Below are 72,089 nucleotides of genomic sequence, written 5' to 3'. Positions count from 1 at the left end.
TCTTGTGAGGAAAGTTTGTTCATCTTTATTCTGTTTGGGGTGTGTTGTCCTTATTGGATATTGATATTTATGTTTATCTTAAGGGTAGGGAATTTTTCATAATTTCCTCAATATTCTTTCTGCTCCTTTTCTATTCTCTTCTGATGCCAATAATATGCTTGCTTTTGTGTTTCCTGTTTTCAGTCAATTCCTTGAGATCTTGTTCCATTTTTTCCATTCTCCTCTCTTTCTGTTATCCTGTCTTTTCCAGTTCAGATGTTCTTTCTTCAAAATCACTAATTCTGTCTTCATGGATTTCAAATCTGCTCTTATGTGCCTCTAATGTATTTTTAATCTCATCCATCATGTGCTTCATTCCCATAAGTTATTACTTTTTTTGCAGACTTTCAAATTGTTCTTTATGTTCACCCAGTGTCTTCTTACTATACTTTATCTCTTTAGTCATATTTTCTTTGCACTCTTTAAAGTAATTTAGAAGAGTTGTGTGATTATCATTGATTGTCTCAACTCCTGAATCTCTTCAGGATATTTGTTTTTTTCCTTTGGCAGTGTCATCTCTTCTTTTTTCCTACATGGCTTGAATTTTTTTTGTTTGTTTATTTTTGCTGAAGTTTAGGCATCTGATATGTTGGTGAATTTAATCTGATAGCCAATTTCTGTCCCGCTTATTGTTATTAATTTTTTCACAGCTCTTTGATACTTGGTTCAATTTATTCTAAATCTTTAAAATTTCACAGGTTAAGTTACCAAAATCGTGGCAGGGTCTCCTGACTGGGTAACAGGTTTATTCCTAAAGGTGGGGTAAGGATGTCTAAAAGCGATTTCTGTCCATATATTTTCCAGAACAGTCAGCAGATGGCACCAGTTGACATATCTTTCAGCAGAAGGGTATCTCTCTCTGTCACTCTCAGGGTTTTTTAATGCAATTTTGAAATTTATTGAGGGCACAAACTTATAGCGAGGAATAAATCAGTGACGAAAAACCAGGTCACACTCAATTTGGGTGTTCTTTTTAAAGATAATTAGTATTATACATTATCCTAAAGTGGATAGTTTAAAAGTAGGACATGACAGACATGAGGTCTGAAAAAGGCTATCCAATAAGGAAAGCAAAGAATTGGGTGCTGGGTGGGAGAAGTTCTCCAGCAACCTTCTGGATTCTTTTTTTTTTTTTCCCTCTCTTTATCTTTTTTAAATGTTACATTCAAAAAAATATAAGAGGTCTCATATACCCCCTACACCCCTCAACCCACTCCTCTCACATCAACAACCTCTTTCATCATCGTAGCACATTCATTGCTTTTGGTGAATACATTTTGGAGCACTGCTGCACCACATGGATAATGATTTACATTGTAGTTTACACTGTCTCCCAGTCCACCCACTGGGTCATGGCAGGATATACAATGTTCAGAATCTATCCCTGCAGTGCCACCCAGGACAACTCCAAGTCTGAAAATGCCCCAACATCATATCTCTTCTTCCCTCTCCCTACCTTCAGCAGCTACCATGGCCACTTTCTCCACATTGGTGCTATGATTTCTTCAATTTCTAATCACAATAGTTCCATAGTAGAATATCAGTAAGTCCACTCTAATCCATGCTCTGTTCTTCCAATCTGTGGACCCTGGGATGGTTATGTCCACTCCACCTCTCTATCGAGAGGGGGCTTAGATTCCACATGGATGATGGAGGCAATTCTCCTGCTTGCAGTTGTAGGCGCTCTTGGCTCCCTTGTGTAGTGGTTGACCTTCTTCACCTCCCTGTTCACTGACTGGGTTAAGTCCAATAAACCAGAGTGTAGGAGTTGCGAGTCTGCTGAGGCTCAGGGCCTGGCTGTCACATGGATGGTCCAGAGATTCAGCTCTCCTGAGTATATACCAACCCCACCACCAACCACAGGTTCAGTATAAGTGACAGAAGAAGCGTGTGTAGAAAGGTCACTTCTGTGTCCAACTCCATCACACTCAGGAACACAAACTCCAAAATACAGCCAACTGACATGCCAGTGAACTCCAGAGCCACCTACATGACCATAGAACCTGTGGGTCTCTGTAGTCCTCAGGAGAACCAGTACCTGGGGTTGTATCTACTGTCTCTGGGACCCTGCTGAGGTGTGTGTAAGCATGACCCCTCTGATGACCTACTCTTTTTTGGAGACTCATAGCCATATAAACTCATTTGTCCTTTCCATTTCCCCCTTTTATTCAAGGTCCAAAAGCAGTTTTTAACTCTTGGTATTACATATAGGCTGAGATATTCTGCTTGTCTGAGTTAACACTTTTATTCAAATCTTTTCTAGTTACATCATCAGCTGGTGCTTGGTAGTAATTCCTCAACACCAGGGAGGCTCATTCCCAGGAGTCATGCCCCATGCTGGGGGGAAGATAATGCATTTACATGCTGCATTTAGCTTTGACACTGGCCACATTTGAGCATCATGGAGGCTCTCAGGAGGTAGCTCTTAGGCACACTGCAGGTCTAGGCCTACTTCATATTTCACGTGCACAGGCTCAGAAGCATAGTCTTCAGTACAAAGGGCTCATTGTTGGGCCATCTTTCCTTATTGGTCTTTGCCATTGCACTTGGGGGATTATTGCTGTTCCATTTGGGAATGTGATAGAGCTCCCCTGTCCTACTGATTGCTTAAGAGTGTTCTGTTTAACTTCCATATATTTGTGAATTATCCACTTCTCCACCTCTTGACTTCCAGTTTCATTACATTATAACCAGAGAAAGTCTTTCATGTAATTTCAAGTTTTAAAAATTTATTGAATATGTTTTGTAACCCAACATGTGATTTATTCTTGAGGATGATTCATGAACACTTAAGAAAAAATTTTAGTCTGTTTTTTTTGGGGGGTTGGAGGGGGATACAATACTCTGTATGTCTATTAGGTCTAGTTCATTTATGCTATTACTTGGGTTTTCTGTTTCCTCATTGATCCTCTGACCAGAAGTTCTATCTATTAATGAGACTGGTATATTGAAGTCTCTATTATGGTAGAGTTATCTATTTCACCCTTCGATTTTGTCTTTTTCTCATATATTTTTGGGCACCTTATTCAGTATATAGATTTTTATAATTGATATTTATTTTGGTTTATTGTCACTTTTATTAATATTTAATGACTTTTGCCTATTTTAATATATTTGCTTTTAAAGTCAGTTTATTAATATTATTAGTATACCTATTCCTGTACTTTTTTGGTTGCTTTTTGTATGGAATATCTTCTTCCAACTTTTCACTCTCAACCTATTTTTATCCTTGAGTCTAACATGAGTCTCTTGTAGATAGCATGCAGATAGATGATACCTTTTGATCCATTCTGCCAATCTTTGTCTTTTTAGTTGTTTTTTGGCCCCTTCATGTTTCTTCTTAAAATGTTTTAAAAAGACATTTTAGATTGCATAAATGTTACATAAAATTATAGGGGATTCCCATACCTCACTCCCTCTCTGTCCCACAATTTTCTACATTAAAATCATTCATTAGTGTGCTACATTTATTATAATTAATGAACACCTATTGAAGCACTGCTTTCCATGGATTACAGTTTACACTTTGCCCTGCACAATTTTATATGTTTTGACAAATTGTATAATAATCTGTATCTATCAGTGCAATGTCATGCAGAACAATTCCAATGTCCCCAAAATACCCATTTTAAACATATTCTTCTCTGTCCCTCCCCTCAGATCCTCTTGTGGCCACTGATTTCACAGCAATGATACAAGTTATTTCATTTCTAGGATTGTTCATGCCCTTATCATGAGGATTTTGGGATGGTGATGCCCACACAGTTTCTAATTATAAGGGAGTTTAAGTCCCATAGGATATATGGATGGAACTGTCTTGCTTGCAGTTGGAGGCACTCTCTGTTCCTTTGGATGGGTGTTGCCCATCAGCTTTCCTGTTGCTATTTACGCTGGGTGAGTCCAGTGAACTAGAGGGTAGGTGTTGCAACTTTGCTGAGATTCAGGACTCAACCAGCACATGAAGGGACTGAAGATTTTAGTCTCTGGGTCATATATTAATCAAATACAGTGATAATTATAGCTTCAAATAAAAAGGACAAAAAAGCCATGTGTAGTGAAACTATAAATGAGTCTAACTCTGTAATATTGAGGAACATAAATTCCCAAGTAATGCTCACCAACAAGGTGCAAAATTCCTGTGGTTGTCCAACTGCCTATAGTGTCCAGATGTCTCTAGAGTTCTCAGGATCCCCTCTGTTTGAGGGACTGTTTATGGGGGTAATTGGTGAGATCAGGAGACATGAATGACCTCCTATCTTACTTTGAAAATTCTTGGCAATAAAAACACATTTGTATTTAATATGTCTCCCTTTTTGTCAAAGTCTTTTTCCAGATGCATCACAAGTTGGTCCTTGATAATAATTCCCTGGTGTTAGATTGAGGAGTTTATTTATTTATTTATTTTTTTAAATTTTATTTTATTTTATTTTTTTATTATTTATTATTTTTTTTAAATTACATTATGAAAAATATGAGGTCCCATTCAACCCCACCGCCCCCGCCCCTCACTCCCCCCACAGCACCACTCTCTCCCATCATCATGACACATCCATTGCACCTGGTAAGTTCATCTCTGAGCATCACTGCACCCCATAGTCAATGGTCCACATCATAGCCCAGACTCTCTCACGTTCCATCCAGTGGGCCCTGGGGGGATCTACAATGTCCCGTAATTGTCCGTGAAGCACTATCCAGGACAACTCCAAGTCCCGAAAACGCCTCCACATCTCATCTCTTCCTCCCGTTCCCCACACAGCAGCCACCATGGCTACCGTTCCCACACCCATTCCACATTTTCTCTGTGGACATTGGATTGGTTGTGTCCATTGCACATCTATGTCAAGTGAGGGCTTAGATTCCACATGGGTACTGGATGCACTCCTCCCGCTTCCAGTTGTAGACACTCTAGGCTCCATGTTGTGGTGGTTGACCTTCTTCAACTCCATGTTAGCTGAATGGAGTAAGTCCAATAAATCAAAGTGTAGGAGCTGAAGTCTGTTGAGGCTCTGGGCCTGGGTGTCATATTATCAGTCCAGAGATTCAAATCCCCTACATATATCTTAAACCCAGCACCAACTACAATTCCAATGAAGTAGCATGCAAGTCTTGTGAAAAGAGATCCCCTCTGAGTCCAATTCCATCACGCAGAAACACCAGCTCCAAAGAAGGGCTATCTGTCATGGCAGTGAACCCCTTCTGCCATGACCATAGAACCCGTGGGTCTCTTTATCCCTCAAAAGAACCAATACCTGGGGTTGTATCTACCTTATCTGTCTCTTAGACTCTGTTCAGTTGTACATAGGGGTATTCCTTCTGACAACCTCCAGACTCTTTTTTAGAGACTCACAGCCTTATAATCTCATTTCTCCTTTCCATTTCCCCCTTACATTAGGTCAAACAGCTTCCCGAAGTCATGTTATTATATGTAGACAGGTATATTCTGCTGTTTCACATTGAATCTTTAATTCAAGGTCATTTTCTAGTTGCTTCTTCAGCTGGTATGTGGTAGTGATCCCTCGGTGCCAGGGAGGCTCATCCCCGGGTGTCGTGTCCCACGCTGGGGAGAATGCATCGCATCTACATCCTGAGTTTGGCTGTGAGAGTGGCCACATTTGAGTAACATGAAGGCTGTCAGGAGGAAACCCCCAGGCACAATGCTACTCTAGGCCTTGTTCTTATTGCAGGTGTATAGGCTCAAAAGTGTAACCATTAGTATCACGAGCCCACTGTTGGGCCGTCCTTCCTTCCTGGTTCTTGCCGTTGCACCTGGAGGATTGCCGCTGCTCTCCCAGGGCCCACAACAGTGACCCCCCGGCCAGGAGCCCAGTACCCCCCCAACTGTTGTTTTTGTTTCCACTATGAGTATATATAGACATTACCATACACCCTGGGCATCTGCCCTGTATAACTCCCTGTCAACCATATATATCCTGTCAATAACATCCCATATCAGTATTCCTCCGCTGCCATTGTTGAACCACTCTGTGATCCAAAACTTCCCGTAAAGTGAATCCCAACATAATGTCAGCTTCAGAAGAGTCTTAGATCACTGAAATTCATATATACAATATACAGTATTTCCCCAGATCCACCATAAAACCTTTGCCTTGCACAGCAATAATCTTTTAACTTATTCATATCATATTTCCTGAAACTGATGTACAGATTCCGAAACTATAGTTTTCAAACAAGGTGATATTTGTGCTTACTATGTGGTCCATACTTTAGGTTGTACAGTTTTCTAAATTTTTTAGTTATCCTATGTTTTGTCTTATGGTTTTCATTATTAGTCTGTCGTCCCCTATATGTTTTTGGTGGAATATTAGCTGTTTTATATTCATCCTCATGTACTCTCACATAACTCCTCTTTTGCCCCCTTATTTACCTTTGTTCCATCCATTCCACATCCATTTTCCCCTCCCCTTAGGGCCCACAACGCCTGCCAATCTAATGCCCTGGGAGCCGTCCTTTCTCACGAGAGATACAGTTCTCTCTATTCGACGGCATTAGTCTTCCCCAGGATATGGGTCCACCCCACCCAATGGTAGTACCCACCTTGGCAAAATGAGCCTTCAGCTATTCCCTCTGGAGTCCGTCACGCATAAGACCATACCCCCTGAGCGTCCGAACCAGGTAATCCTCCTACTTATATTTTGATAGGTTTTACTCAACATTTAGTTCTCAACGAACTTCTGACACTCTCCCATATTCGTATGTTGCCCCTCCCTCCCACCTATTTCTTAGACAATATTACCCCTCTTCCCATCCCCAGCCCCCCTCAAACCCAGAAAACCCCACCCGAAGTTAACCCCTTTCCCCCATTTTGTCCCTTCTTTGTGCTCATACTTACCACCAGCTCATCACAGATTCCACCCCTGCAGACATTAACTCACATCCTTCCTCCACCCCCTGATTTCCTGTAAGCCACTTTTCCAGACTCTAGCTCTCTGAGGCAGTTAACTTATTTCATATCATTGAGGTCATATAGTATTTGTCCTTCAATGCCTGGGTTGCTTCACTCAACATAAGATTCTCAAGGTTCATCCATGTTATCACGTGCGATTGTAGTGTATTGGTTCTTACAGATGAGTAGTATTCCATTGAGTGTATATACCACATTTTATTGATCCACTCATCTGTTGATGGGCATTTGGGTTGATTCCAACTTTTGGCGATAGTGAACAATGCTACTATGAACATTGGTGTACATATATCATTTGTGTCCTTGTTTTCAGATCTGATGGGTATATACCCAGCAGTGGTATTGCTGGGTCATATGGCAAATCTATGGATAATTTTTTGAGAAACCACCAAACTGTCCTCCAGAATGGTTGGATCCTTCTGCATTCCCACCAGCAATGGATGAGTGTTCCCCTTTCTTCACATCCTCTCCAGCATTTGTATTCTACTGTTTTTTTCATGGCTGCCAATCTTATGGGAGTAAGATGGTATCTCATTGTAGTTTTGATTTGCATTTCCCTGATAGCTAGAGATTTGGAGCATTTTTTCATGTGCTTTTTAGCCATTTGTATTTCTTCTTTGGAGAAGTGTCTGTTTAAATCTTTTTCCCATTTTTTAAATGGGTTGTTTATCTTTTTGTTTTCAAGATATATGAGTTCTTTATATATGCAAGTTATAAGTCTCTTATCAGATATATGGTTGCCAAATATTTTCTCCCATTGTGTGGGTTCCCTTTTTACTTTCTTGACAAACTCCTTTGAGGTGCAGAAGGCTTTAATTTTGAGGTAGTCCCATTTATCTATTTGTTCTTTTGCTGCTCTTGCTTTTGGTGTGATATTCATGAAGCCATTTCCTATTACAATGTCCTGTAGATGTTTCCCTACACTGCTTTCTAAGGTCTTTATAGTCTTGGCTCTTATATTTAGGTCTTTGATCCATCTTGAGTTGATCTTTGTATAAGGTGTGAGATGGTAATCCTCTTTCTTTCTTCTACATATGGCTATCCAGTTCTCCAGGCACCATTTGTTGAATAGGCCATTCTCTCCCAGTTGAGAGGGTTTGGTGGCTTTATCGAATATTATATGGCTATATACATGAGGTTCTATATCTGAACTTTCAATTTGATTCCATTGGTCTGTGTGTCTCTCCTTATGCCAGTACCATGCTGTTTTCACTACTGTAGCTTTGTAGTCTGTTTTGAAGTCAGGAAGTGTGATTCCTCCTATTTCGTTTTTCTTTTTCAATATGTCTTTGTCTATTCAGGGCCTCTTTCTATTCCAAATAAATTTCCTAGTTAGTTTTTCTAGTTCCTTAAAGAAGGCTGTGTTGATTTTTATTGGGATTGCATTGAATGTGTAGATCAGTTTTGGTAGGATAGACATCTTAATAATATTCAGTCTTCCTATCCATGAACAGGGAATATTCTTCCATTTATTTAGGTCTTCTTTGATTTCCTTGAACAATCTTGTATAGTTCTCGATGTATAAGTTTTTTACCTCTTTAGTTAAATTTATTCCTAAGTATTTGATTTTTTTATTTACTATTGTGAATGGTATTTGTTTCTTGATTTCCCCCTGATCTTGCTCATTATTGGTGTACAGAAATGCTACTGATTTTTGCGCATTGATCTTATAACCTGCGACTTTGCTAAACTCATTTATGAGTTCTAGGAGCTTTGTTGTAGATCTCTCAGGGTTTTCTATATATAGGATCATGTCATCTGCAAATAATGAAATTTTGACTTCTTCCCTTCCAATTTGAATGCCTTTTATATCTGGTTCTTGTCTCAGTGCTCGAGCAAGTACTTCCAAGACAATGTTAAATAGGAGCGGAGACAATGGGCATCCTTGTCTTGTTCCTGAGTTTAGAGGGAAGGATTTCAGGATTTCGCCATTGTAAACAATGTTGGCTTTCAGTTTTTCATATATACTCTTTATCATGTTCAAAAAGTTTCCTTGTATTCCGATCTTTTGGAGTGTTTTTATCAGGAAGGGGTGCTGTATTTTGTCAAATGCCTTTTCTGCATCTATAGATATAATCATGTGGTTTTTTTCTCTCAATCTGTTTATATGGTGTATTACATTGATTGATTTTCTTATGTTGAACCATCCTTGCATACCTGGAATAAATCCCACTTGGTCATGGTGTATAATTTGTTTAATGTGTTGTTGAATACGATTAGCAAGTATTTTGTTAAGTATTTTTGCGTCTAGGTTCATTAGAGAAATTGGTCTGTAATTTTCCTTTCTTGTGGTGTCTTTGTTTGGCTTTGGTACTAGGGTAATGTTGGCATCATAGAAGGAATTAGGCAGTGTTCCTTCTGTTTTGATGGAATAGTTTTGACAGGATTGGTGTTAGTTCATTCTGGAATGTTTTGTAGAATTCACCTGTGAAGCCGTCTGGCCCTGGGCTCTTCTTAGTTGGGAGATTTTTAATGACTGATTCTATCTCTTTGCTTGTGATTGGTTTGTTAAGATCATCAATTTCTTCTTTCATCAGTATGGGCTGCTTATGAGTTTCTAGGAATTTGTCCATTTCCTCTAAATTGTCCATTTTCAAAGTATCCTCTTATGATAGTCTTTATTTCTGTGGGGTCAGTGGTGATATCACCTTTCTCATTTCTTATTTTGTGTATTTGCATCTTTTCTCTTTTTTTCTTTGTTAGTCTCGTTAAAGGTTTGTCAATTTTGTTGATCTCAAAAAACCAACTCTTGGTCTTGTTTATTTTTTCAAGTGCTTTCTTATTTTCTATTTCATTTAGTTCTGCTCTTATCTTTGTTATTTCCTTCCTTCTTCTTCCTGTTGGGTTACTTTGTTGTTGTTTTTCTAATTCCGTCAAAAGTGCAGTTAGTTCTCCAATTTTTGCTCTTTCTTCTTTTTTGATATATGAATTTATGGCTATAAATTTCCCTCTCAGTACCGCTTTTGCTGCATCCCATAAATTTTGGTATGTTGTGTTATCATTATCATTTGTTTCAAGGTAGTCATTGATTTCTTTTGAGATTTCCTCTTTGACCCACTGTTTTTCTAAGAGTGTGCTGTTTAATTTCCAAATTGTCGGTGGAGTCTGGGTCTCTGTCCCTTGCAAATTTCCAGCTTCACTCCACTGTGGACAGAGATATTGTTTTGTATGATTTCGATCTTTCTGAATTCATTAAGCCTTTCTTTGTGGCCTAGCATATGGTCAATCTTGGAGAATGTTCCATGTGCGCTTGAGAAAAATGTATATCCTGCTGTGTTTGGGTGTAATGATCTATATATGTCTATTAGATCCAGCTCTTCTAATATACTGTTCAAATGTTTTGTTTCTTTAGTGATTCTCTTTTGAGATGTTCTGTCCAGAGTTGATAGTGGTGTATTAAAATCCCCCACTATAATTGTAGATGCATCTATTCTTTCACTTAGTTTTTCCAGCGTTTGCCTCACATATTTAGAGGCACCCTTGTTAGGAGCATAAATATTTATGATTGTTTGGGAAACGGACTTTGGCCCAGTGGTTAGGGCGTCCGTCTACCATATGGGAGGTCCGCGGTTCAAACCCCGGGCCTCCTTGACCCGTGTGGAGCTGGCCATGCGCAGTGCTGATGCGCGCAAGGAGTGCCGTGCCACGCAAGGGTGTCCCCCGCGTGAGGCCCCCACGCACAAGGAGTGCGCCCGTGAGGAAAGCCGCCCAGCGTGAAAAGAAAGAGCAGCCTGCCCAGGAATGGCACCGCCCACACTTCCCGAGCCGCTGACGACAACAGAAGCGGACAAAGAAACAAGACGCAGCAAATAGACACCAAGAACAGACAACCAGGGGAGGGGGGGGAATTAAATAAATAAATAAATCTTTAAAAAAAAAAAAAAAATATTTATGATTGTTCAATCTTCTTGACAGATTGTCCCTTTCACTAAAATATAGTATCCTTCTTTGTCTCTCACAATTGTTTCGCATTTAAAGTCTATTTTGTCTGATATTAATATAGCTACTCCTGCCTTTTTTTGGTTGTTGTTTGCTTGTATGATTGTTTTCCAGCCATTCACTTTCAACCTCCATGAGTCTCTGGGTCTAAGATGTGTCTCTTGTAGGCAGCATATAGCTGGGTCGTATTTCCTTATCCAGTATCCCAGTCTGAATCTTTTGATAGGTGATTTTAATCCTTTGACATTCAGTGTTATTACGTTTAGAGAGTTATTTATAGTAGCCATATTTTGGTTGGATTTGTGTTTGTTATATTTTGTTTGTATTATTTTATTTTCCCCTTCTATTTTTGTCTTTCTTGTTGCTTTTACACTCTCCTCCATCTCTGACTGTCCTGTTTTTTCCTTTCTTCCTGCAGAACTCCCTTAAGAATTTCTTGAAGGGGAGGTTTCTTGTTGATATACTCTTTCAGTTTCTGTTTACCTGTGAATATTTTGAACTCTCCATCATTTTTGAATGCTAGTTTAGCTGGATAGAGTATTCTTGGTTGGAAATTTTTTTCCCTTACTACCTTGACTATATCATACCACTGCCTTCTTGCCTCCATCGTTTCAGATGAGAAATCAGCACTTAATCTTATGGAGTTTCCCTTGTATGTGATGATTTTCTTTTCTCTTGCTGCTTTTAGAATTTTTTCTTTGTCTTGAGCATTGGATAATTTGACAAGTATATGTCTTGGGGTGGGCCTGTTGGGGTTTATGACCAGTGGAGTGCGCTGTGCTTCTTGGATATGTACATCTGTCTCTTTCAGTAGATTTGCTAAGTTTTCATTCATTATTTCCTGCAACACTCCTTCTGACCCCTTTCCCTTCTCTTCTCCTTCTGGAATGCCTATAATATGTATGTTTGAGCGTTTTGCGTTATCATTCAGGTCCCTAAGTCCTATCTGGATTTTTTCTACCTTTTTATTGACCACTTCTACTATCTGTTTCATTTCCAATGCACTATCTTCCACATCACTAATTCTCTGCTCTGCCTCTTCTAGTCTGATGTTTGCTGCAAGTGTATTTTTGATTTCTTGAATTGTGGTGTTCATTTCCATCATATCTGTTATTTTTTTGCGCATGTCTGCAATTTCCCCTCCAAGTGTTGTCTTCATGCTGTTAACCTCTTTCATTACTTCATCAAATTTGTCGGTGATAAATGTTCTGAGATCTTTCATTGCTTGTGCGAAGTCCTGCCCCCCTTCCTGATTGGATTCAGCCATGTTTTCCTGATTACTGGTTTGGTTTGTAGATTTTTGTTGCTGTCTTGTCAACATTTTTTCTTGACGGGTTTAATCAGTTCCTTAGCTTCTTTGTCTAGTCTTGGAGATTAATTAGCTGTTGTTTTTGCGTAAGTGTTATATCTTCTCTTTGTCACTTTGTTCTTCTTATTCCAATTTCTTATTGCTAGTTAAGCTCACTTTAAAGGAAAGTATTAGTGCTGGGGAAAGGCAATTGTGTAAGGGAGGAAAAAGTGTGAAGTAGTATTGGTGATATATGTTAACAAAGCAACAATATGAGTTCTGGGAGGATGGAGGTTAGATCATGTAAATTGTGTAGAGTTATAGTAGTAGGAAAGTACCTATAATGAGGTAGATGACTGAATATGGGAGGAATGTGGTATGTACTAAGAGGCTATTGTTTTCGTGAGAGAGGGAAAGAGAAAAGAAAGGTAATAGTTTCAGGGACGAATACCAGATGGAAAACTAAACAAAGGTATTAGAAATTAAGAGTTAGACACTTTGTGGATCAAAGAAAGGGAGATGGAATATAGGAGAGATAGCAGATGGTGGAGGATATCAAGTTGTAGGGGAAAGGGGATAGTGTAGATAGGCTAAATCTATTCACAGAGAAATGAGGCAGTGGAGGGTGAGGAAACCCAGCAAATGTGAGGTATTTCCTGTAGGACCTATTGTATTGTTAAGATAAAATAGTATAAGAAGAGTATTGGGGACAGGAAAGAGAGGATTAAGAAAAACAACAACAAAAAATAAAAATAAAAAACAAAAAACAAAGAACAGAAACCCCGCCACCAGGCTCGGCTGGGCTGGGCTGGGCTCTGGTCCCCCGCCCTCTGCGGCTCGGCTGGGCTTGGCTAGGCTCGGCTGGGCTCGGGTCCCCCACCTGTCATGGCTCGGCTGGGCTCGGCTGGGCTCGCCTTCCCCTCCCGCCGCCCGCCGCGGCGTGGCTAGGTTCGACTGGGCTCGGCTCCCTTACCCGCCACCCGCCGTGTCACAGTGCGGCTCGGCTCTCCCGCCCGCCGCCCGCCGCAGCTCGGCTGGGCTCGGCTCCCTCGCCCGCCGCCCGCCGCGGCACAGCGTGGCTCGGCTCTCCCACTTGCCGCCCGCCGTGGCTCGGCTGGGCTCGGCTGGGCTCGCCTCTCCCGCCCGCCGCCCGCCGCGGTGCAGCGCGGCTCGGCTCTCCCGCCCGCCGCCCACCATGGCGTGGCTCGGATTCCCCCGCCCGCTGCCCTCCGCGGCACAGTGCGGCTCGGATCTCCCGCCCACCGCCCGCCGCCACGCGGCTGGGCTCGGCTTCCCTGCCCGCCGCCCACCGCGGCTAGGCTGGGTTCGGCTGAGCTCGGCTGGGCTCGGTTCCCCCGCCCGCCACCTGCCTAGGCGCAGCGCTGCTCGGCTCTCCCTCCCGCCGCCCGCCGCGGCATGGCTCGGATCCCCTGCCCACTGCCCGCCGCGGCCCAGCTAGGCTACCCTGGCCACCGCCCGCCGGGGCTCGGCGCGGTGCTAGCTGCCTCGGCTCCGCCTACCCAAGGAGGGAATCCTCCACACGTAGCTGGGATCTCCGTGTATATTTCACAGACGGATCCTCTCTGTTACCTTCCCTCCAAATCGATGTCCAAACACCTTGGGACCAGGAAAAATCCCGAAACAGCCTGGTCCCAAAGAGTCTCCGACGCCTCCCAGCCAATTCTCCCCAGGAGCTAGTAACCAGGAAGTTCACTCAGCCGCCATCTTGCCTCCCTCCTCTCGATTGAGGAGTTTAATCCACTAATATTCAATGTTGTTACTGTAGAGGTATGATTTACTTTGATCATTTTAGCCTTTATCTTTCATATGTCATATCTTAATTATGTCTCTCTTCTTATCTTTTTGACAACACTTTCTGATATTCTTCATTTCTACACTGTCCTGAAAGTCTCTTCTTACCTTTTCTTTTCAGGCTGCAGAACTCTGTTTCATGCAGAACTGCATTTTTAAAGAACTCTCTGTTTCTGTTTATAGGAATATTTTAAACTCATCTTTATATTTTAAGGATGATTTTGACAGGCAAAGTATTGTAGGATGGCAGTTTTTCTCTTTCAGTGTCTTAATTATATTATACCAGTATGTTTTTGCATCCATATGTTCTGGGAGAAATCCACACTGTCTTACTGGACATCCCTTGTGTGTGATGTTTCATTTATTCACTGTTGCTTCCAGAATTTTCTCTTTATTCTAGGTATTTGATGTTTTGAATAGGATGTGTCTTTGAAGAGGTCTATTTGGATTCATTATTATTGGTGTACACTGCTTCTTGAACATTTATATTCATATCTTTCATGACAATTGGGAAATGTACAGCCATTATTTCTTGTAATGTTCTTTCTGTCCATTTTCCCTTCTCTTTCAGAACTACATGGCAAATATGTTGGTGTGCCTCATGTTATCATTCTTCCCTAATAGTCTCTGTTTTTCTTTATCCATTCTTTTATCTCTGTCTTCTCTTTTCAACTTTTGCTGGTCTATCTTCTACATCACTGATTTTTTTTTTTCTGTGAATTCAAATATGCTCTTGTGTGCATCTAGTGTATTTGTAATCTTACCTTTTAGGTCTCTCTTTCCCATAAGCTTTATTACTTATCTATTCAAATGTTCAAATTCTACTTTATGGTCACCCAGTGTCTTCTTAATGTCCTTCATGTGTGTAATCCTGTTGTCCTTCAACTCTTGGTCTGATTTAGGTTTGTTTGAATTAGGTGCTAATATATAGGTATCATTGATAAGTTGTTTCAAATACTGTGTCTCAACTGGAGCTTTGATTTTTTCCTTTGCCTGAGTCATAATCAACAAAATCTACACAGTCATCAGCTGGTTGTTGTTTTTATTTTGAGATCAACAAAATGAACAAACTCTAGGAAGACTAACAAAGAAAAAAAGAGAGAAGATGTAAGTAAATATAACCAGGAATAAAAGAAGATATATTATGACTCAAACTACAGAAATAAAAAGGATCATAAGAGGATATTTTGAGAAGCTATATGCCAACAAATTGGGCAACCAAGATGAAATAAACAATTTCCTAGAAATGCACAAAAAGCCTGTATTGACACTACAAGAAATAGAAGACCTCAACAGATTAATGAGAAGTAAAAACATTGAATTAGTCATCATAAATCTTCCAACAAAGAAATGTCCAGAACCAGATGACTTCAAAGGTTAAATCTATAAAACACTTCAAGAAGAAATAATATCAATACTGTTTAACCTCTTCCAAAATTGAAGAGATGGGAAAATTACCCAAAACATTTTATGATGCCAACATCACCCTAATACCAAAGACAGTTAAAGATTCTACAATTGAAGGAAATTATAGACCAAGTTCTCTAATGAATGCAGATTTTAAAAATTCAAAACAAAATACATGCAAATGAAATAATCAGCATATTAAAAGAATTATATACAACTATCGAGTGGTTTTTATTCCTTATATGTAACAGTGGTTCAGCAAAGGATAATTAATTAATATATCACATAAACCATCTGAAGAGAACAAAACAACACATGATTATCTCAGTTGATGCAGAAAAGCAACTCAAATAAGAAAAGAGGATGTAAAATTCTCACTATTCACAAGTGACATAATCTTATATTTAGAAAATTCTGAAACAGCTATGACCAAGCTAGTAGAATGAATACATGAGTTCATCAAATTGGCAGGGTAAAAGCTCCACATGCAAACTGCAGTACTGTTTTTTATACAAAAAATGAACAAAAAGGTGAAAATAAAAAATTTCCAATTACAGTATCAACAAGACCCAAATATTTAGGAATTAATTTTCCCAAAGATGTAAAGGATCTGCTTTTAGGGAAAAACAAAATAAAACAAAATACTGCTAAAGTAATCAAAGGAAACTAAACAAATGGAAGAATAAATATCATGAAGATGTCTATTCTCCCTAAAGTTATTTATAGATTCAATGCAATCTTGAACAAAATTCCAAAAGCCTGCTTTACAGAAATAGTAAAGTCAATTACAAAATTTATTTGAAAGGCAAAGGAGTCACATATACCCAAAATCTTACTAAAAGAAGGGTGAAGCTGGAAGAATAATGCTTCCTTACTTTAAAGTTTATTACAATGTTACCTTTTCAAAACACCAGTGGAATTGGGCATAGAGATAGAAACATTGTTTGATGTGGGTGAATTAGATATCTATAACCAGAAGAATGAAAGAAAATCCCAATTATACTCCTTATGCAAGAATCAAGTAAAATTGAATCAAAGATTTAAACTTAAAAGCCAGAACCCATAAAACACCTAGAAGATAATGAAGGGAAGCATCTTACCGATCTTGTGGTAGACAAGTATCTCTTAAACATTATACCAAAGCATGAACAATGAAATATATATGGGACATCCTCATTAAACACTTTTGCACCTCAAAGGATTTTTTGAAGATGGCAAAAAGGCAGCTTAATAGAAAAGGAAAAAAATAAAACAACGACCAAAAAAAAAATCCTTAATTTCTTTCGGTGTTTATTTCTAATTTCATCCCATTGAGGTTTGAGAACATGTTATGATTTTTTAACTTTTTAAATGCATTGCCATTTATTTTGTGGCTTAGTATGTGTCTTATTCTGGAGGGTGTTCTTTGTGAACCTGAGAAGAATGTATATTCTACTCTTATTGGGTGGGTTTACCTGTGGATATCTGTTATGATAAATTGATTTATAGTGTTGTTCTGGTCTTGTATTTTCCTGCTCATCTTCTTCCTAGTCATTTTATCCATTATTGACAGAGTGAATTAAAGTGTCAGTCTATATTTTTATAAAGCAGCCTATGCATTGGGAGAAAACATTTGGAAATCACACATCTGACAAGGGATTAATATCCATGATACAGCAAGAGACCTTATAGCTCAACTATAAAAGGAAATATTAACCAATTAAAACATGGGCAAAATAATTGAATACACATCTTCTGAAGAGGAAAGGCAAGTGGTGAAAACACACTTGAGAAGGTATTCAACATCATTGGCCATTAGCGAAATACAAATCAAAACTACAATGAAATATCATTTCACACTTACTAGGATTGCCAATATACATATAAAAAAAACATAAACCTACAAGTGTTGCAGAGCAATGTCTTACAATTGCCTTTTGTTAGCCCTGAGGGGACCAATGGGAGTCTTGCTATTTGGGAGAGCAGATGTAGTACAGTAGTGGAGCTCCTGCTTCCCAAAAATGAGGTTCCATGCTCAATCTATCAGGCACTTTGATTTTAGAGTAGTGGATGTAGCTCAGTGGTTGGATGTCTGCTTCCCATATATTAGGTCCTGAGTTCAATTTCCAGTGCCTCCTAAAAAATATTAAAAACCTCTGGAAAACAATTTTGTAAAAGATGAATGAACTCTTAATGCTTGGAATTATGCATAGACACACACATAATTCCTTCGAGGAGTCTATCTCACTCTACCACATAATACATTTTTCTCATAGCATAATACAGATGCAGAATAATTCTTTACCTCTTTGAATATACTAATTAAATGTATTACAGTATCCAATTTTCTCCTTTTATTTATCATTTAAAACAGATTATTTCTCTGTCAAAAACTCACTTTCTGACAAATTTTGTAGCCATTTATTTCTATTGAATAAACCTTTAAAAATTTTGTATTACATTAGTCAGATCCTCTATATTCCAGCTACCTTTGCTGTGATATTTCAAGAAAATGAGTTAAAACTCCCCCTACACTTGTGTTTCCATAACTTTCTCCATAGCATTCAAACATATTCTTCATATGTATTGACATGATGTTATTTGACCCCTAAATGTCCCAGAATACTATATCTTAATCATGACTTCTCCTTGTTAATAAAAAATAAGCATCTTTGCTTAAATTAATGTTTGTCTTAAATGTTGCTATTTCAGTATTATTATTATAATCCTTATTTTATCCAAAGTTTGATTTTTATCCTGTCTGCTATTTTTATGACAGACAAGGTAGGGTTAGAAAATATCATGCATAAAATATAGAGTTCCCACATACCACCCTATTATTAGCTCTTTGCCTTAGTGTAGTACATTTGTTACAACTAATGGAACCATATTTTTATGATTGCTCAATTAACAATATTCAATAGTTTAATTTATGGTTCATTGTATAGTGCAATTTCATAGATATTTTTCCAATTTTTTAAATCCTATTACCCTATAAACAACCTAAAATTTTTCTTTTAACGCATTCACATATATAATTCAGTGTTGTTAACTATGTTAACAATGTGCTATTATCACCACCACTTTTTACCTAACTACAATAAACCAAATAGTAACATTGTACACCTTAAGAATTACACATTTTTCCTTTTCTCCACCCTGTCCCCTGGAAACCTATATTCTAGTTTCTGATTCCATGAGTTTACTAGTTCTAATAATTTCATATCAATGATGTCATATAGTATTTTTCCTTTTGTACCTGGATTATTTCACTCAACATGAAATCTTCAAAGTTCATCCATGTTGTGACATATATCAGAACTTCGTTCTTTTTTATTGCTGAATAATTATCCATTCTCTGCATACATCACAATTTATTTGTCCACTCATTGATTGATAGACACTAGAGTTGCTTCATCTTTTGGTAATTGCAAATAATGCTGCTATGAACATTAGTGGGCGAGTATCTGTTTAAATTCCTGCTTTCAAATATTTGAATATGTACTAATTCTATACTTAGCTTTTTGAGCATCTGTCAAACTGCCTTTCAGAGTGGTTGCATTCCTTTACATTCCCAGCAAAAAGGAATGAATGTTCCTACTTCTCCACATCCTCTCCAATGTTTCTTAAGTTCTCCAAACTGCATGGGACAAAGGTGGGAGAGAAATCTTTAAGTCAGTAACCTTTCACAAACTATGAAAAATAGTTAAAGTGCTCCATTAAATGGGCAAATTCTGAATTGATAAACCAAAGCTTAAAAATCCCTTATATTTTTTATGTAAATTCATGAAATCAAAAGCTCCTTTAAAAATGAAAAAAATAATTATAAAACAAAACAAAAGCCTATGAATTCTCCCTGGAACCCCTTGCTGCCTCATCCCACACCCCCTTAAAACACAGGATTTAATGCACTGGCTTTCTCACGTGGATACCTTTGTTCCAGAGGGAGCAATGTAGCTTCTATAAGCATACTGGGGTGAACATATATCAGTGCCAAACTATCTCATAGGGATATCCCATAAGGCATATTAATATCCCATAGGAAATTTCCATATGCCCCACTCCCTCCAATTCCCGTGCTTTCCCACATTAACAACATCCTTCATTACAGTATACATTTGTTACAATTGATGAATACATACGGAAGCATCTCTAGTAACCATGTGCCCAGATGGAAAGCTCAAAACGCTGAAAGAAATTAAGGATGTAACCATAGTAGATAATATAAAAGAAAGCAATGAAAAACTCCAGGAAACAAAAGGTTGAAGAGAAAAAAATAAACACATATATAAAACCTTAGAATAATAGGGAATTTCGGTGACAAGATGAATTGATAGTGCCAGTATCTTCCTGACAAGGGGGGAAGCTACCAGAATTTTCTATATTTTAAGGACATCAACACTACAATGATAAATAGGAAATAAACTATAGCAACTGTATTTCTCCTACGGGATGAGGGTGCAGGAGAGCTGGCGAGTCTAAGAAGTTCACTCTCTCTGCCCAACAGGTGGTAACAAGTGAGGTCAGGGGCACTGGGGCAGAGACCAGAAGGGCAGCAGCTGTTTCCTTCATTTTAATAACTTCTACACTCCCTTACTCTTTAGCCATATGCATATTTCATTGTGCAAAATAAATTAAATTTAATCAGAAATAACTTTGGGAAGAGCCTCTGTTCCAGTGACACAGGTTCTGGGTCTAATCAGACAACAATGGATGAAAGTGAACATCCTGACTATTCTACCCTTCTGCACCCTGAAACAAGAGGCAAGAAGATCACGGCATCTGTTGCAAAAATAATTGTCCCATCTAGAGCAGACCCACCTGTGGGGCTGGGATCCTCCAGGGTGGTGAGGCATGGCTGCATTTGTATCAGGACAGGGCATCTTGAAGTCCATCTCCTGACCATGGACCATCTGCCCACTCTGGAAATAAACTTCCATGGAGGACACCAGTGTGAGGGACATCAGTCACAATCCTGAGGCGGCCAGTGTGGGATCCCTAAAGTTGCCACTGGCAATCAGAGGGCAGGGGTCAGGTCCAGAGCAGATCAGAGGCTAGGAGGCAATGCAGAAGCCCAAATCCTTAGCCCAAATCTCAGTGCCTACAGAAGCCTGTGGGACAAGCATACACCATTACTTGGTGGACAGAGACTCCTGCAGGCTGGCACCTGGGAAGGGACTCCCGTCATGTTTGGAATGGGGATTCCCATCTGGGCTCATCCCTGACCAGCTGTGGTGCCCACACATATTCAGGGTCACACTGTGCTCCCCTCTTCTCCTGTGGCATGCAAGATGAGAGGACTGGAGACTGAGCCTGAGGGGCTGGTCCCAAGGACACTTAATTAATATTGTTGGAAACCTGAAACTCATTAGCAATTGTATTTACAATGGCTGCAAATGGAGCACTGGTACAAGATTGAAATCTGAGAAGGATTACCAACAGCCTCAAAGAAGAGTCAACAAGGATGATTCATTCAAGCAACACCAGGCAGCAAATAACTAATAATTAACATAATTATATTCATCCTATGTTCACTGTCTGTCAGACTGAGCTCCAAGCCTTTAGTTAATTCCAGATAATCTCTGCAGCAAATCCTCTTAGCAGTTCACATCACTAGCCCTATTTCACATGTTGGAAAACAGAGGCACAGAGAGGTCAGCTGAAATTACCATAGGTCACACAGCAAGGTGGGCCCTGGACTGGAAGTGAACCAGCCTGGAAGCCATGAGAGATTCCGATATGAGAACATTTAAAGAAAATGGAGGAACAGATGCACAATAGTGGCATGGGGAAACCAAGACAGTGTCCTCTGCCCAGGCTGGTGTTCCAACCCTGCCTTGGCCAGCCATGAGCAGTGCCAGCACCCTCCTTATTGTTCCATCATCTTCATGTTCCTCAAAAGGGAAGCAGAGAGTGCATGTATGGTTCTCAGAAAGAGCACCTAGGGCAGAGGAGGAAGTGGGAAACCATTGCTTGTAACTAACTCAATGGCACTTGAAAAAAAAAGGGGGCACAGCTGTCTCTGATGTGGTTTGCCATTGATCATCCTTTGCCAGCTCAGCTCACCTAACCTCAGAGGAAGGCAGGGGCTGGGCAGGTGAAGTGGTCCTGCTGGCCACAGAGATGACAGTACCTGGGAGCCAGTGGCTTTGAGGGGGTTTCATTTCCAGTGAATTCTGGGGTCAAGACCAGTGGCTCCTGCAGACATTAGGTGGTCTCTGTGACTGCAGGGCATCAATTCCTTGACTTCCTACTGAAAGCATGGCAGAGTCAGAAGGAGGCGAGGCTAGGAGATCTAGTGCCCAGCACCCTTACTCCAGAAAAGCAAGAGCTTCCCAGAATGTAACAGCACCTGCTTGTTGGGAGAGGGCATCATCGCTGCTTCAATCCACTATTCTACTATTCTTTATTGGTTGGTCTCTCCAAAATTATGAATGCAGGACACCCACAAACCATGATACTTGGTTCACCAGCTCCCTCCCTCTGGCCACATGATGGCCCTTTCTCCTGCCTAACTCCCGGCCCTGGCTGCATATTTACTTCTAAACACAGAGTGGCTGCCACAGCCCCACCTGGCCAATACTTGTCCACTGAGGAGCCTCTGAGCCCAATCTCACAACAGCCTCAGCTACAGCACTCATTCCCTGATGTCATATTGACCCCACAATACTTGATGGTGAATTCTAACCACTGGGAAAACTCTTGGAACTTGAAAATGGCACAGTTCCCCTACATAATCAGACCCAGGGAGAAAGTGAAGTGTGTCAGAAGCCAGCAGCCCAATCCCAAACCATGAGAAGCCTGAGTTCTCAAGCCACTCACCCAACCATGCAGGCCATTCCTAAGCTGAATGTCAACATGGGGATGAGCTGATGGCCCTGGCAGGCCTTGCACCAGGCTCAGGATGAGGGTTCTTTGGCATCACTAGAAGTTGTCAGTCCAGTTGCAGACCTACTTGAACATCAAGCTCATCTCCAATGCCAGGCATTCCTGTCTAGGATACCAAGATACCCAGTCAGCCTAAGCCCACCTTTGTCTCTAAAAGGACAGCTGAGACAGGGCCCAGGTGTACCTGAGAGCTGCCACCTGCTTGATCATCTGTTTGCTACCAAGCATTCTTCTAGACAAGGCACAGGTGGGGTTAGTAGTGAACAAGAGGCACAGCTCCTGCTGTGTAGAACAGACAACCAGCAGTCTATGGAGCAGTCCCTACTGCCCAGGTGCCCACCTCCCACATGGCACCCAGAAGGTCTCTGGGGATGGGAATCATCCTTGTAGCCCTCTGAACCTCATGTGGACGGAAGGTCAGGGAGACAGTTGGTTTCCACCAGGGAGACCCCAGCCCTTACTCTTTCCACCCTGTTGTATGTATGAAAGTCCTACCAGGTCTGCTAAGAGCAACTCCAGGTTCACAAGTCCAGCAAAAGACCCTGAGTATGGCCAGGATTCAGGTGGGTGGTTTCCTTATAGTGCTGCAGATGCCATTAAAAAATCCCAGTGGCTGGAAGAGCCACTCTCCTCTGGACACCACAAACTTTCCTCAGTGGGGTGCATTTCTGTCTGTATGTGGATCTCCCCCAGTGAGGCTAGTTCCCAGGGGCTCCACAGCTGCTCTAGTGAGTTTTCTCTGCTTTAGAAGGACCAGAGCTCAGAGAACTGGGATGGGACAGAACAAACAGGCACTGAAGCCTGGGTGTCCCAGCAAGGGTCCTCTTTCTCCTCCGGTGTTGGCTACCCACCCCATGCTGACTCCTGCCCCTGTACAGTGGCCACTTCCTGGCCCTTGGTGGGTGCCACCCCTACCTGCTGGGCTCACAGGTCCCTGTGTGGGCTTCTCTCCTGGTGATGCCTTGTTTGGTATCCATCCCTCCCTTTTTAAGTGCTCAGGGCCTGCACACAGGAGATGCTTAAGGTGCCTGGGTTGAAGCCACATGACTGACAATGCTTTGACTCCATGTGACAAAACAAAGCCTCTGTGTATACAGATTGTCCCTTCATGCCAATGATGCATATCAGCTAATGAGTCCCTGTCCTGGGACCCCCAGCACACAGTAGTTGGGGAATTCTCAGGATACCTGGGGCAGCCCCCACAGGGGAGAATTCTGGAAGCACAGCCTGGGTGAGTGAGCAGCCTGTTGAGGAGAATGCTAAATGGAGTATCCTGGGGTAGAGGCAGTTTGGGGGAACATCCTGGACTTCAGACTTTTGGAAGGGAAATCCCCAGGAAAGGGACAGCCTGGGGCGGGGGGGGGGGGGGGAAGTAACCTGAAGGATGAACATCCTGGGGGAGAGGAAGGCTTGTGGGGACATCCTGGGGGTGATGAATTTCAGGGGCAGAAGTGAAATGGGGGAAGCTTCTTGGGTGGGAGTGGTTTGGGGTGTATCTAATGGGGAGCTTCCTCTGGGTAGAATTCTATTCTGGGGAGCAGCATCATGGGGTGCATCCTGGGGAGCATGCTAAGGGGAGCACCCTTCAGGAGATGAAGCATCATGGAGGGGAACAGTCTAGGTGGGAGTTTTCTACGGGGCTTCCTGGGAAGGAGCAGCCCAGGGAGGGGACAGCTTGGGGGAAACAGCCCCACCCACCCTCAGCTCTCACCTTTGGGCCTTGTTGGGGCTGGTGCCCATAACCAAGGCAAAATCCTGCCACTTCTGGTGAACTTCTTAGAAATTCTGGCTCATTAGACCCTCTAGGCAGAGGGAGAATGGCAGTGGATGCCTGGAAAATGATAGCAAAGAGGAAGGTAATGAGAACAGGGACCCCCAAATCTGCTCCTTCCTCAAGGACCCCCAGGGAGGAACTCTCAAGCTATTCTCTCTACCCCTTACCTCTCTGTCCTCAGTCTGTGGAGAAGGTATGACCAATTGCCCCCCATAGACTCAGAGGTGCAGAGGCAGAGGTGCTGGCCCACCTGCAGACCCCAGGTGAAGGCCACAGGTCTAGAGCCATAACAGGACTCCTGATGCTCACAGGGTGCACTTCTGAACGCAGCCCTTTCATGGGGTCCCAAGACCCTACCCACTCCCCATACACAAGCTTGGCATTCAGCTCTGTCCTGTGGAAGAGGAACAGCCTGATGGGCTATGTGGCCTATTCATTCACTGCTCCCCCAGGAGTTTCCTTCTTGACCCCAGCATGGGAGTCTCTGAGGCAGAATCACCCCTCTTAGTGACCACAGTGGCTCTGGGTCCTGGGCAACTGAACAAGTCCAGCCCACATGACAGAGACACCTGGATGCTGCTTCCAGGCAGGACCTGAGTGGGGCAGGACCCTGGGGGTGGGGGGCCTGGAGTGGCCTGGAACTGCGTTGGTGCCCTGTTCTGAGAACCTTGCCCTTGCAGCCACAACCTTGGCTGGCAGAGCAGGTGACAGCCCTGGCTCAGTGATGGCACATGATGGGTGCTGGAAAAACACTGGCTAAGGGAACACTTGTGATATGTTCTGACTGTTCCTGCCCATCAGTTTCTCTTGCCCCCTATCCCCAGCTCTGCAATCTCAACCCCTGGGTCATGGGGAAGATCCATGTGGTAAGCATAAAGCCACAACCCATGCACACTTTTTCCTGCAGCAGAACCTCTGCATGGGGGTCAGCATGAGCACGCCCAGCCTCTTCCTGCTCAGAGTCCAGGCAACTTCCACAGTTTCCAGGCAGTTGACACCAGCAGGCTGGCCTCCATGCCCAGGGAACAACCCCATCTACATCCAGAGGACACACCACCACTTGGGAGCCATGGGTTCTCCCCACCCAGACCCTCTACTCCTCTCCCCAGAGCTAAGCACAAGCTGGTGGGACTGCCGGGTTTTCTGCATTTCCTCAGTTTAAACAAATCTCACAATGTGCAATACACCTATCTTCACATCAGAATCAGAGAGAAACTGACTCCCTCCGTTCCCTGAGCCTGCCTGATAACACACCCATGGCCTTGCCCATATACTCAGAACTGCCACATATTCCATCAGAGTTTACTGAAGAGTTTACTAGAGTTTACTGAAGCGTGTCCCCCCATGGGCACTTAAGCACATCTTAGTGCCTGCCTTTCCAAACAGAATGCATATGTTGGCATCTGAACACTATTTTTTCTATAAGATGGACTTCTAGGAGTGAAGTTAAAGTGGAGGGGGATATGGACATCAAAATTATTCACTGATATGGCCAAACTTCATTCCAAACGGCAGCAACAACCTACAAGTCCATAAAGGGCACATGGCTGGGCCAGTCTCTCCCCCTGGCCCAGTGGCCTGCTCTGTTTTTCTTATTCTCTCCATTCTGGCTGACCTTTGGCAGGTGCCCTTGGAATTTTCAGACTGGTTACTGCCAGCTCCAACTGGCACATTTCCCCACACGGAGACTCCTCCTAGTTGCAGGGCCTTTACCTCCCAGTCTTAGTGTCACACTTGTCCCCAGAACCTGACTCTGGACTTTCACTGGCAGCCCAGGGGTGCCCATGCTGTTTTGCACACCTCATCCACTGTAGGAGGTCCTGAGCTTCAGGTATCAGGTGGAAGACCCATACCCTCCTCAAAAGAACTGTTTCTGGGACTTCCACTGGGGAGATGTCCTCTCAGCATCCCCATTTGCTTAAGCACAGATCATTGACCACTGGATTCTTGAACAAGGTGGGAGAACAGGGAGGGGAAGCTGGAGGCAAGACTTCCACTGCAGGTGAGAAGTCTGACCCAGAGACAGGAATTTAAGACCTGAAATGGATTGATTTATGGTGGCCTTTCCAGGCCTGCATATTTAAGGAAGGAAATGGGTAGAGGAAACTTGCGGGGCATCTGTGCTGTAGGGGACTGCCTCCTGCCCAGTACCTCAAATTCTACTGAGGCAGGCACACTGCGCTGCATGGAAAGGTCCAGACCCCTATACATCCTGCTATGGGGGTCCCACTTCTCAGCACTACGGGGCTTTCTTCTTGTCCTCTGCCTCTAGCAATTTCCCCAGCCCCCCCACCCCACCCAGACCCAATCAGGGGTCCCATGCTCAGCTGCTCCCGGCATAGCCATTTCTATACCCTCAGGCCTGAGTAGGTGCTCCAGATTTCTCTGCCTGCCCAGTCAAGGAGAGCCAGGCACTTTAGCTCTAGAAATGTAGGCTAAGCCCCTGCTCCAATTCTGCCCAGGATGGCAAACCCACTCCCCAATGGAGATTTGCACTGCTCCTGTGCTTGTGATATGGGGCCCCCCTTGGCAGTTTGCAAAGCTCTGTGACATTGCTTTAAACCCAGGAAGGGGCTGGAAATTTCCTACAAGAGCTTCTGGACCCTGTGATGAAGGGCACTGGGTCTGGCCCACATATACTTGTGCTCGTGCACCCTCCAACACCCTCTCTATATCCCTACCCTAGGCACTCCTGCAATCTGCCAGGCCAGGGTCCTGCTGGTGGGAGGCATATCCTCAGGGCCCTGAAGAGGAGCACACCATTTGGACTCCAGTCCTGGGGAGTGGATGCTGTTGGGAGGTGGAAGCAGAAGTGCACACAACTCAGTAGGCTGCTAGTAGGACAGTGCCCCTGAACTCCCGCCCCTGCATGGGGTGATGGGAGCAAGAAGTATGAACTTTGAACAACCTCCACTCCCTTGATCCCAAGGTACTCTCCAGAGGCAAGGTTGGTTCTGGAGATGCTAGTTTCTACAAGGGGCTGGAATAGGAAATTCCTTGGTCCACAGTGACATGGTGGGGGCACCCCCTGCTCTCTGTAGCCCACATTATCCCCTCTGACTCCCAGGAGCTGGACAGGGGGAGGAGAGCACTTCTGTAAGCCCAGGACCCTAAGGAAGCAGTGGGACATCTGAGTAGAGGATCCTGTGGAGGATGCTGGTCCTTCCACCCCAGGGATAGTGTGGGGGTGGACTGATGGACAAATTGGGGGTGCCGGGAAGGGCTGGCCTTTTCCCAAACCCCAGCTACCTTGGAACCTTTGAGCTTTGCCCTGACTCCCTGAAGACCTGACCTCTCCTTGACCCTGGGCATGGAGGCTCCGCTGCACAATGGAGAGAAGGGAGTGGGGCTTGAGGATGTCCTGGGGACATTAATGGTTCTATGAAGTCTCATCAAGTAATCGTTGGATAATTACTAAACTGCTAAAATCCTGGCTTGAAACATCTACTAGATAATATGTGAATGGTAAACCTTGTGCATACCAGGCTCACCCTTGTGGGGTTTGCAGTTTTAGGGAGAAAATCAAAGGCAGGAAAGACCTCAAGGTGAGAAAATGGAGGCTTTGTACTAGTTTTTAAAGCATGGCCACGGCTACCTGGAAAGAAACATTTCTGACTTCATGGCTTAGTGTGTGCAAAAGAATTTGGTAGGAGGATAAACTTTTCAGGATTAGTTCAAGTGAAAATCTGGGAACACTCCATAGGTCTGGTGGCAAATTTCCTAAACTATGGGTGTGCAGGGAGTGCATTTAGAGTCAGAGGAAGACCATTTCCTGAGTTGAAAAGTGATCATGATACACTGTACAATAAAAAATGATGTGCTACAGACAACTTTCAAGACAGAAGACTTCCTAATCAGCTAGAGGTAAAATATGTGCCATGTTACTAAACCCTGTTTGCTCCTGTTGGGATGAAATAATAAGGCATATTCATTTTCTACTTTTGTTTATGAAACTTTTCTAATTTTTATAAAGTGGTAATGCCATGGATTGCTATTTTAAGGATTATTTTTAAGCAGAGGAAAGGCAAAACAGGAGTATTAACAGGGTTGGTTCAGAGCCATCGTGACCAACTGTACTGAGGCTCAAGCATTGGGGCAAGGCTAAAATTGAGAGGATTTCATTCTGGATTTAAGCATCTCTTTTGTTGCAACAAATTAACCACTTACAGTGAAACTTTCTGGGAATGTGGTCACAGGGTCTTTCTCTAGGACATGCTAAATGTTCAGTGAATATACTCCTCCTCACCCATAAAGCACTAATAAATTTTAACCAGCAATGTAACCTGCCAAAATGTCAAAGTACCATGAACTGTTAAATTAGATTTTAAATAGTTTCCAAAAATTCTATGATTTTAATTTTTCATTGTTTGAAAAGCAGTTACTTTATTTGGTTGCTGTGAACTCAATAAGTCCCAGGTAATATGATTCTGTTTACAAACAGTGTCTTAGTTGACATTTTGAGCTAGGCTGACTGTTCCCTATGTACTATCAAAAAACAGGCCCAATAAATTTTAAAACACTTTCTAAAAGGCCTCTGCCAGTAAGTGGCAGCTTACTGAGTAATTAGTTCTTACTCAAGAAAAGAAGATTAAGGGATGCTGATGTACTTCAAGTGGTTGAGCACCTGCTTCCCATGTATGAGGTCCTGGATTCAATCCCCTGTACCTCCTTGTGGCAGTCACCATGGGCATTGGTCTGCCATCTTGGGGTCACCCTGGCCCAGGTTCCAAAGCTTTGAGATCCTGCTTCAACCATAGACAGCTTGGCGCCTGGAAGAAAGGCTGCCCTGAATCACCACAACCCCATAGGGAGCCCCCCAGTCCCTACCACCAATGTGGGCAAACAAGCCATTGGTTTAGGGAAAGCCCTGAATCCTGAATGGCTGAGGGCCTGTATGGCAATAGCCCCCAGGGAGGACTGATGGGGTCTCAGGCAAAATATGTCTCCTTGGACAACTCTGCATAACACAGAACTGAGGAGTTCCGGGTGATCTTTGATGTGGCATACAGGAGCCACGCATTTGGTTCTCCAATCTAATTCTTTTGTATGGTTTAGATGGGATGGAAGTCCTTTTCAGGGCACCTCACAAGGACTAATTTTCAAAAACTGGAAAGAAAAGTGTGAATTGAAGGAAGGATCAGAAAGTCTGAGCAAACATATAATGCAAATGAGAAATGCAACATTTGGGGAATTCCTGCATTAAAATCCCAGACTGATCACCTGTAATGTGTAATTCAGACTTGTGTTAAATTGTCCCCATCTGTCAATTACTTAAATCCATCGTTTAAGTGTTCAATAAATCATTCAATCACCCTGTGGCTCAAAGGTGATATAAAGAATGGAATGTCCATTGGATGTCCTGTGTTTGGGCCCACCAATGAGCAGCTTGTGTCAAATCTGGGCCATTATCAGATGCCATATGGCCAGGAAAATCAAAAAGGAAACAAAAGTGTTATTGATGGGCATGAACAGTGCGGCCTGAATCAGTGGAACAAATGGAAATGGCTACATCCAACCTGGAGAAAGCATCCTCTAGGGCCAGGATCCCACACTACACTTTAAATAGGATGACAGACCCAAAGATCTACCTGCTCAGAACTTCCTGGCTATTTGGCTCAGGAAGTTTCCAGGAAGTTTTTATATCCTTAGCTAATGTTTGGCAGGTGGGACAGCATTTTCATTTTGTTCAGTTGTTTTCTGATGACCATTACAATCCAGTCTAGGATGGTGTCTGAATTTTCACAGACTGTCTTATTTTATATCCATGAGGTATTTGGCCAAAACTCTGCTTGATCTGAACTACTTAGTTTCCACAACTGAGATTCAAGATTTGCTTGGATTATGGTAACCCTAATCAGTAAGGAACCTTCCTGGGGAACACTCACATGAGTAACAAAAATGTTACTGCAGGGTGCCTAAGAGTTACCTCCTGAGAGCCTCCACGTTGCTCAAATGTGGCCACTCTCTAAGCCAAACTCAGCATGTAAATGCATTACCTTCCCTGCAGCATGGGGTATAACTCCTGGGGACGAGCCTCCCTGGTGCCGATGGATTACCACCAAACACCATTTGACGATGTAACTAGAAAAAGACATTGAATAAAAGGGTCAACTCAGACCAGCAGAATGTCTCAACCTACATGTAGTATCAGGTGTTAAAAACTGCCATTTGACCTTGAATAAAAGGGGGAAATTGAAAGGACAAATGAGTTTATATGACTATGAGTCTCCATAAAAGTGTCAGGAGGTCATCAGAAGGGTCATGCTTACACACACCTCAGCAGGTTCCCAGAGACAGCCAAACTAGATGCAACCCCTGGTACTGGTTCTCCTGAGGACTACAGAGACCCACAGTTTCTATGGTCATGGCAGATGGCTCTGGAGTTCAGTGCCATGTCAGGTGTCCCTACTTTGGAGTTTGTGTTCCTGAGTGTGATGGAGTTGGACTCAGATGTGACCTTTATACACATGCCTCTTCTGTCACTTTTACTGGACCTGTAGTTGACATTGGGGTTTGTGTATACTCAGGAGACCTGAATCTCTGGACTGTCCACATGACAGCCAGGACCTGACCCTCAGCAGACTTGTGAATCCTACCCTCTGTTTTATTGGACTTACTCTGGTCAACTAACAGGGAGGTGAAGAAGGTCAACCACCACACCAGGGAGTCAAGAGTGCCTACAACAGCAAGAAAGAGAATTGCATCCATCATCCATGTGGAATCTAAGCCTCCTCTTGATATAGAGGTGGAACGGACATAACAATCCCATAATATCCCATACTGATATTCTATTATGGAACTATTGTGATTAATAATGTAAGAAAATGTAGCATTGATGTGGAGAAAGTGGCCATGGTAGCTTCTGAGGGAAGAAGAGACATGAAGCGGGGGCATTTTCAGGATTTGGTGTTGTCCTGGGTGGTACTGCAGGGACAGATGCTGGACATTGTATGTCCTGCCATGGCCCACTGGGTGGACTGAAGGAGAGTGTAAACTACAATGTAAGCCACTATCCATGTGGTGCAGCAGTGCTCCAAAATGTATTCACCAAATGCAATGAATGTGCCATGATAATGAAAGAGATTGTTGATATGGGAGGAGTGGGGTGAGGGGTGGGGAGGGTATATGGGGAACTCTTATATTTTTTGAATATAACATTTTTTAAAAAGGAAGAAAAAAATTAGAAAGAAAAAAATTCTAGTAGAAAAAAAAAGTATTAGAAGAAGAGCTGACTCATCCAAATGCAGCATTCCCATAAGGAACCCTATACTATATGCTTGTCCAAGGCTTTCCAGTGACCAGATATAATGGCCAAGCCAATGAGTCAGTGAGTTTAATAGTCACTCTATGCCCCCACCAGAATGTCCTTAACTACTTCAATTCCCATCTGAGTTTGGGTGTGAAGTTTAGCTAGGGTGCACATGGAATAGATCAATACCAAGAACGCATGAACTATTGGGTTAATAATCGAGAAAATGTGGCATTGGTGTGCGAAAAGTGGCCATGGTGGCTGCTGGGTGCAGGGAATGGGAGGAAGAGATGAGATGTTGAGGAGGCATTTTCGGGACTTAGAGTTGTCCTGGGTGGTGCTCCAGGGACAATTGCCGGACATTGTATGTCCTCCCATGGCCCACTGGATGGAACGTGGGAGAGTGTGGGCTATGGTGTGGACCACAGGCCATGGGGTGCAGCGATGCCCAGAGATGTACTCACCGGATGCAATGGATGTGTCATGATGATGGGGGAGAGTGTTACTGTGGGGGGAGTGGTGGGATGGGGGCAGTGGGGATGAATGGGGACCTCATATTTTTTGAATGTAATATTTTTTAAAAAATGAATAAATTGAGTAGAATTTGGAAAAAAAAATACCAAGAATGAATTTAGTAAACCAGCAATTGGCATTATACAGTGAAGGTTTGCACTGTCCATCATGGACCCTCCATAATTGGGCTTGGCAAGTGTCTCAATGGTGGTGCCTTCATACTAAAATCAAAGAGCATTATCTGCTTTACCCTCATCTTGCTCTCAAGAGTTAGATCCACAGTACACAGGTATCTAAAAGGTCTAAGAATGAAAAATTCCCCCCCACTCTCCCATTGACCTGTAACCTTAACATAGTGCCTTTGCACCTCTGGAGACAGAGAGACCTTTGGAGTGGAAGTCCAGGTAAAAGTACTGTTGTGCCTTCTGACCCATCCCAATGTTTATGTGAAGGGACACAGGGAAACACCACCCTCATGTCAGTCACAGGAGCGAACATGGTGGGGATCACACCAGTTTGTGTGAAGGCAGAACAGCTGTTTTCCAGCCCAGGCTTCCAAGGTGGGTTCTACTGGTTTTGTGTAGCTTTCAGTCTTCTCTAGATGGAGACATAGGCTTCTACACAGTTGCAACCAGGTGGCATGGACACCTCTCCTTCCTGGAGAGTTTCTTGATTGGATGGAGTCAGTTTTAGGCAGCTCATCTCTCTCTGTGCTCTTTAATCTTGGAGGCAGGGGTTTCTGGTAATTTTGGGTGTCTAAACCCAAGGAAATTCAACATCCCCATATCATATAGTACAGTGCTTAGAGTGCACACCTGTATGAACTGCAGCCCCTTGCTAAACTCTGATGGGGTCACCTCTGCTGTAGCCATTGCCTTTCATTCTCTGCCATTACTGTCTTGTTGGTAACTCCTGTAAGGGAACTCTGATGTGATAGAGGATAAAACTTTATCTCCTTAAGACTACATTCTCCCTTACTAACTTTAAACAAAATTACATTCATTTATGAGCAAGTGAGCTACGAAATCAAATAACTTTTCAAAGCAACTATATGACTTAAGCACACACAGTAGTAGTATAAAAACATATTCCTTTCATCACATTCCCACCAACAATTGGTACTTCCTGATTTGTTTTCTCTAATCTACTGAATTTGTGCCAATATCTCATTTTGGATATACAGTTTATTTTCTTTTAGTTCTAATGGTGCAGTATAAGTTGTCATATATGAGTGGAATGTTTAAGCTTCTCCTTTTTAGAAATTCTTTTTTAAGTATTATGAGTTACATATATTTTGCTCACTTCATGGTCTGCATATTTATGCTCTTGTGCTGGGGCTAGAAATAAGAATTCTTCATTTAATTGTAATCAATTTCAAAAACAATATTTTCATTTTGTTTATTTTTATATCTTTTTATCTTCCCTCTTCTCATAAAAATCATTTCCCTATTCATGGTTGTGAAGATATCTTCATAAATTTATGATATTTTTCTTCATATATTTTTTCTTATTCCACTTCTATTTGTTTTGTATATGTTCAAAAAATATAAATGCAATTTCATTTCTCAAATACTTTTGCCCAATTCTTGGCACAATTTACTGAAATGTACATAAAATTCCCCCACAGTAAAATGTTGCATCTGTAATTTGTTGAGTCTCCTATATGTATCTTTTATACTGTTGCAGTGATTTGTTGTTTGCTCTGTTCGTAAGCTACAATGTTTAATCACGATGGTACAGCAAGACTTTATATTTGTTAAGTTAATCTTCATATCTTTTTTTCCTTTATGAATAAATATATTATTGGAGTTTTTCATAATAGGGATTTTTGGGCCAATTTGTTAACTTATTAAGACAATTTAATGTGTCTTTTGAAAACTTCTGGTATATCTTATTAATTGCTATTGTTAACAAAGTTATAATATCATGCCCTCCAATCAATAAACGTGGTCAGTCTCTCCATTAGTTTTTTTTAAATTTCTCTAAATTAAAATTTTCTCTGTAAGATCTTGTATATCCATGTTACATACTTCCTGTATTTCATTTAGAATCCATTTTACATTTTTTTTACTATTTTATAGGTGATTGATACATCTTTATTGAGTTTTTTCATCCAATTTTTCTTCTGACATCATATTCAAATGTCATCCTTGGTTCTCTTTCACTTTCACATTTACAGGTAATCCAGTGCTAATGTAAATGATACATCTTTCCTGATTCTTATATACTTAATTTCCCTTCTGAAATTGTGTTTATTTCTTTTGTTCTATGATGTCTGAATGAGGAGTTTTCAATAATTACCTTTTTCAAAGTAAGAATTTTCGTTCTAAATCTTTGATAATAGACTTCATAATGAATAAGTATTTTATTGAAACAAATCAATTTGCAAAAAAGGAATTGTCATGCAGTAATTAAATTTTAATTTCTCTAGTGTTGAATTAGTATGTTAAATTTTCTTTCTTTTTTTAACTAACCAAAGCCTATAATTTTTTAATTATGTTTTAGACTTTAACTGTACAGTTTTATAGGCTTTGACAAATGTATAATGTCATGGATCCTTCATTACAGTGTTATACAGAATATTTCCACTGCCCTAAATACTCTGTGTTCCACATCTTCATTCTTCCTTCTCCCCTCTGAACCTCTGGAAACCACTGTCTTTCTGTTAATAATATATGTTACTCTGTTATCACAAGATAATAACTACAATAACAATAAACTACTTTAGTCTGTGGTTACACTCCCCATCTATGTTTGTTCATACCTGAATCTTGAGAAATTATGTTTAATTTTCTAACGTTAAAGTACTTATATTAATGAGATAAATATACCTTAATCATGATATATTGTATTTTTCATCACTCAGGTATTTTTATAGAATGCTTAAAAACATGCCTGTATATTGTTGAAATATCTAATTTCTTTCACATATCCTCTTCTTTTGTATTAAGTTCTGTTTATCTACCAAACTGCCTCCCAAATCTTTCTATCCTCCTCTTCTAGGTTTAAATTATTACATTATATAATTTATGTATATCTATCATGCTAATTCTTTCCATAAATATTCACTTAAAAGAGATGGTCCTAGTCGTTTCGCTCACATAGTAGAGAAAGGACTTGTAAGTGGGCATTAGGGAGTGGGATACTTGATATTTCTGAAATTTTAGGTCCTCTTATCTACTTCCTATTTGAGATCTACCCTTTAACATATTTTAATCATTTCCTGTCTGTATTATAACAATTACTTGTGTAGGTAATTATACTTCATTGTTTTGTTTCTGTATATGAATTCAAATGGAAGAATATGTCTTTCTTGCAAATATACTATTGATATTTATTTGCAATATTCTCCCCGTTTCTCCATTTTCTTATTGTTTTCAGATATGCGCAATTCTATTTCAATGTTACAGTAAATCTCTGTTATCTTCTATTTTCCTGCCTTTTATTATATTTAGTTCTGTAAATATTTTCCACAATAATTTCCTCTCCTGCATTTGATTTATTTCAAATATCATATTTGTAAATCTGAGTATTTTTCTCTTTAATTTCTTCTCATTGCATGTTTTTTTCTCTACATATTTTTGTGTATGTCTGTAATTTTTAAATGTTACAATCTTCCAAAGAGAAATTCAATATATTTCTCAATTGTGTGTTAGGTAGAATTAGTATTATTGATACCTTAATATGGCATAAACAATGTGCCATTCATAACTTTGAAAATTAATAAAAAACTTCTCAAAATATGTTGTGCACTTCTCATATTTGTTTAGAATGTTAATTTTTTCCTATTTGAGAGATAATTTTAAGAAGAAATATTTATAAATATTTAAGATGGAAGAATTACAGTGAACACACATATACAAATGAAGTTAACTCATGTACTATGAACACTTTACTATACTCATTCTATTGTATATATATTCAACTACATCCTTCTTTATATCAATCCAAAAATATTTTCTTTTCCTCTCTAAACTTCACATTTTTATGTAATTTTGAAAAAAACAACAATATTCCTCTAAACACTTCAGGCTGCTGAATTAATTATTTCAGTGTGGTTCTTTTATTTTTTTACAACATATAATATAAGAAACAAAATTTAATTCATTTTATTCAATAAATTTTTCAAGTATAAAACTCCTATAATGCAAATTTTACAATGTGTAGCATATCTCCATTGTTCTTAATAAATTGTCACTGCGCTCCTTTCTAAGAAACTACTGCTAGTCTATCCATTTATTCATTTAATTGCCAGAGGTTTAATTTTCCTGCTCTAAGCCTTCATAGGATTTACGTAATGAAATGGTCATTCTTCTGATCAAGGCTCTTTTTTCAAACATTAAATGTTTCTTGATATCCATGTTACTGAATCTACAAGTATTTTTTGTTTGTTTGTTTTAAATTGTGAGTAATGTTATATATTTTAAATATTTCACTACTTGCTTATAAATTTTCCTTGGGTGGATACCTGTGATTTATCCACATTTTAGTTTTTAAGAATAAAACTACTATGAACAGGGGAAGCAGACGTGGCCCACTGGTTAGGGTGTCCGTCTACCACATGGGAGGTCCGCAGTTCAAACCCAGGGCCTCCTAACCTGTGTGGAGCTGGCCCATGTGCAGTGCTGATGCGTGCAAGGAGTGCTGTGCCACGAAGGGGTGTCCCCTGCAGAGGGAGCCCCACGCGCAAGGAGTGTGCCCCATAAGGAGACCCGCCCAGTGTGAAAGAAAGTGCAGCCTGCCCAGGAATGGCGCCGCACATGCGGAGAGCTGACACAAGATAATGCAACAAAAAGAGACACAGATTTCCATGCCGCTGACAACAACAGAAACGGACAAGAGAAGACGACACAGCAAATAGACACAGAGAACAGACAACCAGGGCAGGGGGGAAAAGGAGAGAAATAAATAAATAAATCTTAAAAAAAAAAACTGCTATGAACAATCTGGAACATGTTCCTTTGGAAATAAGCTTTAATTTTTGGATAAATAATGAAGGCTGAAATTGCTGGTTTGAACACAGGATAGATGATCATTTTTTTTTTTTATGAGAAAAGGTTTATCATTTGCAAAACACTAAAAATATCACACTAGCAACAAAATGCATGAGAGTTTAGGTTGAGCAAAATTCTCACAATTGTTAATTTTTAAATTCTGGAGGCATGTAGTCGCAAGCATTGTAGTTTTAATTGTCATTTTCCTTGAGAATATTCCAACAGGAATGGTATACTAAAATGTGAATCTAGGCTCCATGCGGTCACCCCTCGGGCTGAAGTGTGGTTTGCTGGCCTGGCAGGGGAGCGGCCGCGGTAGGCCTAATTCCGCTGCCCCCATAATAGGGTGGTTGGTCGGGCCCACCGCCACCCCTGAAGGAAGCTCGGCATGGGCGCAGAGTGCCCTCGGGTCTCCCCTTCTCGGCAGCCATGCTTCCGCGGCCACCCCTCCTCCCAGATGGCGCCACCCGATGCCTTGTGGGGCAGCACCCTTCTTCCTTCTCCCTGCGCAGGCGCAGGGCAGAAAATTCCAGTCTGCCCTTTTCCCCTCCCCCGACAGCAGCAACAGCCAGGTGTGGGCGGAAAAATCCAGCCCGCCCTTTTCCCCTCCCCCGACAGCAGCAACAGCCAGGTGTGGGCGGAAAAATCCAGCCCGCCCTTTTCCCCTCCCCCGACAGCAGCAACAGCCAGGCGTGGGCGGGAAACTCAAGCCTGCCCTCCACCCCAGCAACAGCAGCCACCAATCCCTAAACCCTGCCCCTTCCCCCAGCAACAGCGACAGCCAATCCCTAACCACCACCCCTCCCCCGTCCAGTACCGCCCACTGACCTTTCACCGGCAACCAATCAGAACAGGGCGTGGCTTCGACCAATCAGCCTTCCCCAGCCCCTATAAAACTGTTGCCTCTCCCTCAGTAAAGTGGACTTGCGTGTTTACCTTGTCTCTGCGGTAGTTCTTCTGCCGTGCGCCCTCCAGTCCTGAGAGCCCCCGACAAGGGCCTGGCCTCCCTTGTCCCCAGTTCGTCGCCTGCTTCTCCGGGCGACCCCTTCGTCGCCTGCTTCTCCGGGCGACCCCTTCGTCGCCGGCTTCGCCGGGCGACCCCGTCAGCCGAACCGCGCAACCCTTTGTGAGACCGATCCCTCGTCTGCTGCCGGACCGACCCCTCGTCCCAAGTGGGACCGACCCCTCGTCCCAAGCGGGACCGACCCCTCGTCCAGAGCTGGACCGACCCCTCGTCCGCAGCCAGACCCCACCTCTACCGACCGAGCAAGCCGCCGCAGTTGGCGCCCAACGTGGGGCAAAGCAACCCCACCACAGCACAACGTGGGGCAAGGCAACCCCACCACAGCCTCACTCCATAACCTGGCGGCCCCCCCTCCTCTCTTCTCACCGTGGGACTTCTCTCGTGCAACATTGCTGCTACCTGAGCCTTGGCTACCTCATATGATCCACGGCGGTCTGGGAGAATCGCTGGATGGCTTTCTCCTTCCATGTCGGGGGCTTATACCGACCCGCTATGATTAAGAGGAGCCTTGGATTTCTCGGGAGCGCGCGCTTGCACGTCTGAAGTAATCCTACCACACCCCTACGCCCTCCTCTCTTCTCACCTTGGGACTTCTCTCGTGCAACATTGCTGCTACCTGAGCCTTGGCTACCTCATATGATCCACGGCGGTCTGGGAGAATCGCTGGATGGCTTTCTCCTTCCATGTCGGGGGCTTATACCGACCCGCTATGATTAAGAGGAGCCTTGGATTTCTCGGGAGCGCGCGCTTGCACGTCTGAAGTAATCCCACCACAGCCCTACGCCCTCCTCTCTTCTCACCTTGGGACTTCTCTCGTGCAACATTGCTGCTACCTGAGCCTTGGCTACCTCATACGATCCACGGCGGTCTGGGAGAATCGCTGGATGGCTTTCTCCTTCCATGTCGGGGGCTTATACCGACCCGCTATGATTAAGAGGAGCCTTGGATTTCTCGGGAGCACGCGCTTGCATGTCTGAAGTAACTCTACCATAGCCCTACACTCTCCTCTCTTCTCACCCCTATCTTTTCGCTCTGCATTGCTGCTCCTGAACCTTGGTGACCTCATACGATCCACGGCGGTCTGGGAGAATCGCTGGATGGCTTTCTCCTTCCATGTCGGGGGCTTATACCGACCCGCTATGATTAAGAGGCGCCAATAAAACTCTCAGGAGCGCGTGCCTGAGCACCTCCACCCCTGCCTTCACCTCTGCCTCCTCCCCTCTGCACTTGCTCCCCTTTGCCTTGCTCCACTGCTCGTCGTCCCGCCCTCCCCTCGTCGGGGCCTTCTCTTGGCCCACGACCACCGTCGGAGCCCCACCGGCTCCGACCCCTCGTCTCACCGCGCACCTCGGCTCCCATCGCCGCGCTCTCAAGGTAAGGGCCCCTTTTCTTATCGGCTCCAAAAGGCCATTAGCAATGGGTAACATCCTATCTGCTAAGCAAGCCCCACAAGTTCGGGCCCTTGCCGGTCTCCTAGACACTCACCGGTGTAAGATCTCTTTCAAACAGCTTCAAGTATATTGGGACCTTCTTCTCCCCTTTAATCCGTGGCTTACCACGTGTCAGCTTTGGGACCCGGACACCTATACTCGCCTTATAGATAGGGTCACTTTTGCTGTGGAGCAGGAAGGTAAAAGATTCCCTCCTGGCTTATTACAGGCAACATAAAGTCCAGAAAAAATCTTGAAGGGTATAATCTATGATATGCTATATAAAAAAAGATTTAAAAGCAGCTATACCAAGAAAGTAAGAATTATGAGTCAACTGTAAATAAATTATATATTTCTGTTAATGTGTTGTAATTGTTCTGTGTTTGTCTGTCTGTTCGTTCAATGTCAACGTATATTGTGATACCTCCGGATGGTAAATATAAATTACTAGAAATCTTTAAAAGAGCTCTATTCAAATGGCCAAAAATTAAATAAGCGCTTATATTAATACATAAGTTTAAATGTTAATAAGACATCTACAATTTAAAAAAATTGTAAGTCTTAATTAACAAAATTGACTGTACGTCTTCATAAAGGGTTGTTCTTGCCTAGATTAAAATGAATAACTTATTTTTCTTCACAGGATAATATAAAGAATGTAAAACTTATATGAATATTAAAAAGGTTAAAAGTTTGTAAAAATGCTAACGGAAATGTAATAAGTTTTGCAAAAAGACGTATTTTGTCCTAAAGTAAGATGGCTAATTTTTCATAAACTCTTGAAATTTAATTTGCATGCGGCAAGTGTAAAAGGTATTGTGATAACTTTACGTAAGGGAATGTGTTCTGTAAAGATAAAATTTATCTTCAATAGTTTACGTTAAGGTATTAAATGGCTAATTCCAAAAGGTCATTCTTAAATGTATATATATAAAACTAAATTGATGATAATAATAATAAAAGGTAATTTTGTAACAGGAAAGATTAACAGCAACCAAGCTCCCCTACCAACTTGCTTTTAGGAAACGGTTTCTAATATTGCATGCTACTAAGTATTTAAAGAAAAGTTATTTTTGAGGAAACAGAAGATGATTTTTTCTTTGCAGCCATTGTCTATTTAGCAACACCCCTCGCTATCGGCCTAGCCACTGTTGCGCCGGACGATTGGAACCTTAAACAAAGACTCCTCCTCACTGTCATCTTCCTATCTATCGTTACTATATTTACTGCCCTCATTCTCCTTCGTTTATAAAGCAGTCTCCTACAAACCACAAAGCTTCTGTCTTAAACATACCATTCTCAACCCTATCCTCTAAATGATCTTCTCACTTCCCCCACAGCCTTTAATACTCTATTTCTTCCTCATAACCTTTGCTTTCTTGATAATATTTTCCGCCATCTGTCTAAGCCACTACCACCCCAGAAGATTGTAACCACGGCCCCCCATGCCGCCATCGCTCTCAAGCAGCTCCAGCCCCGCGAAACGGCCCGCAACCTGCTTTCCCCGGCCTGCGGCCTGCTTTCTAGCATCTAATAACGTTTCTGCTTTTAACAGCTCCCCATACTTCTGCGGAGCTTCCTCCTGTCTCGACCTCACTCCTCTTCTCAGCCATCCAAAGCGTCCTTTCTCGTCCCCCGCCCCCCTCCTTTTTTCGCTTGAACCCCTACTGCGTTGCAGATTGGGCTGCCCCATGTCGGCCCGCCCCATTAACATCGGCCTCTCTCGCGCCCGCCCGTGAAGACTTTGGCCTTCTTATTGTCCTCGCCTACGTCTCCACCACTCCCGACGCTGCCGCCACCACCATCGCTGGTGCCCTGACGCGACTTGTCCTCACCGCTGCGATCCTCCAGACCATCACACAGTCTGCCTCTACCGCTCTTCGCCGCCAAGAAGAGATCAACTACCTGTAATGCTCTGTCATCCTGGACTTTTAACAAGCAGATGGACCTTATAGCCACCGAGATCAACAAGAATTGGACATTGGCCACCCTTGCTTGCAACGGCAAGATACTGCCCCCCAAATTGTACATTTGTATCCCCATCATACTCACCTCCCTCTTCAGCCCCGCTTCCCTCATTGCTTACTGCCTCTTGGGCCTCGGCTACTTGTTGCTGCTGCCATCCTGGCCCTTATTTGAAAAGAAGGGGGAAATGCGGTCACCCCTCGGGCTGAAGTGTGGTTTGCTGGCCTGGCAGGGGAGCGGCCGCGGTAGGCCTAATTCCGCTGCCCCCATAATAGGGTGGTTGGTCGGGCCCACCGCCACCCCTGAAGGAAGCTCGGCATGGGCGCAGAGTGCCCTCGGGTCTCCCCTTCTCGGCAGCCATGCTTCCGCGGCCACCCCTCCTCCCAGATGGCGCCACCCGATGCCTTGTGGGGCAGCACCCTTCTTCCTTCTCCCTGCGCAGGCGCAGGGCAGAAAATTCCAGTCTGCCCTTTTCCCCTCCCCCGACAGCAGCAACAGCCAGGTGTGGGCGGAAAAATCCAGCCCGCCCTTTTCCCCTCCCCCGACAGCAGCAACAGCCAGGTGTGGGCGGAAAAATCCAGCCCGCCCTTTTCCCCTCCCCCGACAGCAGCAACAGCCAGGCGTGGGCGGGAAACTCAAGCCTGCCCTCCACCCCAGCAACAGCAGCCACCAATCCCTAAACCCTGCCCCTTCCCCCAGCAACAGCGACAGCCAATCCCTAACCACCACCCCTCCCCCGTCCAGTACCGCCCACTGACCTTTCACCGGCAACCAATCAGAACAGGGCGTGGCTTCGACCAATCAGCCTTCCCCAGCCCCTATAAAACTGTTGCCTCTCCCTCAGTAAAGTGGACTTGCGTGTTTACCTTGTCTCCGCGGTAGTTCTTCTGCCGTGCGCCCTCCAGTCCTGAGAGCCCCCGACAAGGGCCTGGCCTCCCTTGTCCCCAGTTCGTCGCCTGCTTCTCCGGGCGACCCCTTCGTCGCCTGCTTCTCCGGGCGACCCCTTCGTCGCCGGCTTCGCCGGGCGACCCCGTCAGCCGAACCGCGCAACCCTTTGTGAGACCGATCCCTCGTCTGCTGCCGGACCGACCCCTCGTCCCAAGTGGGACCGACCCCTCGTCCCAAGCGGGACCGACCCCTCGTCCAGAGCTGGACCGACCCCTCGTCCGCAGCCAGACCCCACCTCTACCGACCGAGCAAGCCGCCGCAGCTCCATAATTTAGAAAATATTTAATGCATATTTTCTAACTACAATGTAAATAAATTAGATACCAGCAACAACAATTTTTTAAAATTAAGCAATGCATTTTTAAACAATCTGAATAAAAAAGAAATTAGAAGACAATTTAAAAATATTTTTATTTGCATGATAGTGAATGACTGTGATGGAATAGAATAAAGTACAGCATTGAGAGGAGTTTAAGACTTTAGGTAATTATATTAAAAATGAGAAAAACCTCAAGAAAAATGAGCTACATTCTTGGATTTCAAACAGAAGAAGCCAGGAAAATAAGAGCGAAGTGATCCCAGCTATATAAAGTAAGTCAATAATAAAGAAAAGAGCATGAAATGGAGATGTAGAAAAGCAAAAGGTATAAAGTGATTAAGCAAAAGTTTTCTTAGAATATCAAAATGATAACTTCAACTTATTTTTATCAATAATAGAGGATAATTTAAAATTTCCAATATCAGGGAAGCAGATGTGGCTCAACCAATTGAGCTCCCATCTACCACATGGGAGGTCCTGGATCTGCTTCACAGGGTTGCCTTGTGAAGTCATGCTGGCTTGAGCCCAAGAGAGCTGATGGCCCATTCCTTCAGAGAGCTGATAGCTTGTGCCCACGGAGAGCTAACAGCCCACACCTGCAGAGTACTGATGGCTCATGCCTGCAAAGAGCTGGTGCAGCAAGATGATGCAACAAAGCAGACACAGAAGAACACACGGTGAATGGACACAGGGAGCAGACAGCAATCAAGCGGCAAAGACAAGGTAAATAAATAAATCTTCAAAAAAAAGATTGAAAATTTTTTTCCAGTTTCAAGAATTAAATAATTTTTACTGAGAAAAAAACTAATGCTACTGAAATTTACATGCCTGACAGACATTCTGTCAAAAATGAAGTTAATGAGAGTTTTCAGTGTACAGGAAATTGCTAAGGCCATGAGCGTATGCCAAGGATGAGAAACAGACTCAGAAAGACTGAGAGGTGCCAGTGTTTTATCTAAGGCTGACCTTCTTGGTAAGGAGGCTGGACAGACTCTGAAGGAATGTATCCAAGAAGTAACAAGATGAAATATGAAAATGTACAGTATACAATAAAAGCTCACATTATGCTTACAAGGAAATATTCCATCCAAAGAAAAAGATAAAACTTAAGAAATAATCAACAAAGCAACAAACAAAAAAAACCAAGTAGGCTTCAAAATATTCTAAATATTCAGGAAAAAAAAAAAACTACAAGTTCTCACAATATGAAGAATGAAACAAATGAGAAGGATGCAAATAGAAAACTGTAGCTGAATACCAAAATAACAGAAGTAAAACATTTCCAGACTGTATCAACAGCAGATTGGAGTTGGCAGAATAAAGAGCCAATGAGCTGGAATATAAGACAAATGAAACCATTTAGATTAAAGAGCAGGAAAAAAGTAATGAAAAAGGACGGAACAGAGCCCATGTTACAAACAAGCTGATAGCAAGCATACCAAAAAACACACTATATTTACAGAAGGAAAAGTAAGAGAAAGGGGCAGGAGGAATATTCAAAGAAATAATGACATAGAAACTCCCAAAATTAGTCAACAATATGTATATACACCTTAGAGGAGCTCAGAGAACCCCATACAAGATAAAATCATAGAGGAATGTGTACAGACACATGGTAATCATCCCATTGAATGGCAAAGATAAGGAGAAAGTTCTGAAAGCTGCAAGATTAAGGCAATGTGTTTCATACCAACAAGTTCAAATAAGAAAAAGTGACACTCATCAGAAATCATGGAAGTAAAAAAACACAGGCATGAAATCCTTACAGTGCTGAAAGAAAATACTTGATATTAAGAACTACAATACAAATAATATTTTTAAAAATATTAATAATACTATGCCTGGTGAAACAGTCTTTCAAAAATAAGGGAAAGATTAATAAGGCATTCCCAATTTTTTTTTAAATGCTAAGGGAGGAGTTGGTCAGCACAAAATCTGCCATACAATTGTAAAGTGAGTTCTTTTGACTGAGAGGAAAGTACAGTGGTTCAAATTGGCATGCAAAAAAATCAAGATTTCCAGTAAGGGTAACCCTTTGTGTAATTGTAAATACCAGTAATATTTATGGTATTTTTGGTATTTAACTCCACTTTTTACTACTTACAAGTCTAAAATTTGAGTAAATGAAAAGTAATGACAAATCTATTGTTTTGGATATTCAATGTATGAAGACACAATACGTAGCAAGTATGACAAAAATCAGGTGAAATGTATAAGGACAGTGCTTGTATAATTGAGAAATATTAAATACACTTCAGTTTTTATGGCTAAGAGATTGCCAAGTGAATGGAAGTCATTCCAGAGGTTAGGCTTACGCACCTCTCAGCAGGATATCATTGCCTGCCACAGTGAACAGTGCCTCAAACAGCCAGGCTTCTGAGGGCATTAGAGGCATCCAGACAGCATAGAGGGCAGATGAGTTAAGGAATTCAGCACCCTATCAGAGGGCCATACTTTGAAATTTATGCTTCCAAGTGTAACAGAGTTAGGCTCATTTATAATTTCCCTACATATGGCTCTTATGACCCTTCTATTTGAACCTATAACTTGCAGTATACTTATTAAATATATGTTCCAAAGACTTAAATCTTTGGTCTATTCATCGGCTGGTTAAGCCCTGAATCTCAGCAGAGTTGCAACACCTACTCTCCTGTTTATTGGACCCACTCAGGACAACAAACAAGGAGATGATGATGGACAATGCCCATCTGAAGGATCGGAAGGTACCTTCAACTGTAAGCAAGACAGTTCCCTCCACCTGCTCCACGGGATCTAAGCCCTTCTCAATTAGAAACACAGTGAGCATCACCATCCCCAAATCCTCAAGATTGGGGAATGAACAATGGACAAAAGTAGGCTTACTGTTATTCTATTATAGACTTATTATTCTAGCAATGGAAGAACTTTTATCAGTGATATAAAAGCAGTGGCCACCAGAGGTTCTGAGGAGAGGGAGAGGGAGTAATATGTGTAACTTGGCATCATTTCTGGGACATTGGAATTATCCTGCATGACATAACAATGACAAATACAAGCCATTATATGTTTTGTCATAACCTATAAAACTGTGCAGGGCAGAATGTAAACTATGAACTATAGTCCATGGTTAGTAGCAATGCTTCAATATATGTTCACCAATTGTAACAAATGCACCATACTAATGAATGATTTTAATGTGGGAATAGAATGGGTGAAGGATATGGAAATCTGCTATATTCTTTATGTAGCATTTATATAATCTAAAGCCTTTTAAAAATAAAAACATTTAAAACTGTAATTATAATTTTGCAAAAATTCAAATTGACGCTGCTTTTTCATAATATTAATACTGAGATAAAGAGTTTATGGGTGAAGGGATTATATGGGAACTCTTATTCCTGCATGATTTTTCTGTAATCCGTAACTGCTCTAATTTAAAAAAAAACTGCTCACTGTGACAAATAACAACACTATACACTGCTAAATATTCAATTGAATAAGAATACAGCAATTATAATTATATGTGTACCTAACATCAGAGCCACAAAATATGAGAAGCAGATATTGGCAGAATTGAAGGGACAAATAGATGGTTATACAATAATCATAGGAGACATCAATAAGACACTTTCAGTAATGGATAGAACATCTAGACTGATGGTCTATAGAGAAATAGAGGACAAATAATAAACTAATGTAAAATGCTAAAAGTAGGGAGAACTGCATATAGGGGTATATGAGAACTATTTACTATATGTAAACCAACAACTGTCCTAATAAATAACATGAATATAATGTAAACAATTAGTAAAATTAGTTGTTAATATTAAATTTGCATTCCAAATAACAAATAGATTTAAAAAGTACTTTAAAATTTTTAATTTAAAAAAATGAACTTGCGATTCTCAATATATATTTGGCAGGATTGTTGGTGATTTAATACACTTTATTTATTTTGGAAATGTAACATAAATTATGTCATATCTGCATAATTCCATGAACCTATATTTTCCAGATAAACACCTTTTGATGTTACAACATTATGCAAGGGCAAAACACATTGCCATTGCAAAATAGATAATATATCTAAATCTAGCAGATGAGAAAAGGTTTATTAATAAGTTTTCAGGTTCCAAATTGAACCTATTTTTTAAGAAACCACAATTTGTGGATTTTTACTGCAGAATATTATTAAAGAAGAATATTGATTGTCTTAAAGCTCTTATTAAATACTTTCTCTTTTCAAACCGTATATCTGTGTGAGGCCATATTTTCTTTATATTCTGCAATCAAACCAGCGTTTGATTGAAATGAATGAAAAAGCAGGTACAAGAATTCAGCTATTTCCCAGTAAGCTCAAGTAAAATAGATTTTCAAAAGGATAAAATAATCTCTTCTATCTCAAAAAATCATTTTTATTTGTGAATTAGCATTATTTTAATTGTAGCATAGCATTAAAAAGATCTATTATTCATTTTTAAAATAATTTCAATATATTTATGTATGTATGCTTTAATTAATAAGATGGTAATTCTCCCTGGATAGACATTATATACTTTAAAATTCTTTAGGTTTTCAATAATCTTTATAGTACAAAGCAACCCTGAAACAAAACAAAACAAAACAAAACAAAAACTTAAGACCAGATGATTATGTAAATTCAATTAAATTAGGTTCTGCTAAATTTCAAGTAAGCTCAAATAATATACTTTTGTGTGTTTTTTTTCCTATAATTACTCTTTTCTGAGTGCTATATTTCATGAAAATAGTACTATGGCTTAATTAAATGCTAGTTATCACTTTTCCTCAGTGATCTTCAGATGGCAAAACATCCCAGCTCTGTTTTGTTTCACATTGAATATCCTTGCCATATCAGGACATTTTCTGTACCCTCTGTTAAGCTGAGCAATCTTTCATAAATTTGCTTTTTTGCCAAAAATTCACATATAAAGACTGAAAACATGGAGTAATTATGAAAGTTTGTCAAGATGAGCTTTTGGTTTTTGAAACCCTTTCTGAGTGTTTTTGATGAAGAGAAAAATATCCTACACTAAGTCAAGGGAGATTTCTGCTTTCATAGAATTGACGTTTTACCTCTACTCACCAAACTTACCCCAAAAACTTCTATAACTGTAATGACAAATCGTAGCTCTTTGTGGAGACTCCTTTTATGTGTGTGTGAGGTAACAGGGTTGGGTAATGAAACAAGGACCTTGTAAGTGGGAAGCCAGTGCTCAAACACTGAGCCACATCAACTTCCCTTCTTTGATTTTTTCATTTGTTTGCTAGTTGTTTGTCTTTGTTATTAGGAGGCACTGGAACCAAACTGGGGGTCTCCAATGTGGGAAGCAGGTGCACAACTGCTTGAGTCACAACCACTCCCTGGACTTGTATTTTATTTTATTTATTAATTTTTTTCTTATACATGCTTTTTAAAAAATTTTTTTCTCTTTATTTTTTTAAATGTTACATTAAAAAAATATGAGATCCCCATGCACCCCCCCACTCCTCTCACCCCTCTCCTCCCATATCAACAACCGCTTTTATCATCATGGGACATTCACTGCATTTGGTGAATACATTTTGGAGCACCACTGCACCACATAGATGATGGTTTACATTATAGTTTGCACTTTCCGCCATGCACGCCTCAGACTTGTATTTTAGAGCATTCATTTCTAAGACATTATTTTTTAAGCAAATCAATTTTATTGATAGATTTTAATGAAACAAGCAGTTCATCCAAAATGTGCAATCAATAGTATTTGGAATAGTCACCTAGTTGTGCATTCATCGCTTCAGTCATCATTAGAGAATTTTCATTGTTTCAATAATAATAGTTAGCAATAAAACAGATAAACAAGAAAATTCTTCACCTGTCAAACTCTCTATGCTTCCTCTTCTGTAGATAGTTGCTACTTCTGCTTATTTTTGCACAATTGTTTATTCATTAAGCATTTTATTGAGATATAGTCACATTATATATTATCTATCCAAAGTATAGAATCGATGTTATTTAGTTCTTCTTAACCTCTGCCATGTTCTGATACTCTCTTGACTGGCAATAGTTAATAAATATTTTATGAATAATGATAAATGGGCAACTTTGCTCTGACCTGCTTGTAGGGGTAGTAATTCACAATCTAAGATTTACTGAAATCATTGTTCTCTACCACATTCAAGATCACTTCAAAGCTCTTTTGGTAAGAGTCCTACTATATGTCACATCCACTTTTCCTTGCTTTTGTTCTATAATAAAGTCTAGAATGAATCCTATTTTTTATTGAATTTAGTAACTACTGGCCAATTTATTCTTTTTTCTTGCTAACTTTTTACATTATATGATTTTCCTTCATGTCATACCTTAAAAATAAAATTTTATAGGGGTTGAATGTCCTTATGGATTTACCCTAATGTGAATAAATTATTTTTATAATCTGACATAAAATTGAAAATATATTGAATAAACAGTGAATATGTAATATTTTGAATACGTCTCATGTTTCAGGTTAAAAAAACTCATTTGGAAATCTTATTGCTAATAACACTATTACAAATTTAACTAATCTCAAGAGTATACTTAAAGAATCCTTGTCATTCAGAAGCTAGAAGAAAACTGGCTTCTCAAGATGGTGTAATCAGGTTATCCCTGGGGCTCCTGAGAAGTATGACCATACATGTTCTCCCTAAAGAATAACAATATTTATAAAGAATATAGAATCACAATTGTAACTATGATTATGGGTAAATATGCATTTCCTAGAGAAGTGACTCCTCAAAGTGTGAAGCAGAAGTGGAGATTTTATAAAATGTCTGTAATTATGCAAAGAACATATTCACTTTCAGAAGATAAACATATCTACTAATATTTCAGGTACTTTTTTATGCTTTGATTTGTGTTTCTTTAAAAGGACTAATGAAAAATCACTGACATAGTTTATAGTTCTTAAGACATTTTAGTACACTTAGCTCTTTCTGTGCCATATTATAAATTGATAATTACAGAGAGTCTGAAAGTTTCTGTTTTATTATTGGTGATTAGTTTTAAAAATGGTACCTGATGTTACAAATGCAATCCATTGACTATATTCCAATACTGAAAATATAATGATACAGACATTACCAAAAAATTGAAGTAGCATAAGCACTATAAATTAAATATTACTTGAAGATTGTAAAGGACAAATAAGAAATTCAAAGGCAACAGTGAATGACCAAAGAATTTCATGGAAATCAATCCTTATAAGTAAAAATAGCCCTTAAAATATGAACACATACGTCAAGATGTTCAATGAATTTTTTACTATGAACAATCTCTTATATTTGTTTGCAAGGTATTAGGAAATACCTACTCTCTATGAAGATTGATAATACACACTTGCAGTTCATATATTTAACTGATGAGGAATCGGTAGCCCAAGCATTCTGGCTTTTTACTGTATATGAAATTGTAAAGTAATTGCTAAATATCCCTGAATTAATAAGGAGCAGGGACAAATAATGAACTCTCTCTCTCTCCCTGTATTACTGAAGGCTTGCATTTAAATATCATGCCGCACTCTGAATTAGAAGATATATGGTATATTCAGCCCAGAGAAACTTGAGAATTTAGCATGCTGATTGCAAAAATGCAATCTGAAGTGATGGAGGATAGGAATAAGAGTTATTAGTATAAACAAAATTGTGTGATTTGATAAAGGAAATTTAAAAATCACTTGGAGCTTTGGTTCTGCCCAATAACACATGGGTAGATAAGTAATATCAAATGAGTATTTTTTTATATTTAATAAAATGCAAAGGGACTTTTCTTCCTCATAAAATTGAGGGCGATAGAAAAAATATGCATAATAGAAATTATAGAAAAATAATTTGCAAAATTATTGTTCAGAAATGCAAAAAAAATCATATGAATATAATCAATGAAATAAATCAGCTTTATTAGATCATTGTCATGTAAAATACTAGTCAAATTGTATATTTTATAATTATTAATGGATTATATATATAATTATTAATAATGAAATTGCAAATTCTAACATTTTCAGTAATTATTCCTCCATTATAATTTCTCCACAGATAGAAATATATAGTTCTGAAATTATATCCCTCATGATTTGTAGTTTTTGAACTTGAATATATTTAAGACTAAAACATGATTTCTTTAAGTTTTGGCATGATCAAGACAAACAGAAGTAAGAGAGTTTTGGTTACAATAGCAATTTTGAATGAAAGGATCTAGCAAAATCTAGAAAAGCACATAAGCAATATATCTGGACAGAAAATTAGTCCTTCCCCAAATATTGGATTTCATGCATGATGGAAAGAAGGATGCTTTGAGGAGAAGACATGTCAAGTGGGACAATTTTCTTAGACACTGTTTGAAAAATGAGAGAGTAAGCTAAACAAACAAAAAGGGAATTTTGTATAGTGTGCAACTGAAAATTTGGAGCCCATCAGAATCTTATGATAATTATTTTGTTTTGTTTGGAAATTGCTGCAGCGGAGGAAAGAAGAGGCTCCTATGCTTAATTTTTAGAACAAGTGAAAAGAATGTGGGATAAGGCATAATCCATCTAGTATCCCTTGGATTAAAAACTTTCTAAGAAAAATCTCAGAATTGTTCATTAATTGTGATACAGAAACCAATATTTATTCAGGTGACCAAACATTAGACTATTTTAGTAACATCTGAATCAGCTGGTACGTGAGAAAATAACTGTTTCGTGTTTCCTAGAAGAGTTTGAAGTGATATTTTACTGACATAGTGTAAATATGACTGAAAAATGAAGAGTTAATGACCTTGATTTAATTTTATATCATTTGATATTTTAGAATTTTGGATCTTATTAATATCAAAATTAAAAAAATAGAACAGAGTTGGGAAAGAGGGTACAAGGGAAATACATAAAAACATTGACTTCAGAGTACTGCATTCTGTCCATTTCCTCTAAGCTTAATTCTGTGTGAGAAGCTTAACTGTCATGGCATTATATTTGTAAATTCATTGGGTTATTTCCATTTTGCTTTTAGTATATTCTTATTTTCTATTTTGATTGCAGGGAAACAGCAGTATATTAGGAAAAATGGATAATCTTACTATTTTCACAGAATTCCTCCTGAAGGATATCACAACCACCCGAGACCTGCAAGTCCTCCAAGGTCTGATGTTCTTAATTATGTATTTGGGAGCTGTGATTGGGAATTTTCTAACTGTTATTGTAATTATAAATGACCCACACCTGCACACTCCAATGTACTTCTTTCTAGGCAATCTATCCCTCATAGACCTTTGCTGCATTTCAGTTACTGTTCCAAAAGTGATTGTGAATTCACTGTCAAACCATAAACTAATTTCCCTCCCAGCCTGTGCTACTCAAATTTTCCTGTATATCTTGTTTGGATCCACAGAGTTTTTCTTCCTGGTTGTGATGTCCTATGATCGCTATGTAGCCATTTGTCACCCTCTGCACTATGGACTGACTGTCACCCCAAGCCTGTGCACACAGGCAGCTGGTACTTCATGGGCATGTGGCTTGGTCTATTCTTCTATCCACACAGGTATCATGTTCAGGCTACCCTTCACAAAGTCCAATGTGATCCATCAATATTTCTGTGATGTGCCACAAATTTTAAGGATCTCCTCTTCAAGTGTTCAGTTTCATGAGTCTATGGCCTTAGTTCTAAGTTCTTGTATTTTATTAGTATGTTCTGCTTTTATGTTTAAGTCTTATATTTACATATTTTCAATGGTCCTTAGGATGCGTTCTGTGGAAGCCTGCAACAAAGCCCTATCCACCTGTACCCCACAGTTGGCAATTTTGATTTTGTTTGCAGTTTCTGGGTTGACTGCTGTCTTTAGTTCCACTGCAAATGACACATCTCTTAGTAATCTCCTCATGGCTATGTTCTACACCATGGTGCCCCCATTCATAAATCCCATCCTCTATAGCCTACGGAACAGAGAAATTAAGATTGCTCTATGCAGAATGTTCCGAAGAGGTTTTGAAATGCCTAACAATGTTTTATTTCATATATGTTCTTAAATTTGAATCTCTCCCTATTAAATATCCAGAGTTTTGTTCTCTATATGTTATTTTGTTGTTCACATATGTGACAGTGAGCTATACATTAGCATCCTAATTTTTCAACTCCATTCTTTTTTAATTCAACTATTTACCAGGAAAATATTTTCCACATTTTAAAATTTACTTAATGATGCTAGGATGACTTATACTAAAAACAGAAAATGATACCATTTGTTGAAGCCACTGTATGAGTACCAAAACAGGTGCCTATGCATGTGACAGAAATTCAAGGTACAGGATACTGTTAACCTAGAAGACAATATTGAGATTGTTACATTAGAGAATTCAATTTAAATTGTTTTCTTTCTATTTACCTTTCTACAACTGTCTGAATGAATTATTACAGTCATTAGAGGTGAGAGATAATGTCAGAATTAAAGGTAAAGTAAGGGTATAACACAAGGATATTATAGTTGCTTCCCTCATTAAAATGTAGACTATAAGAACCCGTCTACAACAGAGCTTATCTTTTGGAAGATTTTTCTTCCATCCTCCAATCTAGTGGAGTTGCTGACTCACTTAATCTTTCTGCATGGTGAAGAACAAGTACTATGAAATGGAAATTCTTGAAAAACTGGTCCTAGATATGCTGAATTAAAGGAAAATGAAAAAAAAAGTAAAGGATACAGAAAAATATAGATGAATACAAAATAATATCAATGGAGAGATGAAAATTTTAAAAAAGAGACAAAGAACACCATAACGCAAATTAAAAATTCCTTAGAGATGTCAAGCAGCAGATTGGAGATGGAAGAAGAAAGAATCACACAATTTGAAGATGATAAAATTGACATCATTCTGTCTAAAGTCAGAAATAAAATATAGGAAGATAAAAAACTAACACTAAGAAAACTTGAGGAACCTGTAAGGCAAGGTGAAGCACAACAATAAATGAGTTATTGCAGTTACAGAAGGAGAAGAAACTGAGAAAGGTAAAAGATAATTGTCAAAGAAATAATGGGTGAAAACTTCTGAATCTTAATGAAAGAAATGTTGTACATATGGAAGAGATCTAACAACACCAAATAGGAAAATCCCAAATAGACCCATACTACAGAATTTTATAATCAAACTTTTGAATGCTAAAGATAGAGATAATTTTAAAGCCAGAGCAGAGAATCAACACATCATATAAAAGTGAGCTTCAATATTATTAATTGCCAATTTTTCAACAAAAACGAAGGTTTATAGGGCACTGGGAGGAAATACTTAAAATGTTGTAAGAAAATAATTACCTACTAAGAATATTATATTTGGTGAGACCATCATTCATAACTGAAGAGAGGTTGATAATTCATTCCCAAATATACAATATCTGAGGGACCTTGTAACTATTAGACCTGCTCTGAAAGCAATGGTAAACAAAGTTTCTCAGAATGAGAAAAATGATGCTAGAAATACAGTGATGTAACATAAAAAAAGAAAAGAAAAGATCTCCAGTAAGGATAATAACATGGGTCACTATAAAAGCTAGTACTGTTGTGTTTTGGTGTGTAACTCCACTTTTTACTTCCTGAATGATTGAAAAGGAAAATTCACAAGATACAATGATTAAAGCAGTGTTTTTGACTCATAATATATAATAAGTAATTGTTGAAAATAACTACGTATAGGTGCAGGCATAGGAATATAGGAGTATAGTTTGTGTGCCATTGAAGTTAATTTGATATCTAAGCAAACAAGATTGTTACAGACATAAGATGCTAAATTTAAGTTCCATCTTAACTACATAGTACATAAGAGAGAACATGCAAGTTTACAGGAAAAGATGTTAGAATACAGATAGCAAACTGGAGGAGGATAAGCATGTGGATAATTAATAAATAGTGGCTCTGAAAATTCCATTATGCAAAATGTAAAATTTTGGTAATGGAAGGTGATAAAGGTAAAAAAAAACAGTAAATATTGGACATCTCATTGTGCTTGGGAATGGTTGATATGGGAAAATTTATTTTGTGTGTCTGTGTGTGTGTTTTGTGTATGTGTGTGTATGTGTGTGTGTGTGTATATATATATATATATATTTACAGAATTTTTTACAAAGCCTGAGCACATAAAGAGACAATGAAAATTAACTTCAATTTATGATTATGAATAGGCTATAATAAGGGAGAAGACAGGGCCAAAAAAGGACATTTAGGAAAACATGAAAAATTTTGGATATAGATTATAAGCTTTATATCAATGATAAATGTATTGAAATATCTAACTATTCATATTGTGGTTACATAAGTGAGTATCCTGGTTCTTAGGAAATGTCCATGACTGTATAAATTTTAATGAGTATGAGGTATACTACCTAACTTATATGTGAATAAAATGGATTTGTAGATGGATAGACAGATATTAGAGATAGAGAAATTCATAGACTGATGGATACATAAAATATGGCAAATTTTGCATGATAAAAATAGTTAAATGTTAATATTAGTAGATGTGTGTATCTACACAGATGAGGAGTTGGAGTTCTTTGCATGGATTTGATATTATTTTTGTTAACTGCCCTGTACTTCTAAAAATATTTCAAAATAAAAAAGTTAAAAAATAAGTAATTCTAGTAGAAGTGTGAAATGTGTCCACATTCCTCCAATCCCTGAAATATATCCTTTTATTTTCAATTTTTAGTAATTGATGACACCATTAAATTTATATTAAAAATTACATTGCGTACCTGGGGAGAAGTTCTGGGAAGATGACATTGGAGTAGGCAGGCCAGACTCAACTCTCACATAAAAACAATAGAGAAAGTGCCAAAATCTGTCCAAGGGACCTGCTTTTGGAAACAGCAGACAATGAGAGTTCTGTGCAATACACAGGAGGAAGAGAGTCAGAGAGGTGAGGAACCTGAAACTAAAAAAACATTAGTTACTAAATCTGCATAACACAGGGACATGTTCCCATTGTCCAACCTCAAGACATAAATCCTGGGAAAAAACCTGGCTCACTTTAGCTGAGAGGGGAAGAGACTTTTTCCTTCCTATCAGCTGTTAGAAGAGAAGAGAAAGGAAGAGTCAGAAGGCTTCTCTTCAGTGAATTCACTTAGCAGAGATGGCTATGAATCTTGGTCAGAAAGAAGTAGAAAGAAACACCTTTGTGGAAATACTTGGTGATGACAAACATCTGCTAGCCCACCAGGAAACTGAAAGAGAGTAAATTCATCAACATATAGGTGCCTAGACATCGGCAAAAGATTTCAATCCACAGGAGGAAACAGGAAGAGATGGCCCATCCAAAGAAGCAAACCAAATCCTGAAGAGATAAAGGATTTGACAGACCTCTAATCAATGACAATAATACAAATCTCCAAAATCAATTCAAAGAATTGAAGGAAAATATGACAAAAGAGTTAAAGGATATTAAGAAGACATTGGGTGAGTATAAAGAACAATTTGAATGACTGCAAAGAAAAGTAACAGACATGGGAATGAGAGACAGGATAGAAGAGATTAAAAATAATGTAGGGGCACACAGCATAATTGAACCTATGGAGGACAGAATTAGTGATTTTGAAGAAAGAGCATCTGAACTGGATAAGACAGAAGAACAGAAAGAGAAAAGAATGGAAAAAATGGAAAAGGGTCTCTGGGGAATGAGTGACAATGTGAAATGTGCAAACATATTTGTTATAAGTGTCCCAGAAGGAGAATAGAATGGATAAGAGGCAGAAAGAATATTTGAGGAAATAATGACTGAAAACTTGTCAAACTTTAAGGAAGACATAAATATCAATATCCAAGAAGGACAATGTTCCACAAACACAGTAATTCCAACTAAACCTACTGCAGGATTCCTACTATACAGTACAACAAATATCAGGGATAAAGAGAAGATTCTGAAAGAAGCAAGAGAAAAGTAAAGCATCATATAAAGGGAAAATCGTACTTTTAAGCAAGGACCTCATCAGAAACCATGTAGGCAAGAAGAAAGTGATATGATGTATTTAAGGTACTGAAAGAGAAAAACTGCTAGCCAAGAATTCTGTATCTGGAAAAACTGTCTTTCAAAAATGAGGTTGAGTTTAAAGTCTTTACAGAGAAACAAAAACTGAACGAGTATGTTACCAAAGATGGTAATTACAAGAGATTCTGAAAGAATTGCTTCAGCCTTAAATGAAAGGAAAAAACAAGAGTGAGAAATGTGGAGAAGAAAGTATATTTGAAGTTTATTAGAAAGGGTAAATTAAAGGGTGAAAAGAGTGTAAGAAATGACAATGGAAATCCAAAAGAAAAAAAATGGAGGAAGTAAGTAAAGCCTTTAAGGAAATAACATTGAATATTAATGGCTTAAACTCCCCAATCAAAAGTCATAGACTAATAGAATGAATAAACTAAATATGAACCATCCATATGTTGTCTACAAGAGACTCACCTCAGACATAAAAAAAGGTCAGAAAAAAAAATTCCATGCAAATAGTAACTTAAAAAGTGTTGGAGTAGCAATGCTAATATCAGACAAAATCGATTTTTAAAGCAAAACTATTATAATGGATGAAGATGGTCATTATATATTAATAAGCGGGGCAGTTCCTCAAGAAAAAATATCAATAACAAATCCTTATGCACTTAACCTGGGTGCCACATGATACATGAGGTACACATTCACAAAATTGAAAGGAGAAATAGATATGTCTGAAATAATAGTTGGAGATTTAAATAAAACACTGTCAATATTGCATGGAACATATGGACAGATGATAAACAGAGAGCTTCAATAATATGTAAATGAACTAGCCCTAACAGATAATTGCAGCTCATTACACCACAAAATAGCAGGGTATGCATTCTTTTCAAGGGCCCATGGATCTTACTCCAGGATAGACAATTTTAAAACCTGAAATTATACAAAACACTTTCTCTGATCATAACAGAATGAAGCTGGAAATCATTTAAGGAAGGAAAAATGGAAAATTCAAAAATATATGGAGATTAAACAGAATATTTTTAAATAATCTGGGTCAAAGAAGAAATTACAAGAAAATTCCATGAATACCTAAAGATGAACGAAAATGAGAATACAACATATGAAACCTTATGGGAAACTGCAAGGGCAGTGCTGAGAGGGAAGTTTATAGCTGTCTCTTCTTACATAAAAAATAAGAAGAGCTAAAATTGAAGATCTAACTGCACTGCTGGAGGAACTAGAAAAAGAATAACAAACTAATCCCACACAAAGCTGAAGGACAGAAATATTGAAGAATGGAGCAGAAGTAAATGAAATTGCAACCAAAAATCAATAGAAAGAATCAATGAAAACAAAATTTGGAACACAGATATTAACAAAATAGAATGACAAAGAAAAAAAGAGAGAAAATACAAATAAAATAAAAAATGATAGGGGAGTATCACCACTGACTGCAAAGAAATAAAAGCAATTGTATGATGATACTCTGAACAAATATACACACACACACAAATAGATATGGTTGACAAGATGCACAAATTCCTTAAAAATACAAACAACTTAATCAGACCCTAGGAGAAATAGGAGATCACAACAAACAAATCACAAGTGAAGAGATTGAAACAGTCATCAGAAACCTTGCAAAGATTAAAGGCACAGAACCAGATGGTTTCACAGGTGAATTCTACCAGTCATTCAGAGAAGACCTAATACAAATTTTGTTCAAGCTATTTTAAAAAATTCAAGAGGAAAGAACAAAAATAATCCCTCATTTTATGAAGCCAAAATAACCCTAATACCAAAACCAGATAAAGATACTACAAAAGAAGAAATTTCCAAACCAATAACTCTAATGAACATAGATGCAAAAATCCTCAGTAAAATATTTGAAAACAGAATCCAAAAGCACGTTGAAAATTATACACCACAATCAGGTGGGTTTTACACCATGTATGCAACACAAGAAAATCAGTGTACTAAACCACATTAATAAACTGAAGAAAAAATCATATGATCCTCTAAATTGATGCAGAATGGCATTTGAATAAATATAACTTATTTTTTTTAAAAATTGAAAATTTTTATTATCTTTTTTTAAGATACATGGACTACACAAAATGATACATTAAAAATATGAGGTTCCCATATACCCAATTCCCCACTATCCCTACTCCTCCCGCATTGACAACTTCTTTCATTAGTGTGATACACTCATGGCATTTGATGAGTAAGTTTTGGATCATTCCTACACAACATGAATCATAGATTATACTGTAGTTTACCCTCTCTCCTAGTCCATTAAGTTGTTATGGCAAGATATATAGTGTCCTGCATCTGTCCCTGCAATACCATTGAGGACAACTCAAAATCCAGAAAATACCCTAATATCACACCTCTTTTTCCCTCTCGCTGCCTTCAGCAACTCCAATGGCCACTGTCTCCACATCAATGATATAATTTCTTCCATTGCAAGAGTCACAATATTTCTATTGTAGAATAATAGCAAGTCCACTCTAATCAATATTTTATCGCTCCATCTTGAGGAAACTGGGATGGTGATGTCCACTCCACCTCTAAATCAAGAAGGGGTTTTGGTGCCAAATGGCTGATAGATGGAATTCTCCTGCTTGCAAATGTAGACTCTCTCAGTTCCCTGGTGAGGTGGTTGACCATTCTCACCTCCCTATTAGCTGACCTGGGTAAGTCCAATGATCTGGAGAGTAGGTGCTGCAACTCTGCTGAGGCTCAGAGCCCTGTTGGCACATAGACAGTCCAAATTCTCCCAAGCATACACCAACCACAGTGACAACCACAGGTTCAGTGAAAGTGCCAGAATATGCATGCATAAAGAGGTCACATCTTAGTCCCACTCCATTACACTCAAGAGCACTAATTCGAAGTAGGGCCACTGGCAAGGCACTGAATGCCAGAGCAACTTGTCCTGAGTGAAGGACCTGGGTGTCTCCTTAGCCCTCAGGAGCACCACAACCTGGAGTTTTATCTACTTTGACTGTCTCTGAGTCCCTGCTGATGTGTGCATAAGCGTGATCCCTCTGATGAGTTCCTGTCTCATTTGAAGTGTCTTAGTCATATAAACTCATTTGTCTCTACCATTTCTCCCTTTTATTCAAGGTCTTTTTTTTTAGATGCATCACTAACTGATGCTTGGTAATAATCCCTTGGTGCCAGGGAGGTTCATTCCTAGGAGACATGTCCCATACTGGGGGAAGGTAATGTTTTTACCTGCTGAATTTTTTCTTAGAGAGTGCCCACATTTGAGCAATGTAGATGGTCTCAGGAGGTATCTCCTAGCCATTGTGCAGCTCTAGGCTTAGTTGAAATTTCAAGCAACACAGGCTCATAAGCATATTCATCAGTATACAGGGTCCATCATTGGATCTTCCTTCTTCACTGGTTTTTGCCATTGTACTTGGGGGATTGTTGCTACTCCATCGGGGAGTACAACAGAGTTTTCTGGAATGGGGACTCAGTTCCTCAGTAGTCATGTGAACTCTACCACCTATGTCAATACCCAATGAACATCTGAACATATCTATATACCCTATATGTATGCCCTGGAGAACTCTTTCTCACCCATGCATCCCTCTTCAATGATACCACATGTCAGTGCTCCTCTCTTGCCTCAGTTGAACCCCTCTGTGACCCGAAATTTCTTAAAAATTGAAGTCTAATATATTGCCAAATTAAATTAATAGGAAAATAAAATGGTAATGATAGATTTGAAGATTAGAAATATACATTAATTTAGAAAAACTAAAATAAAGTGAAAAAATAAATTGGAGTTTTAAAAATGAAAAATACCATAAGAAAAAGTTTTTTTAATATTTTGCCTTTCATCACTGTAATAGGTGTTACCCTGTGTGTACAGTAGCAAGGCAATCTTTCCCATTTCTTCCTCACTGGCTACAATGTTGTTGTTTTTTATTATTATGTCTTCACAAAGTTTTAGGTCACAGTAAAGTCACATATAGAATATAGGGAACCCCCATATACTCAACATCAAACCCTTTTCTCCCTATCCCAGCAATGATGTTTTTATATGTGGTTGTTATGTTGACCAAAGAAGAACTCAGAAATAGATTCTCCCTTCTGTAGTCAAGTTATTTTTGACAAGGTGGTAAAGCCTTTCCAGATGGACCAGAACAGTCTGTTCAACAGATGGTGCTGAGAGAACTGGGTATACATACCTAAAAGAAGGAAAGAACATCCTTATCTCACATCTTATACAAAAATTAACTTAAAATAGTTCAAGGACCTAAATATAAAAAGTAAGAACCATAAGTCTCCTAGAAGAAAATGTAGGAAAATATCTTTAAGTTCTTTTGGTAAGTGGTAGTTTATTAAACCTTACACCCAAAGCATGAGCGAAAAAAAAGAAAAGAAAATGATAAATGGGATCTCAAAATTGGAAACTTTTGCATCTCAAAGGGCATTATCAAAGGGAGAAAAGGTAGCTGAATCAATGGGAGAAAATATTTGGAAATTACATATCCAGTAAGGATTTAACATCCATGATATTTAAAGAGACCATACAATTCAACAATTAAAGGACAAACTACGCGATTCAAATATCGAAAAACATGAATAGGTAATTGTCCAAAGAAGAAATACAAATGGCAAGCAAACATATGTAAAAATGTTCAACTTCACTAGCGATTAGGAAAATGCAAATCAAAACTACAATGAGATATTATTTCACACCAATTAAATTGGTCACAATTAGAAACTACAAGTGTTGGAAAGGACTGATTATTAAAAAATCAGAAAACTACAACTGTTAGAGAGGATTTGCTGTTGGTGGGAATGTAAAATATTACAACCATAGTGGTTGATTGTTTAGCAATTCCTAAGTAAGTTGAATATAGATTTTCCAATTTACACAGCAATATCACTACTAGGTATACTCCCAGAAGAATTGAGAACAGTGACATGAACAGAATATTGGCATTGTTTATAATTCCAAGAGATGGAATTAACTTTGATGTCCATCAAATGATGAATAGATTTAAAAAATTGTAGTGTATACACACAATGGAATATTATGCAGCTATAAGAAGATATTAAATCCTGAAGCATATGACATCATGGGTGAACATAGAGGACATTATGTTGAGTGAAGTAAGCCAGACACAAAAGACAAATACTGTATGTATGGCTGCATTATTATAGACTGAATATATTGTGGAGATAATAATTAGATACAGGTCACCAGGAAATAGGAGGATAGAAAATGGAAAGCTGAGGTTTAATCTGTGCAGAATTGGTAAAGTGGTTATAAATCTTTGGAAATGAATAGAAATGGTGAAATATCATCATAATGTTTGTAACCAGCAGAGCTATTATATGGGTATGACTGGCTGAAAAGGAAAGCCTAAGGCATATTATTAGGTGGTAAAATAAAAAATGTAGCATGGGGCTGCATAACATATTAAAATCTCATTTGAAATATGATTAGGGGTAATATTGCATATAAGACATTTTATAAAATGCTAATTTAAATAAAATAGAGGCACAACCAGAATAATGGCTATGTATGGCAGGGGAAGAATAGAGTTTGAAAAGTGATGAATTTTTTCTGTGTCTTTTTTTCCTATTAATATTGTCATTGTTGTAATGAAAATACTCTAATAATGATTAAAGTGATAGATGCACAACTATGTGATTATAACAAATATATTTGATTGTGAACTTTGGATAGATTTGTACTTTATTAATACGTGTTAATAACATTGATTTGTTTAAAAAAACATATCAATTAAAGTCAAAGCATTTTATTTTTTAAAGCTGTTTTCTTGGAAGATGCAACAGTCCAATTCAATATTCAAGAAAGAGTCTTTCTAAGTCAAGGAAACAATTCTGAATGTTTACCTGAGACACTAAGCCTTTATTTTGCACATATCTTGGGTTTTACTTAAATTTATATTTATATGTAGACATACTGTCCAAGGTGTATATATTTGATTATGTAGATCCACTATATTTAATTCCCAGAGTAATGATAAAATCATCCTAGCTTTGTTAATTCTCCTTTCAGTTTTTTGTCAATAATATATTTTTTTGGATTACAGAAGATCTAAATTTCTAAGCATAAGTTTTTAATTAATATTCCCTTCATGAGGGAAGGTATATCAGGCAAGAAGCTAAAGTTTTTCTAATCTGAATAATTTTTCCAATTTTCTTGTATTTTTGATAACTTAAACATTTAAAAAGAATAAAATGCTTTAGATTACATAAAAATTACATAAAAATATAGGGAATTCCCATACACCTCAACACTCTAAATCCCAAACTTTTTGAGATTAATAACATCTTTTATTAACGTGGTAAATTTGTTATAATTGATGAACACATATTGAAGCATTGTACTGATGAAGGACTAGAGTTTACACTATAGTTTATATTTTCCCAGCTCAATTTTATAGGTTTTGACAAAATGTATACTGCCCTGTATCTGCCATTGCAATTATACGCATGACAATTCCAATGTCTCCAAAATGCACTCATTTTGCTCTTACTCTTCCCTCTCCCTCCAACTCAGAAATTCTGGTGACCACTGCCTTTGTATCAATGATAAATGTTCTTCCATTGCTAGAATAATAGTAAGTCTATTTTAGTCCATAGTTACTTTCCCCACTTATGTTTGTTCATTCTTCAAACTTGAGGATTTTGGAATGGTGATGTCCACCCTTCCTCCAAGGGTGAGAGTGAGCTTAGACCCCATGGGGCAGATAGATAGAACTGTATTGCTTGCAGCTGAAGACATTCTCCACTTCCAGGGTGGGTATTGCCCATCATCATGCTTTTTTTTACTTGTTCTGGGTGAGTACAGTGAATTGGAGAATAGGTATTGCAACTCTGCTCAATTGGCATAAGAACAAACTAAAAATTTAGGCCTCTGGGACATATATTTAGCAAGTAAAGTGCTACTATAGGCTCAAATAAAAGGGACAGGAGAGCCCTGTGTAGAGAAATTATAATGAGTCTAATTCTGATACACTGAGGAGCATATATTCTAAAGTAAGTCTCATTGAGAGAGTGTCAAATTCCTGAAATTGTCTGCTCTGCCTATCGAATCTAGATGTCTCTAAAGCTCTCAGGAGCTCCCTTGCTTTGGACACTGTTTACGGTAGCAGTCAATGAGATGCTCTTGAGATATGCATAAGGCTAACCTCTGGAATGACCTCCTAAATCAGTTAAAAATCTCAACCATAAAAATAATTTGTATTTAACATTTCCTTTTTCGATTCAAGTCTTTTTTCCAAATGCATCACTTGTTGATACTTGGTAATAATCCCTTTGTGCCAGGGAGGCTTACCTGCAGGTGACATGAACCATGATAGGGAGAATGTAGTGAGTTTATTTGCTGAGTTTGGTTTAGAGAGAGGTCTCATTTGAGCAACAAGGAGGCTTTCAGGAGGTAACATTTAGGCAATATATAATACTAGACTATGTTTCAATTTCACATGAAAAGGTTCTTAAGTACAACCATCAATATCAAGGGTTGGGTGTAATGGTCTGTCCTCCTTCACTAGACACTATCTATGCATTTGGAAGATTCTTGATCTTCTATTAGACAGTGTAGCAGGAATTCCCAGTATGGGAATTCAACATGCTTTTTGTTATTGTGTGGGTCCTCCACCCACCAAGAGGATGCCCCATGACCACTTGAACCTATTCATAGACCCTAGAGGCATGCCCTACATTGAAACTTCCCACCAATGTTGCCCCACTGCCACAGTTGTGACACTTCTGTAATAAGAAACATCCCCCTAAACAAAGCCAAACTATAAACAATGAGTAAAAAAGAAATAAAATAATTAAAATATCATGTAAAATTAAAAAGAAAAAGAATAATAAATTTAGCAATATTGCATCATTCATTGCTGTAAGGTCTGGTATCTTTTAGGTATATTGACAATTTCTTCTCTATATCCCCCAAGCGTCTTTTTTTTTTTTCTTTTTTCTTTTTTTTTTTTTTTTAGCTTCATATTCAAAGAAGCTTAGGTTACAGAAAAGTCAAATAGAAAATATACAGGGACGGCGGCCCCGGAGCCCCGCGCTAGCAGCTGCCCCAGCCGCACCGCGGTCGCACAGCCGCCTGCAGAGCGTCGCCGGGGCCGAGCCTGGCGCGCGTGGGCCGCCGCATGTGCCAAGCGGGCAGCGGCTGCGGAGCGGGCGGACAGCGAGAGCACAGGCCCCGTCGGAGTGGCCGCCGGAGCAGCGCCGGAGACGGGAGAACAGCCCATCTTCACCACCCGAGCCCACGTCTTCCAGATCGACCCGAGCACCAAGAAGAACTGGGTGCCCGCCAGCAAGCAGGCGGTCACTGTTTCCTACTGCTACGACGTCACGAGGAACAGCGGCCGGATCATCAGTGTGGAGGGAGCCAAGGTGAGCATCAACAGCACAATCACGCCAAACATGACCTTCACCAAGACGTCGCAGAAGTTCGGGAAGTGCGCCGACAGCAGGGCCAACACCGGCTTGGGCTTCTCCTCCGAGCAGGAGCTGACGAAGTTTGCAGAGAAATTCCGGGAAGTGAAAGAAGCTGCCAGAATAGCGAGAGACAAGTCGCAGGAGAAAACTGAGACTTTAAGTAACCATTCGCAAGCGTCCAGCGTCTATGGGACCGAGGACGAGAAGGCCTCCCACGTCGGCCCTGCCGACGCCCACCCGAAGTCTGAGAAGGAGAAGCTCAAGATCGCCTGGACCCAGAGCGCCGCCAGCGTGAAGAAAGGGGAGACGGAGCTGCAGACCCTCCGGGAGAGCCGCGCCCGCCTGACCGCGGCGCTGCCGGAGTCGGCGGCCAGCGTGGAGCAGTGCAAGGGGCAGTGCTCCATCTGCAGAGACGAGAACGACCGGCTCCGGAACAAGACTGACGAGCTGGAAGAGCCGAGCAGCGAGACAGACCGCGAGAAGGAGAACACCCAGCTGCGGAAGAGGCTTGGGGAATTGGAGTCGGAGCTCCCGGAAAAGGAGACGGAGTTGAAAGATCTCAGAAAACAACTCCTACCTCAGCCATGCCGGAGTGTGAATACCTGTCTGAGAAGTTAGAGGCAGCGGAGAGAGAGAATCAAAACGTGGAAGACAAAGTGCGGTCCCTGAAGACGGACTTTGAGGAGAGGAAGTACCGCCAGCGCCACCTGCAGGTGGAGCTCAAGAACTTCCTGGAGCGCTCCACGGCCAGACCGACGACCTCCGCCACTTCCGCCGCGGCCTGGCCCAGCTCGGCGCGGACAGCGAGGGCGGACAGCCCCGGGCGGCCGCTGTTGGCGTTGCTTCTGTAAATGCTGGCGCAGCCCATCGTCGTGTTTCCAAACCAGCTGTGCCGTCCACGCAGTCCTCCTCAGAATAGAAATCTCCTCTGACTCCTCTGGCCTTGTGAGGGTGTGGGCAACTGGAAGATTCTGCCTAAGGAATCCAGAACAAGGTCTACCTTAAACGTTTATGCAGTCAGAGCAGGGGCATTTGTATCTTTCTTAAGAGCTGTTGCAACCATACGAACAGAGTACAGAGTATTTTCTAATCCAAACACGAACACCCTTTACACCAGGCCATTTTGTTCTTTTTATCTAGTAGCGTTCAGAGTATTTGAGCGTCCACCAGGCACCCGTCCGTGGGAGCTGGAAGGTCAGAACGCACTCTCAGTGAATACTGAGATGCTAAATAACAACTGCTTTTAGAGACTTGTGCAGAGAAAGAAGACCGGTTTCTGGTGGGTGCGTTTTCTGGCATGGGGATTGCTTGTATCCACGGCACCCCCAGTTTGTATGGTTGCGACAATGTTCCTTTTCTTGGTTTTAATTTCCCAACAGATGACTGTGCTGTGGGAACAGAACAGCACACAGTGAGGGCGCCTAGCACAGTGTCTGGCCAGAGTAGGTGCTTAAATTTGTTCCATGACAAAAAAAAAAAAAAAGAAAGAAAATTTACAGGATTCCCTTATATCCAAATCCTTCCCACACACCCCTATTAATAAAATTTTACATGTTTATGATGCAGTTGTTGCCATTGATGTACAAATATTGAAGCATTGCTACTAACAATGGTCAGTGGTTTATATTATGGTTTACATTTAACCAGTACACTTTTATAGGTTTTGAAAAAAATTAAAATGACCTGTATCCATCATTGCAAGATTATTCAGAACAATTCCAATGCCGTAAAAATGCCCTATGTTCCATCTATTCTATTCTTCCCTCCCATTCCCCTTGGCACCTATGATATCCACAAAGTTTCAATTTTTGAAGAATAAGGTTTATAATTACATGCAATAATATTGAGTCTTGATATATTGGTGTGTTTTCTTTTATGAAGCACTGCCAATTTTCTCAAAAGGCTCATGCCCTTCTACTTTGGAACATAGAAGGACTACCCAGGGTAGGAGTATATTTTCTTGTTTATTGTATGGGTCTCCAACCAATGAGATAACACCTTATGACAAGGGGAGCAATTTCATATTCCACAGAGGATTGCCCCAGGTGCCCTATCCCACATATGCCCCCCCAACTTCCTGCCACTAACCTTCCCCTGCCTTATTGCCCAAAAGAGTATTCTCACAATTGCAGTTTTGACAACAGACATACAAAACGCCAGAGCTTGCCTGCCCTTTCCTACAGCCATACCCCCAGTTCCATGGAGAGTCAAACCCAAGCCCCATCTTTTACCCCTTACATTCTTGCATTCTTAAACTCGATCATATCACTGCACCAGTATCACTCCAATCTACAGCCCAAACACCTTTTCCCACCTAATCACAGATTTTGTCTGTGTTGACTATTTGCCCACCACCTTCTACTCCCTTTCTGTCTCCTGTAAACTTCTCTTCCAGACTCTAGCTCATCTGCTTACTTTGCTTAAGTCATATAATTGAGGTCATGCAATATTTGTGCTTCTGTGACTGGCTTATTTCACTCAGTATAAGGTCTTCAAGGTTCAGCCATGTTGTCTCATGTGTGAATAGTCCATTCCTTATTAGAACTGAATAATATCCCATTGTATATAAATACCATAATTTGGTTATCCATTCATCTGTTGATAGACACTTTGTCTGCTTCTAACTTTTAATAATAGTAAATAATGCCACTAAGATATTGTTGTGCATATATCTTTTCATGTCCCTGCTTTTGATTTTTCTGTGTATATTTCCAAAAGTGGGATTGCTGGTTTTATGGCAGTTCTATGGTTAGCTTCTTGAGGACTTGCCACACTGACCTCCATTCTATATTCCCACCAGCAGTGGTTGAGTGTTCCCATTCCTCCACATCCTCCCACAAATTTTTATGCCTCTGTTTCATTAATAGCCACCAGTCTAATAGGCTTAAAATCTCATTGAAGTTTTGATTTACATGTCCCTAATAGCTAGTGATGTTGATCATCTTTTCATGTGTATTTTAGTCATCTGCATTTCTTCGTTGGAGAATTGTCTATTCAGATCTCTTGCCCATTTTCAGTGTTGCTTTTTTTTTTTTCTTTTAATTTCCAGGATATAGGCTTTCTTAATATATGCTGGATATTAGGATTTTATTGGATAAATTTACCAAATTTTTCTCAAACTGAGTAGGCTGCCTTTTCACTTTCCTCAAATTCCTTTAAGGAAAAACATTTCTAATTGTGGGGAGTTCCCATTTTATCTATTTTATTTTTCATTGCTTCTGCATTGGGTTTAAAGTTTATGAAACCATTTCCTACTAAAAGACTTTGTAGATGTTTCCCTACATTATCTTCTAGGAATTTTATGGTCTTGGCTCTTCTATTTACATCTTTCATCCATCTTAAAGATTTAATTTATTTATTTCTCTTCCCTTCCCCCCGTTGTCTGCTCTCTGTGTCCATTTGCTGTGTGTTCTTCTGCATCTGCTTGCATTGTCAGGTGGCACTGGGAAATTGTGTCTTTTTATTGTTGTGTTATCTTGCTGCATCAGCTCTCCATGTGTGCGGTGCCACTCCTGGATAGGCTGCACTTTTTTCATGTGGGGCATCTCTCCTTGTGGGGCACACTCCTTGCACATGAGGTTCCCCTATTTGGGGGTGCCCCTGCATGGCATGGTACTCTTTGTGTGTGTGGCAGCACTGCACATGAGCCAGTTTACCACATGAGTCAGGACACCCTGTGTATTGAACCCTGCACCCTCCATATGGTAGGTGGATGCTCTATCAGTTGATCTGCATCTGCTTCCCTTGAGTTAATTATTGTGTAGGTTTTGAAATGGTATTCCTCTCTCATTCTTTCAAATATGGATTTCCCGTTCTCCAAGAAACATTTTTTAATATAGTTTTTTTATTTAAAAAATACTTAAATTGCATAGATTCTACATAAAAATATAAGGAATTCTCACATACCCCACCCCCTACCCACCCAAAATTTCTCACATTAACAACATCCTACATTACTGTGGTACATTTGTTAAAATTGAGGAACACATTTTGGATCATTGCTACTAAGCATGGATTACAGTTTACATTGTAGTTTACACTCTCTGTCATGTAATTTTGTAAGTTCTGACAAAATATAGAATGGCTTGTTAAATAAAAATAATAAAATAGAAAAATGAAAAAAAAAAAGGGAAGAGGACTTGGCCCAATGGATAGGACGTCCACCTACCGCATGGGAGGTCCGCGGTTCAAACCCTGGGCCTCCTTGACCCGTGTGGAGCTGGCCCATGCACAGTGCTAATGCCCGCAAGGAGTGCCGTGCCATGCAGGGGTGTCCCCCATGTAGGGGAACCCCATGCGCAAGGAGTGCGCCCCGTAAGGAGAGCCGCCCATTGTGAAAGGAAGTGTAGCCTGCCCAAGAATGGCATTGCACACATGGAGAGCTGACACAACAAGATGATGCAACAAAAGGAAACACAGATTCCTGGTGCCACTGATAAGCATAGAAGCAGTCACAGAATAACATACAGTGAATGGACACAGAGAGCAGACAACTGGGGGGAGAGGGGAGAGAAATAAAATAAATGAATGAATGAATGAATAAATAAATAAATAAATAAATAAATAATGGTTTGTATCTTTCATTTCAATGTAATTCAGGACAATCTCCAAGTCCTAAAAATATCCCCATATTACACCTGTTTTTCTCTCTTCCTCCCTTCAGAACCTCCAGTGACAATTGCCTCCACATCAATGATAAAAATTTTTCCATTGTTATCATCACAAAACGTCTATACTGGAATATCAATAATCTACTCTAGTCCATCATTCATTCACAAATGCTGAGGATTCTGAGGTGGTGATGCCCAATCCACTTCTAATTGAGAGGAGGCTTTGATCCCATAGAACAGATGAATGGGAAGGCCTTGCTTGCAGTTGCAGATTCCCTCTGTTCCTTGGGATATTTGTTGTCCATCATGATTTCCTTGTTAGTTGTCATGGGTGAGTCTAAAGAACTGGAGACTTTGTGTTACAACTCCATTGAAATGCAGGGCCTAGCTGGCACATGGACAGCACAAGGTTATAGGTCTCTTTGACATACACCTATCAACTCTAGCACTAACTATAGGTTCAAATAGAAGGGGCAGAAGAGCCATGTATAAGGAAACCACAAGTGAGTCCAACTTTGTCACACTGGGAAGCATAAATTCCCAACTAGGGTCCACTGGCAAGGCACCAAACCCCTGAGCTGTCAGGTTTGCCTGTAGTGCCTGGATGTCTTCACTATTTAAGGCAGAATTTACTTTGGCAGTCAAAGAGGTAGTGCTGAAATATGCATAGGCATACTCTCTGGAATGACCTCCTGGTTCACTTTGAAGTCTCTTAGTCATATAAATGCATTTGTCTTTGCCCTTTCCCGCTTTTGGTCAATGTCTTTTTCCAGTTGCATTGCTAGTTGGTGCTTGGTAGTAATCCCTTGGTGCCAGGGAGACGCATCCCTGGGAATCATGTCCCACACTGAGGGGAAGCATTTTTATATGCTGAGTTCAGTTTTGAGAGAGGCCACATTTGCAAAACAAGGAGGCTCTCAGGAAGTAACTCTTAGGAATCCTATAATACTAGGATAACTTTCAATTTTAAAAGTCAAGGTTCATAAGTACAGTCATCAATATCAGGGTCATCAATGGTCATCTTCCTTCACTAGTCATTGCTCTGTTCTTGGGGGACTCTTGCTTTTCCAGCAGGGAATGTGGCAGAGCTCCCAAAGATGGGATTTTGATATTTTTTCTGTTGTATGAATTTCTGCTCACTGCGACAATATCCCATGAATGTTTGAAAACTTTTATATGCCTTATAGGTATGCCCCAGGTGAACCTCATTTCATGCATCCCCCATCACTGACACTTTTCACCAGTGATCAACCCTCCTCATAGTTGTAAACCTTATGTGATCCAAGTTTTTCAAAAATGAAGATAATAGCCAGACAGATTTAATAAGAAAATTAAGTAAAAATGAGATTTAAAAATAAAATACAAAAAATTAAAAATAATTATAATAATTTTAAAATGTAAAATTAAATATTGATATATTTTTCACTGTAAGATGTTTTCTTGTATGTACAGTGACATTTTATTCTGCTTACTCTCCATGTCTTTTTTTCTCTTTGTCTTCAAAGATGCTTTATGTTACAGAGTAGTCATGTACAGAATATAGAGGATTCTCCCCCCATTCCCCCTTTCCTCCTTTCTCCTATTAATAAGATTTTACATGTGGAGGATATATTTGTTTCAGTTGATGTATAAGTATTGAAACAATGCTACCAACAATGGTCAATGATTTACATTTTGGTTTACATTTTGTGTCATAAAATTTTATTAATTTTGATGAAATTTAACATGGCCTGGATCCATCATTATGTTCCCAGAGCAGCAAAGCAAGAAAATGACAGAGTTTGAGGCCCAAAAGATTATTTTCCATGAATTTTTAACTGTTTTACTGACACATGAAACTTCATTCTAGAAACCTAAAATAAGTGATTTTTAAATAATATTATTTTATTCTGTATTCAAGCTGTGAAAGAGAAATAAAAGCAAGAAAATGTTTAATATTGCAAGCAGGAGCCCAGCCTGAATGACACTCCTATCCTACCTTCTGCTATTTAGCAGAGGTTCTCTATGTTACATGTGAAAAAGGGAACAAGGAAAGAAGAATGTGAAGACTAGTGGCATGGAGAATGTTCCATTTTAAGAAAAAAGTTGAAGGTGCAAGAGTAAGTGGATCTGGAAATTTACATCCACCATTTGAAGTCATCAAGGAAAATAGAGAAGTTAGGGGAGTATGCGCTGTATTTTATTTAAGGCTTATTAAGGGCTTAGTGTAGGGATTCTTTAAGGCATTGCATAAACATGTTAAGTCTCCTGAAATTATAGTCACATTATGGAAAGGAATGTTCACAAGGAATTTGAGTGTCTCAACATCCATTAATTACTCAGATTTCACCAATATTCCATAGGTTTCCTTATGAACAGAAAATGCTTTCTTTCTGTCTCCATTGATTCAAGTTCTGGAATATGTTCAGGATTTGTGGGAAAACATAATATTTTATACAATATGAAGAATACTACATTTCAAATTACACTACTTCATAATTATTAAAAAGTAATTTCCACAAATAATATCTACTTATGATAAATTGCAAGGAAATATAGTAGTAGTCATTATTCCTATTTTCTAGAACA

The 72,089-nt window shown here is 39.9% G+C and overlaps 1 pseudogene; it reads left to right on the top strand.

Annotated features, from left to right (window-relative positions):
• The first annotated feature begins 32,306 nt into the window (after positions 1–32,306).
• Positions 32,307–65,830, top strand: LOC101417128 (homer protein homolog 2 pseudogene; annotated as a pseudogene).
• Positions 65,831–72,089: the final 6,259 nt, after the last annotated feature.

The sequence above is a fragment of the Dasypus novemcinctus genome, chromosome 22 (genome assembly GCF_030445035.2).
Source record: "Dasypus novemcinctus isolate mDasNov1 chromosome 22, mDasNov1.1.hap2, whole genome shotgun sequence".
Classification (NCBI taxonomy): domain Eukaryota; kingdom Metazoa; phylum Chordata; class Mammalia; order Cingulata; family Dasypodidae; genus Dasypus; species Dasypus novemcinctus.
The sequence above is the reverse complement of the archived record's forward strand: the minus strand, read 5'-3'. Positions and strand labels throughout refer to the sequence as shown.